Raw genomic sequence first — 56176 nt, forward strand, 5'->3', positions numbered from 1 at the left:
GGTTAAAAATATTAATTTTTGAATTTGATTATATTTAATGAATAAAGTTTTAATTTGTTGTTAAGACAGTAGTATTAGATTTATGCTTTAATTATGGTTAAGTATTTTGATAAGATGTTAATGACAGATGCCACAATTTTGAAATTTTAAAATAAAAATATAAAATATATACAAAATTTCTATAAATTGTTAAATTATATTTAAATTTATGAATAGTTCTTATGATTTTTATTGTCACTTTAAACTTTACATGCAAAAGGTAAACTACCTGTTATACTTGCTGAAAACCTAACTTCTATTTCTGTAATTACATCAAATTATTGAAAACTATTGTTGTTTACAGCAAAGATGTCGCTCTAAAGAAGTTTAAGGTTTTCTCTTCTTACTTTCATGCCCAAGATTCCTCCTTTTCTTCCAATCCTCACTTCCCTCTGTTGCTCTCACTCTCACTCTCAGACCTCCTTACACGATAAAGATATTTCACAATTTAATACCTGTTCCTTCTGTCTTCGAAATTGGAAAGATTTTAGGATTCTTTGTGAAGATGAAGCAGTACCATACTGCTATTTGTCTCAGTAAGTAAATGGAGCTCAAAGGGATTGACCATGACCTTTTTAATCTCTAACATCCTCATCAGTTGTTTCTGTCATTTGACCAATTGGTCTGGCTTTCTCTGTATTTGCCAAGATTCTCAAATGGGATTATCATCAAACTGCCATAATCTTAACTACGCTCATTTAAGAGGTGTCTCTTATAAGGGTGGGTCAAGAAAGCATTAAACTTCCATGACAAAACAGTAGCACTAGGATTTCAGCTTGACCAATTTGCTTATGCGACTCTGATCAATGGATTGTGCAAAATTGGAGAGACTAAAGTTATCATCGTATTGCTCAAAACGATTGAAGATCGATCACCAGTAATGTACAACATAATTATTCACTCTCTATTAAAAAATAAACGTCCAAAAGAAGCTTGAGATATATATATTCTGAAATGGTTGTCAAGGAAATTTCTCCTAATCTTGTTACCTACAATACTCTAGTTCATGGATTTGCTTAGTGAATCAGTTACAACAAGCGTTTGGTTTCATAAATGAAATGCTATCAAATAGCATCAGGCCAAATGTTTATACCTACAATATATTAATTGATGCATTATGTCAACAAGGAAAGCTAAGAAAAGCCAAGAAGGTCTTGGGTGTGATGGTGAAAGCTTATGTGAAACCTAATGATTTTAGCTTTAATGCTTTAATGGATGGGTATTATTTAGTTAATGAAATGAAGAATGTGAACAAGTATTCCATGCAATGACCTGGATGAGAGTGAGCCCTATTGTTTGCAGCTACAGTATCATGATAAATGGACTCACAAAGAACGATAGGGTGGATGAGGCCTTAAATCTCTTTCAGAGAACACATAAAAGGAATATTGTTCCTAATACACTAACTTACAATACTCTTATTGATGGTTTTTGCAAATATGGGAGAATAGCTTATGTTTGGGATCATATTGATGAGATGCATGATAGAAATCAACAACCAAACACAATCACTTACCATTGTTTGGTAGATGCTTTATGAAAAAATTATAATCTAGACAAGGCATTTGAATTATTAGAGACAAAGAAAGAAATCCCTGTACTCATGGAGCATATTTATTGATGGAATGTGCAAAGGGGGAAAACTTGATAAAGCACGATATTTTAATTAAAGGGTACCCTTTAAATATATGTAGTTATAGTATTATGATCAATGGTCTTTCTAAAAAGGTTTGTTTGATGAGGCATTGACCTTATGGTCTAAAATGGAAGACAATGGTTATTTACCTTATAGAGTAACTTTTGAAATAATGATTATGGTTCTCTTTGAAAAGCATGAGACTGATAAAGCAGAGACATTACTTCATTTATTAGAAGAATATGACCTCGCTGTAACTCACGCTGCATATTGGATGTGGAATATATATTATTTTGTACCCTGATTGCTATAGAACTCCCGTTTTCTTTAACATTGCAATTTTATCGTAGAATTTGTCTAGCTGTTTGGTACAGGGGTTGAAATCAATGATTTCATTGTCTGTCCAGACCAAAACTTTGACCTCCCTCCCTACTTCTAAAACAATAATAGCTTTTTGTTCCAAGTTCATTTTACTTCTAGAGGTTCTCTACCACATAATACCATAGTGTATTACCTTATTGATATTGATATAACTTATTATACAATGTTTTCATAATTAAAAATGTTTCTTACGAATATTAAAAATCAATTCTACAAGTCATTGGAAGAAAGGATCTATATTTGGAAGTATTTTGGTGAAGGGAATAGGTTTTTTTTTTGTATCATACTACCACGGTACCTTCTAACCTTCTCATTTGGAATATGTAAAATTTATGATTAAAATCTATCTAAGAATACAACTGAGAAGGAATAGAGTAATCATTAGATCAAATATGGGTGTTTCATGATACAAGTTTGCCTACTGATGGTAAAGAATTTCCAGAAAATATATCAGATTTAGATCTATCAAACTCAAGAACCATACTCATTCTTTTATAGTGCAGAGCCATATTACTTTCAGAATTAACAAGTAATTAACGGAAATATTGTAAGCAAGGGAAGAAAAGAGAAGAAAGGAAGGAGAAACGCAAAGAGAAATTCTCAGTAATTTGAGAAGTCTGTGTCAAAAAACAAGGGGATTAGTTGTAATATATACAACACTGTTAAAAGCAGAAACAGTAAACAATCTATTACACTGTTAAAAAACTGTTTGATGAAATATCTCGGTGAAAATTGAACGTGAAAAAAGTGGTATAATGGATGATAAAATGTAACAAAGTAAAACTATTTTGTATGTAATGAAGTAAACATGACATATACGTGGATTTGGCACAGCGCAGGAACCAAAAATCAAAGAATAAAAGTAATGAAAACAAAAAAACAGAAACAGCTGCGTCAGTTATCACACTGAAATGGAATTCTGAATTGAACATATTGAAATTGGAATGCAATGAAAGTGCAATGAGTTCAATAAATTAGAAGCAACAATTGAAAGTACTATTCGCCAATTGAAATCATAAAAGCAAACTAAAACTGGTGCTGAACTAAATTTTGAAAACTGGAATAACCTTAAAAGCAGTAAAACCTAATTACGTAAATTAGCAAAGCTGTCAAATGAGCGCAGAATTGAAATCAAACTTATGTTTCGATCATTTATCTAAAGCTAAAGAATGTATCACTTTGAAATTTAGATGTGCAGAACTGAAAATATCTTGAATCCGAAACAGTGATGGAACCCTAAAAATGCAAGCCTGAAAACAGAGTTAACTAATTGTAAAAAAAAAAAACGTTAAAACTGTCCAGAAAATAAGCCTTATATATGCTGACACAAATATTTGAAAATTGGAAAACAGGATGCAATGGTAAAAAATCAATGATTACACTTGGTTCAACTTAACTACCACTAACAAATCCTACAAGTAATTCAATTACCAGGCCAGCAGGTAAATTGACTCTTCAAGCTTCTTTATTCAGCTCTAATCCAACATGCCAGCGCAAGTTGCATTGCTTGAAGTCAAACAGTTTCTTTCTCTTTGACTTGACAGCTACAAGTTGCTTGTGTTTTGGTTCAGCAGGCTTCGATTAAGTCTTTAATTGGCAGCAACAAGTTGAGCATATTACATGTTGTTCTTCAATGATGGCTCATAACTGCTCAACTCTAATTCTCTGCACCACAGCTGCAGTCAACCTCTTTTTTTTTCTTCTTCTGAAAAATCCTAAAATCAAACAAGTATAAATATATCACTTAGCTTGTCATATAACTATTCAAAAGGCGAGATATTATCAAGGAAAGGGGTAGGAATACAGTTTATCAAGAAAACAGAATTAATAACAGCAAAGATCCAGAATTGATAAGAAAGATTAGCTTGAAAAGGAAAATCTAGTAAGATTTAGAATATGTTGGTGTTTCCGTTCAACTAGAGCATTTTGTTCTGATGTTTCAGTACAAGTAATTTGATATATAATGCCTTTAGAGCTCAAGTAATCACTCGTTTTAAATTCCAAACCATTATCACTTCTAACACACTTAACAATTTTCTGAAACTGAGTTTTTAAATACTCAATAAAATTGATCAAACAAGGTAAAACAAGTATGATCACCAACAATAGTAAAAAAAATATCAGTATCCATTTATAGAAATGCTAGAACATGGTCCGCAAATATCCACATGTATGGGATCAAAACTATTTTCAACATGAGAATTACTAGCAGAGAAAGAAAGTTTCTTCTGTTTAACAAGATGGCAAGTATCACAAATAAAATCCTTGCTACTATGAACAAAATAATATTTGCATTTCATTATGTCCATCTCCCAGTAGATAAATGTTGATCTTACATGCCAAAGATCAATATTTTGTCTACCATTTCTCAGTTTAACAGCAGTAGTATTTATGCAACAGCACTGATTATTTTGTAAACAAAGAGCATATTATTGAATTTCACTGATTTATCAATGGCCCCTCGTTTCATTGAATTGAAGCCTATTACATAATAGAAAACTTGTAATGAGTTATATCAAAATATCAATAAGGTAATATGGTATGTTTGTACACTTCTTAAATGATGTTATTATGTGGTAGAGAACCTCTAGAAGTAAAATGAACTTGAAACTTTTGTCCAACAATTTCCCCACCACGTGCATAATCTATTATCATGGGGACTGGAGTTGTCCCAAGTAAATTCACTATTTTTCTTCCTCGTCCCCCCAACCTTATTTTCTTGCATACTTAAACTATATTTCTATATGAAAATGTGATTTATACAATAATTAAAGAAATATGGCTTCCCTGAGATGTAACACTGAAAGCCCTAAAAAAACATATTTGGGCTCTGACGAACATGAATGTAGAATATCAAACGGTTAAAAATAAAAAAGCCACGAAGATTTTAGACACAGGGAGGGACGTCACCGTTTTGGTCTACAAAGACAATGAAATCATTCATTTCAAACCCTGTTCTAATAAATTAAATAAATTCTACAGTAAAAATGCAATGTCAAAGAAAAAAGAAGTTCTATAGCAATCAAAATGCAGGGTACAAAATAAAAAAATAAAAAATTATCAACTCCACAGTATGCAGCATGTAAAAAATAAGTTGCACAAAGGTAAAACTCCCGTAATAAATAAGATTTCACCTTTTATCAAGTCTCTAGAGATCATTTCACGAAGAAATGCCTCTGCCTTATCAGTCTCGTCCTTTTCAAAGAGAGCCCTAATCATTATTTCAAAAGTTACTGCATTAGGCATGCAACCACTGTCTTCCATTTTGGACCATAAGTTCAGCGCCTCATCAAGCAAACCCTTGTTACAAAGACCACAGATCATAGTAGTATAACTACATACATCTAAAGGGTAGCCTTTAATTAAAAGATCCTGAAAGATCTCTTGTGCCTTCTCAAGTCTTCCCCCTCTGCACATTCCATTAATAAGTATGTTCCATGTATACATTTTCGGCTGAATTCCTTTGCCGATCATTGTTTTGAATAATTCAAATGCCTTGTCTACATCATAGTTTTTGCATAAAGCATCTAACAAACAATTGTAAGTGATTGTGTTTGGTTGTTGATTTCTATCATGCATCTGGTCAATAAGATCCCAAACATAAGATATTCTCCCAGATTTGCAAAAACCATCAATAAGAATATTGTAAGTTACTGTATCAGGAACCACATCCCTTTTCTGCATTTCCTGAAAGAGTTTTATGGCCTCGTCCAACCTATCGTTCTTTATGAGTCCATTTATCATGGTATTGTAGTTGTATACAGTAGGACTCACTCCTATCTGGGTCATTGCATTGAATAATTGTTTAGCCATCTTCACTTCATTAATTAAGCAATACCCCTCCATTAAACTATTAAAGCTAAAGTCATCAGGTTTCACACAAGCTTTCACCATCACACCCAACACATTCTTGGCTTCTCTTAGCTTTCCTTGCTTACATAATGCATCCATCAATATATTATAAGTATAAACATCTGGCTTGATGCTATTTGTTAGCATTTCCTGACTGAGTTTTATGGCCTCATCCAACCTATCGTTCCTTATGAGTCCATTTATCATGATATTGTAACTGGATACCGTAGGAGTCACTCCTATCTGGGTCATTGCATTGAATACTTGTTTAGCAATCTTCACTTCATCAATTAAGCAATATCCCTCCATTAAAGCATTAAAGCTAAAATCATCAGGTTTCACATAAGCTTTCATCATCACACCCAACACATTTTTGGCTTCTCTTAGCTTTCCTTGCTTACATAATGCATCCATCAATATATTATAGGTATAAACATTTGGCTTGATGCTATTTGATAGCATTTCATTTATGAAACCAAAAGCTTGTTCTAACTGATTCAGATAGCAAAATCCATAAACTAAAGTATTATAGGTAACAACATTACGAGAAATTTCCTTGGCAACCATTTCACAATACATATCATAAGCTTCTTTTGAATGTTTATCTTTGAATAGACAATCAATAATTATAGTGTACATTACTGTTGATCGACCTTCAATCCTTCTGAGTATTTCGATGGCAACTTTAGTTTCTCCTATCTTGCACAGTCCATTGATCAGTGTCCCGTAAGCAAATTGGTCGAGCTGAAATCCTAGTGCTACTACTTTATCGAGAAAGTTGAGTGCTTTCTCGATCTCACCCTTATCACAGAAACCTCTCAAGAGTGTAGTTAGTGTTATGACATCTGGGTGATAACCCCGTCTGAGAATCTTGGCAAAAACAGAAAATGCTGAGGCCAATTGGTCTAAGTGACAGAAACAATTGATGCATATGGTGAGAATAACAAGGTCAGGGCGAATTCCCTTAAGCTCCATTTGCTTAATGAGAGAAATAGCAGTAGGATAGTGCTTCATCTTCACAAGGAATCCCAAAATCTTTCCAAATTCGAAGATGGGAGGAACGTTACGCATACGAAGCAAGCCATTGAATTGTGAAATGGCTTCGTCGTGTAACGAGGTTTGGGAGTGAAAGTGAGAGCAACATGGAGAAGTGAGGATTGGAAGAAAAGAAGGAAACTTGTGAAAGGAAGGAAGAGAAGAAAACCTTAACATTCTTGAGAGCGACATCTTTGCTGCAAGATCGAAGTTAGGATTTCAGCACGAATAAGAAGTGTTCGTAGTACGATTTGCATCTAAGTCCTAATTGGCTAGGGATGGCAATTGAATTGGCAAAAAAAAATCATAAGAAATCATAAATTTAAATATAATTTATCAATATATATACACATATAACAAAAAGTATGTAAATATGTTGTATTCTTATTTTATTTTTAACTATATTTTAAAATTATAATATTTTGATTAAGCATTTTCTGTATATATTATAATAGTAAAGAAATAAACATTAAAAAATTAAACTATTTATATACTTAAAATTAATTACTCCACAACATAGTTAAAAAAAAATTTCACCTAAACTTATGTTATATATTAGCGATTGAATATCGAAAATAATAATAGAAATGCTGTATTTCTATTTTTATAATTTATAAATGACTATAAATATTAAATTTAACTCATCAAAATATGATAATAAAACTAAATATTCACTATAATTTATTTTGGAAAATTTTCATGTATAATTTCTTTCATTCCCACCTTTCACCAAGTTTAGCTTTGCTAGTGTAGAAACATTTAAGTGTTAAATACAAAAATATAAACATTCAAATTCAACAGATTAAGCAAATTAGTTTTACTTTAGTATGTCTAGATTTCAAGATATATGACCAGATTCTAACCGTGATTTGATTGTTGGTTTTTTTATGAAAAACATGTACAAATGCCGTTAACAAAACCAATATAAGGATAACATTGAACATCAAGATAATGACACTAAAATCAACCATTATAAAAAAAATAATAATACTTTAACAACATTTTAACATCATCTACGTAGTAGATGATGTTAAAATATTGTTAAAAAAATATTGTTAAAGTATCGTTATCCTTATAAAAATGAATAACGAAGTTCTATATTTTGTAAGAAATTACATCACCTCTGATGCGCCATTTGATCCCTGTCTCTGATTAGGATCTTTTGTCAATAGTCTGAAAATTCATAATGTCAGGAACTAAACGAAAAATATTCAACTATCTTAGACATGAGTGCTTAATCAAGAATAATACCCAAAAAAAAAGCATGTTATCAGAAAAAGTACAAAAAAACAACATATAATATACCGACCAATAAGAGAGAACTCCAATCATATAGAGGCAAAATTGACTTGAAAAAGAAACTTAAAAACCATCTAAAAAATTCATCATACAAAGAAGCAAGATAACTTGAGGATGCTTTGCACTGAAAGGTGGAATACCAACCAGCAACTCAAATAAAATGACCCCAAAAGACCACCAACAAATTGGCCGTATACGCTGTAACATTTGCCCAAGTTAGGTTCCAAATGTTAGAACATGGTCCGTTAATATCCACATGTATGAGATCCAAACTATTTTCAGCATGAGAATTACTAGCAGAGAAAGAAGGTTCCTTCTGTTTAGCAAGATGGCAAGTATAACAAATAAAATCTTTGCTACTATGATCAAAATAATATTTGAATTTCATTACGTCCAATCTCCCAGTAGATAGATGTTCTGATCTTACATGCCAAAGATCAATATTGTCTCTACCATTTCTCTGTTTAACAGCAGCAGTTTGTATTTATCCAGCAAGACTGATTATTTTGTAAACAAAGAGCATATTAGTGAATTTCACTGATTTATCAATGGCCCCTCGTTTCATTGGATTGAAGCTTATTTACATAATAGAAACTAGTGGTGTTAAAAAGAAGTTGAGTTGGCTAACGATGAAGTGCTACGTCATTTTTTTTTTTTTACACTGAGTCAATCTGTTCCTCATCGTTCGGTCACCATTAGTATACAATCGTCATAATCGTTCGGCCATTACCAATACCGTTCGGTTACCATCACCATTCAGTCATCATAACCGTTTGACCATTATCAATACTGGTTGGTCATTATCGTATGGTGAAGAACAAGTTGACTCTGTAAAAAAAAATGACATGACACTACACCGTTAGTTAGTTCAACTTTTTTTAACGCTGTTGGTTTTTAAGAACAAAAACTTATAATTTTCTAAAAAAAAAGGATAAAAAAGTACCTTAATTTGAAAGTTATACTAAAAACAAAATAGCTTCATAATTTAAGAACTAACAGCATATTTAACTCTTAAATTAGAATCTAAAATTATTTTAAATAGTAAACGAATAACTTTTTTTTTTCTTAAAGTATAATATTTTCATTATGTTATGATCAATGATTTTGAAATCAGTGTTTTATCATAATTTTATCCTTAAAAAATATATGAATGAATGAAAGAAAAAAAATTAAATTTTTTAAATTTCGAACAGAATTATTAGATGTGGTAAAAATTTGTTTTTTATGTTATTGATACGTTGGGATAAGTGAAAAAGAAAATTTGCCTGCTGTGTGTTTTTTTTATTTTTATTAAGAAATGTTGGAAAAAAATGTCATTTGTAGAAATTAGTTGAATTAATTTATAATAACAGATTGGTAAGAGATTCTCATAAGACAAAAAATAATACTATGATTTTTTTTAATTAATACAGATTGGTTTATTTTAAATTTCAAAACCTACAGCAAAAGCTGTTTTTGTCTTTTTCATGATTGGTAACATAATCAGATAATGACTTAAGATGATTGTGATGATTAAAGTAAGAAACTATATTACCCAGAAAAGAAACAAAAATTAGATTAAACCAATTTTTACATGATTAGTTAAAAGACAACCTCGACCAATCAAAAATATATAATCAATATACAGAAAGTGTTTATTTTTATTTTATTGTTGTGTTCATATTATACATTAAATATTATATATATATATATATATATATATATATATATATTATTAGTACCGGCTGTCACTTCCCACAGACAAATCGAATCGACCAACATTTCCTCGTGAAACGTTTAGCCATTAAAATAATAGAAAAAAGTTTTGATGAATAAAACATTAATTAATATCCAAACATGTGAGTCCAAAGTCAGAAAACAAAGGACGGTACTTAATTAATCTTTCTACGAATATATATATATATATATATATATATATATATATATATATATATATATATATATTATTTTCTCTTTTTTCTCAAAAGAAGGGACCACAGGCACATGTCTCAAACTGGTTGGCTTAAAGTTATTAAATAGATAATTGTTTTGTTATAGAAAGCTAAACAAATCAAATTTAAATTGAAAAGTATAGATTTAATTTATTAAGAAAATAAAAACACATTTGTTCCTTTTATAAGAGTTATCCATTTTAAAAAATTATAGAAAATGTGAATTTTTTTTAACAATAATTCAAGCCTTGTGATAGATCTCAAAGTTTATAATCTAGTAATACCTAAAATGATAAAAAAAATAAAATAACTTTTTACTTTATCCTTCTAATCTAAAATAGGTTAAAACTTATGAGTTAATTTAGTTTATCATAATTTTAAGTCGAATTAGATTACAAAAATTATAAATTTTGACATAGATAAAAAGTAACTTGATTTATTATTCATCACTCAATTCATAAATTTTAAATATTAAATTATATTAAAAAGCTAAAAATCTTAATTTTTTTTATGTATAAATGTATTTGGATTGTATTATATTTTTATGATTTTAGATTGTATTTAAAGTTTAATACATTTTGAGTTATTTATAGATTTTATTTTATTTAGATTTTAATTAAAAAATTATAATTGAGCAAGTAAATTTATTTAACCAATCAACCTAGCCGGATAAAATTCAAATTTTTTAAATTTGTTAATAAGATTAAATTAATTTATTAAGTGATTAATTTATAATAGAACGAAAAAGATAGTTAGTTTTAATAGTTAGATTTATAACTTTGTTTATGAAAAGTAAGATGTACTTTGAGTTGTTTATTTTACTTATTAGTTCCAATTTCATACAATTAATATTAACTCTTATCATTTCTCATGCTTTTATATCTATGTTCTCAAATATAAACTGGTACAAAGTAAAAAATATTTTTTTAATCTCATATTTTATCACTCAATTATTACTATTATTATTATTTTATAAGTTTAACCATTCAATCTTATTCACATATTTCACCACTAAATTTTTAATTTTCATTACATATTTTATCATTTATTTTATTATCTATTTTGTGGTTGTATTATTATCTTTACACAATTTATTATAATAATTACAATAAAAAGATGTCATATTTGTCAACACTTTATCATAGTCATAAAACATTTAAAAATTTAAAAAATATGATAATAGGAAAACCTTAAAGTTTATAAAATAAGAATAATTAAATGATAAAATATATAAGTACTTGTTTTATCTATGATTGGTTGGACTTCAGTTAGCATCCTTAGTTTCACAAGTGAGCATCAGGGTCACCAACCGGTTGGACCGGTCAATCAGTATGATCAACATCGAATAGAACCGAATCTAATTTAATCCAACGGTCCAGTATCAATGATTCGAACCGGGTACACGTGCATTTTATTTTTGCACACGTTGATTTTGTCCTTATAATTATATATCTCTTTTGTTCTCTCTTGTATCTGTTTCTTCTTCTACCATTGTCTCTGCTCAGCTTCCAACCATTCACAAACTTCTATTTTTTTTAATCTTTTCTCAAACTCCTGTTCTTTGGGTCACTAGCCACAGAAAAATTCTTCAGGGTCTCAGATTTCTTGTCAAATGGAGAGGGAATTTTTTGACTTGAGTTCCAAAAGCATGAAAGATGATGCTGCTAACAAACCAAAAGACCCAGGTAGCACTTTCCACCATTTTTCAAATTATTTGTATAATTATTCTATAAATTTAAAATTTTGCACTTCTCATGTTGGTTTGAACTTGAAAGTTCTGCATTATCTTAGAAGTTAGAAAGCCAGAACCTTTTTTTTTTTTTGAGGTATTTAAAATTTTATTATTGTTGTTCTTTTTTGGATTGTTATGTTATGCAGGAGGGAAAAAGAAGAAGTGGAAATTGAGTTTTTGGATGGCAATATTTTTCAGTTCCATTTTTGGATATTTTTGACACCCCTTTTTACTCAGTCTTTCTTGATATACTATTAGTGGCTTATTTTCATACAAATAAGAAAAAGGAAATAGCTTGTATTTCTTTCTAAAAAAGAATAAAACATGGTGGAACAGAGGAAAAGAAGAGTGCTTTAGAGCCCATGTGCCACAGAAAATATAGTGTGGGGGTTCTTTCTTGGTTTGCTTTTTTCTTTTACCCTTTTATCTTAATAGATAAGAACTAGAGTTTTAACTTTAAGGCTTCTAATTCTAAGTGCCCTTTTAATAATAAGGATGGGGAATTGAACCTATTCAAACATGAAGCTATAGAGTGAAGGCATTTTATCTCAAAGTTTCAACCTAATTATAATACATAACTACATCAATTAGGTGAAGTATCAATCATATATGGACCTAATTAAAGAAAAATCTTGATAAGTGGGGTAATTGACCCATTTGGCTTTTATGTTTTAAAGTTGATGTTTGATGGATGGAATGGTGGGGCATGGCAAGCTGTATACAGTTACCTTCATCTTCCTTGGGTGTCAGTGTATTGTGAGATGGTCAAACTTAGGTGACACTTGTTTTAAGAGGATGAAGAGAAGAGAAAAGCACTTTTGTGCATGTTAAATAGTATGGAATTCAACAACTAAAAGTGAAGGGTTTTGACTTAAAAAGAAAATATTATCATATGGATTTAGTTTCTTACTTACTGTGTATAAAAAAAATTAGAGTTGTAGTGGAAGAACAGTGTAAATACCTTTTTTTACTTATGTATAAGCTATTTATAACATTAAGATGATTTTTAATTAGTTGATTTGATAGATATTGTAATTTTTTTTTACTGTGCATAAAAATTAAACTCTAATAACTCAGATCTTTAAACCAATAACAAAACTAATGATAAAAGTGCAAGTAGGGGGGGAATTCTTGGTGTTTGTCATAAATTTTTTCCGAGACATCAGTCTTTGAGGTTATTTTTCAGAATTTGATATGTATTTTTTATTAATATTTTTTACTTCGTTGGATGTTTTAATTCGCTATTATTTTATCTCTCTGATATATATTTGTTTTCATTGAATTTTAGATATTTAAGATCAGTATTTAGAGACCAATGATATATTTTATTAAAAAAAAATACTATTCAGTACATTTTCGATGATAAATAATCTTTTGTTCTCTTATTTCACATTTTACCAAGACCAAGTAATTTGCAGTAAAGCTTCTTTTCCTTTAAAAGAAGAGAAGTAATGTACAATAAGAGGGACATGAAACAGACATTATTGATTTATTAGATATGTCTGGTACATAATAGAGACGTGTCATTGGTTGTCTCTGGTGCTATTTCTTCTATATTTTATTGCAGAATGTGTCACTTCTTTTTCTTGCTTTCATATTCATCTTATGATATGCATTATTGAAATGATGGAGACAATCTGGTGTAATTTAGTATTAATATTATGGATTCTGATGTATGAAAATCATTTAAAAAGGATAAACATGTGTACACATTTTTTTAATATACATTAACCACCATTTATATTATATATCCGAGGTTAACATGTGCATGCGTGGTGCTAAAATAATATTTTATGTTGAGAAATAAAGAAACATCTTCAATGGTAGTAGTGACTAGCTGTGCGCAACAAGGTTTGCATAAAATATTTTGAGAGTGACAGCATAAAATATTGTAGAATGATATAATAATTGCACTTAATAAGGTTCACCATTAAATAATGGCAAACTTCACGAGGAGTTAATATATATTTATATTTTTCTATGGTTTATAAATTTGAATTTCTAAACTGTGCCTGTTCAGATGCTGCCGACATTTACTATAAACTAAGATGGCCACATCCTCACATGTGAAATAATTAAATTATGTGAATAATAGTACAAGGACTCTGGCTTCTTATGATTAAAGTGCTTTTGGAGCTTCTATGAAATAGTTTTATGGTAGAGTAATTGTTTCAAGTGTTTCATTGCTGTTTTTGAAGTTGTTCCGAGCCATTCAAGTTGTTAGTTGTACCTTCATTATTTGCTAACATATTTATCTTTTCTGTGGGGGAAAACTGTTGAGAAATAGTCTGTGGTGTGGGGACATATTCTCATTTGTTTGATATTGGTTTGCCAGAGGCTGAAAGTTTTTCTAGTAGATAATGTCTGTCTTTGCTTAGGTTCTAGTGGGCATGATTAGAGTATTTTTCTCACTAGTTTAAAGCACCTTGAAGACCATTATCATTCTCCTGCTTCATATTGTTTGGATTTGGAAAACAGTTAATCTTTTCTTTTAGTTTATACTTTACCTGTATTTACATCTCAATCAAAGAGCGGAGCTTCTTTAACTTTGAGGTATCTATGATTCTATGAATGTGTTTTCTTATCATCTTTATTCATAGATGGATTTTCTTCTGCATGGTTTCGATTCTCATGAGCTTGATCTAGTGTTACATATACCTTTTTTGTCCTAATTTGATGCAGCGAGGAGTTCAGGAATGCAGTGGTCATTCCCAAACAAGGTTTCAGTCCTTCCTCAGTTCCTTTCCTTCAAGACCAATCAGGAAGACAGGCCTAGAAAGACTATTATTGATTCACTAGCTTCATCTGGATATATGAACATGCCATCTAAAGAGGCTTTTGAGTCTAACCAGAAACCATTTTTGGGTGTGGCTCAGGTTTGCCTCTTCATCTTTTTCGTATTAAAAGACGCTTTGAACTTCTTGTGAGTAACCAACAAAAGGCCTAATTTCATATTTCATAGAAATTTCACCTAAAAGTAGAACATTCTCAAACTGTGGTGCATGCACCATTTATTCTATCTTACGAGTTTAATTTCTATGCACGTTTTGAATAAACACTTTTACTCTAGCAACCCATTAAAAGTAATCATTGGTATGATTTTTAAGGTGCTTATTGTAAAAATACACAAACTTATCATATATAGTGCCATCTGATCGGATGATAATGTAAAATTGTTCTACACTGATTGCATACACGATCTACTCCCGTCTTACAATTGTGAAAGGTATTTTTCACTTTGTTTTTTGCATTTTTTTTCTGAAGCTAATTTTTCCTTATTTATTACTTTCATATTTTATAGAGAAATTTGTACATAGGCAAGCATAGTGCAGGAAACAAACAGGGAAGGACAGTTTATCCAATGCAATGTATTGATGCACAATGTGCATGCCTTCAGGAGGCAAGAATATTTTCAGTTTCCAACCAATCAAATCAAGTGAGTCCTGCTCTTCAGTCTAATCTTGCTACAACCGGATTGAACATGGTCAATTCAGTCATAAAACCACAACCTCTTGGTTCCAAATCCTCTGGCACACCTCTATCTGTTCTTCCATCAATAGGTTCCATTGTTGGATCCACTGACTTAAGGTATTACAAGTTTAAAACATTTAAAAAGTTGTAATTTTCAATTTCACGGAAGATACACGCTCAAGATATATGGAAGTGTGATGTGATCTTGTTGAACAATGTCACATCTGAAAAATTGTTGTTTTTCCTTCAGGAATAGTTCCAAATCCTCTGGCATGGCTACACAGCTCACCATTTTCTATTCTGGTTCCGTATGTGTTTATAACGACATAACTCCTGAGAAGGTATAGTTTTCTAAAGTTGTCTTAACTATTCTAAACCCTGAAGATTTGGTTTTGTACCTGACCTAGTGCAATAAAACTTTAGTTGTTATTGGCTTAATTCTGTTAAAACTTATCAGTTTTGCTAACCATGTTCACTATTAAGGAACCAAAAGTGAAAAGGTTTTATTAGAACTTGCAACATTTGTTGTTATCAATGCATTAAAAGGCGTGATTTTCAATCAAAATTTTCTATTTATGGATTTCTGAACTAGTACCCTTAAGCCGATAGGTGGCATAGTCATTGTATTCAATATTTGCAGTTTTAGTTTTCTGATTTTCACTTTCCATGACCATTAGGCCAAGGATATAATGTTAATGGCTGGAAATGGGTCTGCCCCAACTCAGAAAATGGCAGTTTCCACAGCTAAATTGCAGACAGCGGTTTCTATTCCCTCCAAAGATGATGGTTTCATTATGAGCCAATCATATTCTCCCTCACCCCTCCCAACCTCTCTCTCATTGACCTCTCATGTCAATTCTCAGCCAGGAGCTGGAACTTCTAGCTACAATAAGCCTGCAATAATAAGACCAATAGTAGGATCTTCAATTGCCCCTACTAACCATTTGGAGTCACCTATCATTGTTGGTTCTGTAGGATCTGCATCTAAGGAAAGTGCTCAACCAGGTACACTATGCCTAGTCTCTTTTACTTTTTAGTACTCTTTCTATTTTTTAGATAAATCATTTTGACCCCACAAAATATTGAGTGGTTCCATTACATTTCACCTAATACTATAGAGTTAAAGTTTCCTACTTACTAGTCTTCCTCGACTTTTAGTAGCAAGTATCTTTCACCAGTTTATGTAAGGCACTGTAATGAACTGCAATGTTTTGTTGTGTTTACAGTATACTTGCCTCAGGCACGCAAAGCATCCTTGACTCGGTTTTTGGAGAAGAGAAAGGAAAGGTAATTTTTGCAGATGCTCAATTTAAATTTTCTCAACCCCTTTAGAATCTAATTAGCACCCAGTGTAAAAATATTCAGCAAAAGATAGAAGTTTAAATGTGTTCTTATGCTATATTATAATCAAAGAGTTTAATTCGTATACATTAATACAGGGTATCAAACATTTATAAACTTCTTTCCTGGAAAACATGTTCTCCATTTGTCTGGTCAACTTTGGTGGTGCCAATTGAACTTTCTGTCGTTAAAAATTACACACACACACACTCTTTACCATGTGACATAATACTGATAATAGCACTATATTTTTCAATTCTCTTGTAATGAATTTGTGATGTTGAAGCATGTTTTTGCATTGACTCAGGATGACGAGCACATCACCATACTTTTATATGAGCAAGAAATCATATGAAAGCTGCTCATCTGGATCAGACAGTGTTAGTTTCTCCCTTAACTTCTCTGGATCCTGTTCTGTACCAGCCACCAACTAGCCCTACATACGTGAATGGAAGTTTAGATTTATATACTTCTGTAATTGTAAGATCACTTTTTTGGTCCTTGATAGAGAAATTTGGTAGGCATTTTTGTCCTTAGTATTTTCTTTTGGTTTCTGAGCTTTTCATAGTTATTACTTTTTGTAGCAATACTTCACTACAAAGTTCCTGCAAGTCTTCATTTATGATTTTTTTCAACTTTCATCATAATGTATAATTATTTCGTTTATACATAATACAATGAATAATCTTCAGATTCATTATGGCTATTGGCTGGATAACTGACCGATGATTAGTATATTTTTAGCTGATACATGTCTAATTACGTGGCCAACAAGAAAATTGGCTTAATTTCTTTGGGAAATTTCTGGAGGATTCCATTGTGTTTGGATATAAATTGATGAGTTATATGGAGTAAAGTTTTTATTTTTAAAGAAACATGGAGTTAAGTTAAGTTAATATATTGTAATGATATTTCTGAATCTTAATTTCAGGTGATAACAGAGAATCTGTTTTTATTAAAATATGATTCAGTAACTGTTGATCTTCATATATGTTTGGTTGATGAAGTGTGAGATACACATTAGGGGATTGCACTAATGCAAAACCAACATATAAACGTGCATGTTTTGTGGAACAGCATTTGTGCCACAAAAGAGAGGAAAGAATAAAGAGCTTTTGATTCCATATCATTTGAAGTTGTTGGTTCTTTGTAGTTTAGATTACGTTCTAACTTTTTGCATGAATGGTAAAGCATCAAAGAGGGGTTTCACAAAAATTTTCTTGTGTACAATCCACATGGGTGACGGCAATTTATAAGCAAATGACGTATATTTGTGCATTTCAAAACCTTTGTTTCTTGTTTTATCTACATACATTTCATGGTGCTTATCCTTTTCAAGCGAATAAAAGGCAAGCCCTTTATATCCCAGTTGATTCTGTAGGAAACTTATTGTTCTCTTGCAAATCACAAGCATATATTTGGAAGTGTAACGTATATAAAGTTTGACTAGTCATTGTCATTCATGCATGATTTCTAGTATTGTCAAAATGGATTAGAATTCGCGAGCCAATCCGGTTCACCATTGGTTTGGATCAGGTTGGGTTAGAAAAAAATGAAATTTTTTGATGAGTCATTTTTCAATTCGGTTCACTCGGGTTGAACTTGTGGTGAGTCGAGTTGATTCACCAACTCATCTAGTTTAATTTAATTATTTATTATTTTGTGTTTCAATATTATTTGTTAACATTTTTTTATTGTATTGTAAATGTGAATAAAGAAAAAGATGTTTTAAGAAATCAAAATATTATAAATTTATTCATTCAAGACTTTAATAAGTGACACAAAAATTATTAATATTATAAACTTATTTATTCGCTTTTGTGACTTTGTTTTTGAATTACATTTGAGTTGTATGTTTTTTTTATTTTGAATTGTCTTTGGAGTTTAACTTCATTAGAGTGAAATTTTTTTAAATTTGAATAACTAAAATTTGTAACTTATTTTTGGATTTAAAAAAAAACTTAGTAATTAAGTGACCTAACCATTTAACCCACCAAGTGAGCCAGGTCAGCAAGTCGGCTTGCTAATAAATGAACCGGATTGGATTGACTCACTAAATAGCCAACCAGTAATTGGTCGGATCGGATCGAGAAAGATTATCCGTTTTCGTAGCCGATTTCCAAAATTTTGAATGACAAAAAAAAGGTTAATTTGTTAAGTGGGTAGGTGAATTATTAAGATTTTTTAAATGATTAAAATTCCATTTAAGAGGATTTTTAGTTTAGGAATCCAATTAACTTTTTTTTTTTACTTTAGAGACCTATATATTTGCACTTTTTAAAAATGATTAAGTGGTCTGCTAGTAATTTAATCCAAAAAATTAATGAATAAACAACCATTTCTAGAATAGTAAACATAAGAAAATGTGGCTTCTATTTCATTCTAGCTAATATTTACACATGCATTGAATTTCATTAAGAAAATGAAGAAAGTTAAATGGACAACATCCTTTTATCAGTCTTTATATTTTGAATTTAATATTTATCTCATGATAAACAAACATGTGGGTTTCATAGTCAGGTCATGCAGAATATTTTCCAAACATATAGCATACCTGTTGCACAAAAATCTAGATAACAAACCAAAACCTAAAAATGAACATAGACACTTGAATTGTGCAGATTCCAACAACATTGTAGAGAAAATAAAGTGTCAAATAATAGTATAATACAAAACACACATCCCAACCTAGCAAAAAGAAAGAAGGAAAAATGGCTGGCTCCATTTGGTTTGGTCTTAAAAAGAACCCTTCAAAAATAGAAGTTCCCTCTGATTTATATAGCTGCAATACACCAGAATGATGCACTGGGGGAATAGAGAGAAAATAACATCAACGTAAAAACAAGATTTGGTTGGTTGGTTGGTGTTGTTTCATCCTGAATTTTCTCTCTCTTTGATGAAGAAAATGGCTTCTAACATTGGCCCCCTTTCATTCCTCTTCATGGTCATGTTCTTCTCTTCATATGTTCATGTTGGTCTGAGTCAAACTTCCCTTGACCAGCTCCTACCTGGTCTAGGGGAAGGTAACTTTCTACAGAATGCACAATGCATGCAAAAGCTGGTTCCATGCCAAACATACTTGAAGTCTCAAACCGACCCTCCTCCTGAGACTTGCTGTGCACCCTTGAAAGAGATGCATGACAATAAATCACCGTGCCTCTGCAATATCGTTAACAAGCCTTCTCTGCTGCAATCTGTTGGTGTTTCCAAGGATGACCTCTTGAAGCTCCCTCAAGCTTGCAGCATTGAGGCTGACTTTTCTAGCTGCAACGACACAGGAGGATCTCAAGGTACAAATAGTTACTAAAATAATTTGTTTGTTGCCATTTTTCTTTTGTTTTTTGTGCTTTCTATATCTGCCACTTGACATTATTTTTCCATGTTTCTCTTCTTGCAAAAGCTTGTTGGAATTGAAGCTGAGTCAAGCTTGTCTAGTTTTTCATTTGTGATGGTTTTGTCTGTCTCTTTCTTTCATTTCATGATTGATGTTTGTTTCTCTTTTCTTTTACCAACAAAGGAGAGAAGCTTTTGTTCGTCATGTTTTTCATTGATTGTTATACCTTTTGCTTGGTACATGAATCTTTTGAAATTACTCTTCCACTTAATAAGAAATGCAATTGTGCAAGTCATTGCATGATATTCCAATGAACAGAGATGTTGTATTTTGCATTGTCTCCGGCTTCAAAAGATAGAGGACATGTTAGGATACAAATAAAGTCCCATATAGAATAAAATAAGAGATGAAAATGAATTTATACATGTATAAAGATATTTTCATAGATAAAAAGCCTTTTGAAGTGATATAAAAAACAAATCCATGGGGACTTAGTTCCAAAAGCAGACAATATCTTAACAATTATGGAGATTTATGTGTGTAGTCCCTCCCTTGAGGAGTGATTTATGTGTGTAGTCCCTCCCTTGAGGAGTTTTATAACAAAACAGATATCATATAAGTGTAAATCTAACTTGGTTTTACAAGTTGGTTTAATGAGGATTAATTAGTCATACTTATTAAGAATTTTAATATCTTTACCTTTTCTTAATCTTATGCATTTAAACTGCACAAATTAGATATGGAAGTGGTTCTTACTTCATCACCTACCCATAGGAGAAGAATTTTTAGTATGAACATATGAAACATGGGAAATAAGAGTTTTCATTTTAATTCAGACTAAATTCATCTACATGAGTAAGAATCTTTGGACTATTTCTGTTTCTCAACATGCTAATGGAAAATTTTGTCTAGCTAGTAACTCTTGGAGCAATGTTTTCATGAACAAATGGTGTAATTATATTATAACTAATACTGCATTTACTTCTTGTAGGTGAAGATTCTGTACCTGATAAAGACATAGCTGAAACAAGTTCAACAAAAACTATTACTCCATATGGAATCACTTCTCTTGGTGTAACTGGCTTTGTTGCATTGTTCACTGCACTAGTATTTTCTTCATACTAGGCATCTGTGCTTTTTCATGCCATGAATACCAAATGAATAAAGAACATTTTCCCAGAACTCTCCATAGTGCAACCAACACATTTTTTAATTCAATTTTTCAGTGGCAGATGTATATTTAGTGCCATTACCTCATTGATCAAACTCAATTTACAGTACTAAACAAACTTGTAAGAATGCTCATTCTTATTCTTATGTCTGTACACATTTTAGAAAAGTTTATGACAGAGTTCTTTCTTAATCAAAATCACAAGTTTTTATTAACTTTTTACATAAGATGCCTATAATAAGAGTCACATTCACCATATTTATCTCTAATTTTCTGCTCTAATAATGATCACAATTTAAAACCTATATTTTTTTATTTAATTATTTGGACTATCTGTGTTGAAAGATGATTTTTATTAAGAGTAGCAGTACCTTGAAACGCAACATGGCAAAAACACTCATTTGACACGTTAAGTGTCATTAAGTTTTAAAATTGTGCATTGTGATGGTCTGAAAATTCAACAAAGATGATTCTAACGTGTCAAATAAATGTTAAAAATCAAAACTGTGTTAAAATATTATTATTGTTTTATGAATGACTAACAACATTCTTTTTTATTTGAAGAAACTATTTTTATATCCACCCCTTTTGAAGAAACAAAATTTGGTTTAATTTTTCATCGTAATTTACTTACTTACAAAAGAGTTAGTAGATTCCCCATAAATTTAGAGAAGTATTTGAATTTAAGAGATTTTTTTTTTTAAAAATGATAGTTTTTATAAAATAGAATTTAAATAATTAACTTTTTCTATTCATAAATATTATACTTAATTAATAAAATATCGGACAACTTTAATCGCATAACTACAACTAAAGTTCTTTCTTGCAGGAATAATAAGATAATATTAGTGAAAAACTTAAAACAACCAATAAATTTTGAGGAGGAGTACTAAATAATTTTTTTTTTAAATTTCTTTTTAATAAAATACAATGCAAGCATGCAACAACCTAACGCATGAACCAGAAGATCCACAGAAGCTAAAGGTGTTTCCACACGCAGCAGATTTTATCTCCATAAACCCTTCGATCTCTTTCACCTTTCTTTGCTTCTTCTCTTCACATCACATGCGTTTGTGGTGTCGTCGTCATCCGCCGTCATCATGTTAAGTCATCTCCGCCGCGCCGCCACTTACGGCGGTGCTACCTCTGACCACCTACTCGCCCTCAGGCCGTTCAGCTCCGTCGCCGCCGTCTCCTCCGTGTCTAATTCTGACCCTTCACTTCCCTCTTCTTCCGAATCACAAAGTATGTGCTGATTCTTGTTCGTTTGATCGATTCTCATTCTCCACGTGAGTCGATCTTGGTTTTTGCAATGCCAAAGCCCCTTGTCAAAATAATGAACATCTTTTTATGGTCATTAACATATTCTCCTTTTCTTTTTGTGGGTATATGAAAGGAAAAGCATCTAGATGGTTGCTGTTTCTACCTGGGGCTATTGCATTTGGACTTGGGACCTGGCAGATTATTAGAAGAGAAGAAAAGGTGTGTCGTTTATGTCATTGAATTCACAATAATTAGGATGCTTTTTCGTTTCCACACGATGTTCTGTTTTCATAATCTCACATGAAATCTCGAACCATTGATTTTGAGGAAGGGGCATGGAGTAGGATGGAGGGAGGGATAGTGTTGGAGTAATATGTGAATGGTATAAGACGAGATTATGTGAGATGAGATTATGTAAATGTGAAATGTGAAAAGTAGCGCCACCAATTGTACTTCTATTTTGATTTTTTTTTCTCCTCTTGCGATGAAGTGTTTGAAAGCGAATGGGTGTTTTGTGGATCTGTGATGAAGATCAAATAAAAGGACTCCACTGTACCAGTTTAGTGGATATTGAGGTTTTTTAACTTCATGTACCACTTTTGTGGACTTTCTCTGAACTCTTGTGAAAATGGGTATCGATTGTTTATGAATTGATGATTATGAGATTTTCAACAAATTTCTGTTGATATTAGTGATTAGAGTTTACTTCAATAAATTTGATGCATCTTGGAATTTAATATTTTGTTATTTTTCTTCATGTTTTGAATTAACTATTATTTCATCTGTTTATGTAACTGTTTCTCATCACTTAATTCTTAACCTGTTAAGGAGAGTTTTAACTGTTGGCTTATGTTGTGGATTATTGCACTCTACACTTCCATCTCCATGCTACAGGGATGGCTTGAATACATTATGTTTGTTTACTAATATAAGGTAACCCCAGTGTTATAAAACTCAGTTCACATCAGCTGGTTGAACTGAAAACTGTTCATATGGTTGGTCACCACTGCAGATCAGAGATGCATTCTGCTAAGTTTGAACCTGAATGACTTGGCTGGCTTTTTCAACAACTAGTGACTCAAACCTCCCTTCAACTGGCCAAGTCATAGATGTTTCTAACAAAAATGAAAAGGAAGAAAAAAGTAGCTTTAGCGCCAGATGGTAAATTTGAAATTTTGCCCTTGTCTGAACAAAAAAAAAAAGTAACGAGGTTGTGCTGCTCTGGTAGTACCATAAACTGAAGGTGGACAAAGGAGTTTCTTTACTCAGAAATGAAGCTCTGGCTTAAGAAAAGAAAATAATTTTTTTTTTCAAAAATTGCATATGCACTGTTTTGGTACAGTTAGTGTGTTTTTGGAAACTCAATAAAAAGTAACTTGGTAACTGATGGAACATGCCTTAAGTTAGATTTATTGAGCAGTGTATACATGCTGCACGTAGTGAAACTACACACAGTAGGTGAATAAGCACATTGGAAGTGCTGCCTGGAGTGGCTGAGGTCAAAGATAATATAAATGTAAAAATATCAAAGTTGCCTGCAAAGTATTGAACAACAAACATGGGAATTGAGATGTCTCACAAGACCATTGTGCCAGTATTTTCATTTTTTTCAGTCACATGTCTAATGCATATAAGTAAAATTATATATTATGTCATATGTATTATATTGGTCTATGTTGTTCAACTATTAATTCACTAGTTTGACTATTAACTCATTTGTCCAGTACCCTGACTGGTTCGGTTCTGCTTACACTGGGTAATACATTGGATGATGGTGTATTTTGTTGTATATATTTGGAAGATAAAAAGTTAGGGGATTGAGTTTATTTTGTGTTAATCTGAATTTCATGTTTAGCTATTAGATCATTGAAAATTCCTGTCTTTAATGTTACAGATTAAAATGTTGGAATATCGAGAGAAGAGGTTGCAACTGGAACCATTACAATTCAATAGTACTTATTCATCAAATGAGGAATTAAATTCTCTGGAATTTAGAAAGGTTGCTTGCAAAGGATATTTTGATGATAGAAAATCAATCTATGTTGGACCACGTTCAAGAAGTATTTCAGGAGTTACGGAAAATGGCCACTTCATTATAACACCTCTTATGCCAGTTCCCAATTGTCCTGACAGGTAAAACAAACATTAATGGCTTTGTTAATGAACGTAATCCATTAATTCACTCAACTTTTAATGTCGTGCAGTACCTATGTTGCTTACTATTATGTATTAGAGCTTAAGTTTCATCAAATGTTAGTGTGAAGCTCTACACATTACAACACTAAAGTCAAAGCTATTGCATCTTTGATTAGAGTAAATAATGTGTCCATTTTCTATTAGTATTTTACATAGGTGGAACTACATAGTTCACTTGTTCTGTAAAACCATCTACAGATACAATGGAGTGAAAGTTTGCCTAATCATTATGTACTATTTTTAACACCAGTTGACCAAAGGATGAATTTTCTGTAAAACTGATTGCAGTTAGTTGATGTTGAAAGTATTGATCATTGTATTCAACAGTACTACTTAATGAGAGTGTTTGGCTACCTTTAGTTAAGGGATCCATTTTAGAAGATAAAGTGCAGTTATTAGAAAATTGACCTTTAATATAGCTTGTTATACGATTGTGTGTCTGTGTGTGTTTGCTTTGTTATAATTTCAACAATAGATTTTCTAATTAATAGCTGTATTTGAACTTTTTTCTAAAGTGCACCCCTCTACTTTAGAGGAACTAATTTCTTATTTGAAAATGGATATTTCTTATGCTATGTACTGTTGGCTAATTTCTGCTTAGAGTATATTTTATTATTTTGGTTCAAAATCTCCTGTGTATTGTATGAACTTTAAGATTTTACTTTTGGTGAAATATTGTTAATTTGTTGTGGCCCATTATGAATGTTTCATGTCATTGACATCTGTTTTCATCAATATAATTATCCACGGATGCAATGTGTTTAGTGTGACTGGCTAAACATCGTTGAGCTTTTGAGAGCTTAGAAGATCTTTCATTTATTTGCATCACTTCATAAGCTTTAACTCCAATCTTTTCTGTGTTAAATGTCATCACATTTTCAAGTCAGCTATTTCTTTTTCTTGTTCATAAGCAATCTATTCCAGGTTTTGAATACTTCTCTGCCACTGGTGTAATGAATAAATGACATTAGTTGTTCATGGTTTCTTCTGTTCTTATATTGTGTTTTTCTTCTTCCAGTGTGAGTTTTCCAATTTTAGTCAATAGAGGGTGGGTTCCACGCAGTTGGAAAGACAAATTTTTAGAGGCTTCTCAAGATGAAAATTTGGCCGATTCGTTGCCTTCCTCTTCTCACACAGATGGAACTACATCCTGGTGGAGACTGTGGTCTAAAAAGCCTCCTGTTATCACTGAGGTTGCCTCTCCCCTAAGTCATTTCTTTATTTAATGTGGAAGAATTATGGATTCAAACTTATCACGTGGAACCACTTACAGGATCAGGTCCCGTCTGTTACTCCTATAGAAGTTGTTGGCGTAGTTCGAGGAAGTGAGAAGCCCAGTATATTTGTTCCTGCAAATGATCCTAAATCTTCCCAATGGTTTTATGTTGATGTTCCTGCCATTGCTCGTACTTGTGGCCTTCCAGAAAATACTATCTATGTTGAAGATATTAATGAAAATGTCAATCCAAGTAATCCTTACCCTCTGCCCAAGGATGTGAATACTTTGATTCGAAGTTCTGTTATGCCTAGGGACCACCTAAACTACACATTGACATGGTATGCAACTTAATCTCCAATCCTCATGCGAATATCAATGTAATTTTGGTGGTGGCGCCTGTCAATAAGTGATTATTTTTATTGATTGATAGGGTCAAGTTTTTATATTGATAATGGGTAGAAATTAAACTTGTAAATGGTTATGTTTTATTGGTTGGCAGTGTCAAATTATATTGATAATGTTTGGAAAGTAAACTTTTTGTATAAAGTAAATAGTGTATGCATTAATGGTGTAAAGATTCTTACATTCTCGTTGAACTGTATAAGTCATCATGTTATGTAAAGTAAGTTTGTTGAGTTGAAGCTTTATTGATTGGTTAGTAGTGTAAAACTCTCATAGAAATTAAACTCTTGTGTATAATTGATTGGCAAGGTTATAGGTTTTGCTTTAATAATTAGTTGACTCTGAATGATACTGCTAATAGAGTAATATTATATGATTGAAAATCTATTAAAACAAGCAAGTTTCTGTTGAATCCTGTTTGTAATGATGATGTTGAATAATCTTTCTAACAACTTCTATTTTGTATTTGGGTCAGGTATTCTCTTTCTGCAGCAGTTACATTTATGGCTTTTAAGAGACTTAAACAGAAAAGTAAACGGAGATAGCAAAGTCATTTTTCTGTTGCATGTGATAGTAGAGATATACACACACAGATACTCTCCATTTGACATCTTGACACATCTATATCCTTGAACAATGTCTTACCAAACTTCTCTTCAATTGTCAATTTTCATTCAAGTAAAGTCCTCCCTGAAAGTTATCCTCATCTCAAAAACAGTGATGAAATGAACCTGAGGTGATACTTTTAGCAAGAAAACCATGTCAAGAATTTTGGTGCCACTGAGATGAAGTTGCGGATATTCATTTTCTAGGTCATTTTTTTGTTGTTGGAAAAGCAAGTGGTTGTAAGAGGATATCATATGAATATGTTTGGATTGTAAGGTTAGGGAGTTGTGAGTGCAAAGCAATTTTACTGACACAAATGTTGTACTAATTGACTTAGTGTTAAAGTTAAAAGAAAGGGTGAGAGATATTATGGGTTTAATTTCTGCTATTAATAAAATACAATACTAACAATTAATGTCGATAGATTGATTGATTAATTTTTATTTTATTTTTTATGAAATGAAATTCATGGATTCTGTTTCAATAGTGATAATTTCTCTCAAAAGGTTTAAAACTGACTCCTTTGAAATATATAATAAAATAGATAATTACAAAAGAAATCACAAATTTAAGCTTAATCAGTGAAATTCAATGTCAATGCACAATTATGTTATTTTTTTGTTTAATTTGTTATCACTTTATTTCAGGTTTTCTTCTCCACTTTTCATGTTTTCTATTAACCAAAACATTTCTTATAATAATATTCTTTTATGAACACATTTAACATAAGGGTACGCAAATAGATTATAAAATTTAAAAATATTCTTTAATTTTTATTCAAAGAGTAACTTGATACTGTTCATATAAATTAGCTTTAAAAGTATATCCCAAGAAAAATGTTTTTTTTCTTAAAAAAAATGAACCAGACATATTTCAGTAATTTTTTTTGTTTTACTTAATAATGAATACAAACATAGTATATTATTAAACTTTATATGCATACAAAGAAATCAAAATGAAGGTGGGAGGACATTTAAAATGCAAGGATTACATGATTTTACTTTGAAGTCTTAATTAAAATAGATTTTACCATGTAACTTTTTTTTAAGATTATTTTGTAAGTTTTTGCTTTAATAAGGAAGCCTTATATAATAACTAAAGTTTATAACCTTGTATTTTTATAAAAATTCAATTACATGATTAATTTTTTTTTTGTTAAAAGAAATCACTTGAACAAAAGCAAGAATCAAATACATTTCTATCTAGTTTACTATAAAATCCAAATGGTCATTGTTTTATATTTCATTTTAATTTATTTTTTCAGTTTCTATTAGTATAAAACTATTAAACATTTTGCTTCCAAATAATTAATAAATATTTTATAACAAAAAATATACTAAATATTTTTAGTATAATTATCAGTACATTGATAAATATTATCTACATGTCTAAATGAGCATCAAACAATGTGAATCACTTGACTTTGTGACCGACCATCCATGGCTTCACTCACGTGTCTCCACCCAACTCACCCTCTTCTTCTTCATCTGGGTTCAGCTCTTCCCGCCATTTCCAACCGCTGCTTCAACTATTCCTCCTCACTGAACCGGACCCTCTCTGCAAAATCTCCTCGAACAGCTCCTCCACGCGCCATGACCAAGCATAGTTTCTCACCAGCTGAAGACCAAGTTGCTTCTCGTAAGTTCTACAGTCCACTGATTCAACCCTATCTCTTTTTTTTTTTTTTCTCAAGCCTTAGTCTCTCTGTATGATTTTGAAGCTGGTGATTTTGAAGCTGGTGATTTTGAATTTGTGCCACCCCTGAGAATTGTGGAGTATCCAGACCCGAAATTGAGGGTCAAAAATAAGCGCATAGTTACCTTCGATGATAATCTGAAGAAGCTTGTCCACGAAATGTTTGATGTTATGTACAAGTAAGCTTTTTTAATGTTGAAGTGGTTTATATTTTTGCTTCAGCTAAGTAGAATTATGGTGGGCTACTGCTACGTTCTGTTTTTCTTTTCGTTTTAATTGAATTATTTAAAATGTGGCATCAGTTGGGTTTGAGCTCGAACGCAAGGCTGCTTACCTCTGTTCATTTTCTTGGTTCTAACCCCCAGAGCGATATGCCATTTGTGGAATGTTCGGGTTTTAGTGCATTTCAGTGTTTGCTCTAATTTGGAAGGAAAGCTTGTATTTTTCTTAAAGCACGGTTGTGAAGATTGATTTTCAAATTATATAGACTACTTTTCCTCTCTTTTTTTAATACTAGGCAAAAAGAAAATTTACTCAACAAACCCTGACAATATTTTTCTCAATGGATGTTTCCTTACAATATAAGAGTGTTCTTTATTGTAAGCAATATCAACCATAATAGAAATTTGAGGGCAGTTTGCTGTTTCAAACACTGTATTTTGTTTAGAACTTTTATCTAAAATACCCCTACTGTAAGAGAAAGCAGTTTAAATTGGAACTAAGCATGCAATATATTTTAAATTATGTTGAATATGAATAAGCTCTATTAATTCATATTTTACTGTCAATATAATCTATATTGTAATTCAAATAACATATTCTCAATTAGTTGAATTGTTAACAATATTGGTTGGCTTCCCACAGAACTGATGGTATTGGTCTCTCTGCACCTCAAGTGGGAGTTAATGTTCAACTCATGGTGTTCAACCCAGTTGGTGAGCGTGGTGAAGGAGAGGAGATTGTTCTTGTAAACCCAAGGGTTAGCAAATACTCAAAGAAATTGACCCTATTCAACGAGGGCTGCCTATCTTTCCCTGGAATTAATGCTGATGTAAAGGTACCTAACAAAAATCCTTTTCTTTTACACCATTCTTTTGACTGTATCTTTCCTTTTAGACCTGTTTTTGGAGAAGTGGAGTAGCAAATTTTGAATTTTAGTCAGTTTGAAAAGTTTGTCGTGCTTGCTGAATACCGAGTCATGTTTCATAAAATCATGGTATTTTGTCGGTATGCATGATTCTACAAATTTTAATGGCCTGAAAGATCATGATCATGCTCTAGAACATGTTGTGAAGTCATCTAGGATTGTAGTGTTTACAAATAAATGGAGGGATCATGTGATCCTCCAAGCTGGATCAAAATACCTATGGGACCCAAATTGCACGCTTGGCTCTTCCAACCGTAATTTTGGCATTTCCCTTTTAACAAAGTATGTTATCCAGCATTCCTCTTCTGTGCTTGCACTTCCCATCTGTACTGGTGTTGCCTGTCTTCTCTAATGTGTTGGACTTAAACTCACTTGGATTCCCAACACAGTGCACTAGTTGTCTTTGTTGATCTGATTCAGTGCCAGTGCAGGGTCAGAGGCTAGCACAGTGTGCTACTGGTTCCTATGTTTCTATCTGTTGACTTATGTGGGGACGTGCTGGACAATGCTCAATTTTCCTTGTACCAGTGTTGTTTACACCACTTTATTTTTCTGGTTGATAAAGGATCTTTATACCTTAACGTTATAATTGACTTGTATATATCTTAAGTTGTTTTTCCTTTTAATGTTGCTTTCAACATGTGCTCAACCGCAGGAATATAGCCATCTTGTCGTTTGTTTCATTTTATTTACTCTAATGCCTACTTATTTGTCTCGTAATTGTGGTTTAGCGACCAGAATCTGTGAAGATTGATGCACGTGATGTTAATGGAACTAGATTTTCAGTCAACTTGTCTGACCTTCCTGCACGAATATTCCAGCATGAATTTGATCATCTACAGGTGTGCTTCAAACTTCGATAACTAAAGCAACTAGTGTTTTAGTTTGAGCATCTTATTTTTATATAACAAAAAATCGTAACAAATATTTTTTTTAAATACATGGGTTATATTATAATTATATTCATAATAGATAAATATCTTTGAATGTATAAAATATAATTTGAATTTATTTTAATTGTTATATAAGGGTTTTTTTAATTATTGACAAAGTTTTGTAAAAAATACTATGAAAATTCAGCTTGGAGATAGAGATGAAATATTATAAATATCTCATCATATCATTACTGTACAATAGAACAAATAAAACCTTGCACCTCTTGAGCATGATTTCCAAGTTTTGTTATATTTTATGATTTGTATCTTTCTTATTTTCTTTTAAATCAAGATAAGAATGCTATGGCATCGCTTTACATGTTATAATTCTAACTAGTTAGCACAACCTATATTAATCACATGCAACATCCCTAATACTATTAATAAAAAAGAAAGGGAACTACAACAGTAGAGGAATCAAACTAAACCCATTAGGAAAACCTAAAATATGGAAGACTGATCTATCTCCACAATAATCACAACAGATGCAAGGAGGAACACCCTCCCACCAAATGAAAGCTAATCCCATAATACCATGCTTAGTTAAACTATTAGAACACCTGATAGCTTCTCCAAAAATATGAGGAATTCTAAAATACTTGACCTACTCAAGGAAACAAGAAAACAATTTTATTGATAACAATCACAGGAATTACATTCTCAGCTCCTCTATTTGTAACAATCAATCTCTCTAAAATATGAAAGCAATATATGCTGAAATAAATAAAAATTTGAAAGATATTTTATCATAATCAATACGTAGACACTGAAGATATTTTTGTCCCAATAAACCACTATTTACAATAATTCCTCTTAAATTGGTAAATGAATATCAATCATTCCTAACTTTTCATAGGATCCTTGAAACTGTTCTAATGAAGACCTTTAGTGAAAGTGTGTTAACTGAAGTCTTGCAAGGACACAAGTTGTAACGACATGGCTTTTGTCTAGATTATTTTTGATAAAATGTTTGTCAATTTCAAAATTTGTTGTCATGTCATGTCCTAGATCATGGACAATGTTGATGACTAACTTATTGTCACAATACAGCTGCATAGGGATGTCTACCTCGATTTTAAGGTCATCCTAAATAATTTTCATCCTGAGTCTTTCACACAGACCGACCTTGAGCAATGACTCAAAATCCAATTTTTGTACAGGAACGAGATATGCATCTGTATTTTTAAGTAAAGTGAGATCAGAGTGGGTAAAAAAGATAGTAGGCTTGTACGATCTTACTGGATCGCGATTTTGACTACTATATATAGCCTAATGTTATCTGGAAACTGCAATCAATTGTCACCTAAATGTACTTCAAATGACATGTAAATGAGGGATCTAGAATCATCTCAAGTGTGGTTGAAAATTCAAAGGCTAAAAAGAAGGGAAATTTGAAATTCAAAATTACAAAAGAAATCATGATAATCTTGGAAGTTGGCAGGAAGTTAGGAGGTGCTCTCCACGCCTGCACATGCTTCCCATGCCTCGTGTTAACATGCCTTCATTGTCCCTTCTCACGGAAGAATGTCGACTACCTTCAATTGGCCTTTGCCTAATGCTTTCTTCTTTTCTTCTTGCACTCCTTGCATTGTTGTTAGCCATCTCTTCGGTGTCTTCTTAGGCTTGATAACCCCAACTAAACCTAATCTAAACTTTACTAATTGCACATAAAATTACAAGAATGAAATCCTAAAAATTACAAGTCCAGAGAATACAAAAAGAAAAATAAGGACTCTTTTGGTGAGAAAGAACAACCTGTCCTGTAATGTTTTTTGTGATTCTTCTAGATATAATGTGTTTTTTCTCGTTTTTAACCCTGTCATTCGAACACTTATCAACACTTGTACTAGTGAGATGCTCTTCATACCCCAACCATTCCAGAAAGAGACGTTGGAAGCCCAAGTTGAGTAGTTTACACCATACAATTTTCTTATAATTGGGGAAAATTGAAGAAAGTAGGGGTGTGATTTCAATTTAGTTGGGAAGATAAGGGTGTCATTTCTATTTTTGTTGGGAAGATAAGGGTGTCATCCCTATTTTTTACATTGTTTTGTAGGTCACTAAACAAAACCTATAGCTAAAAAACAAAGTAAATAAAAAATCAAAGTTGTTGTGGTGTGCTTTTAAGGATGTATTGCTGGGGATGAAACTCCAAGGGTAAATGTGCTTTAGTGAAGCAACCCACATGAAGGAAGTGCAACCAAAAATGGTAAGATACGCACTGATGAAGTGTGTTGTTTGTTTGGCAAGCCAAAGAAGTTGCACACATTCTTGTGAGTGCTTCTATCGTCACACTTTGGCTCAATCTAGATAGGACGAGCAAGGACAAGTTGATTAATGGGTTTTCTAGGTCGAGGGGCAGCCAAAATAGTCGTGATGACTATGTTGAAGCCCCAAAAGTTTGTGAGAGAAGGAAAACAAGTCATCCGATTGTAGACAACAAGCAAGAGGGTAAACCAAAGAAGGTCCACAAAACAGTTTGAACATTGGGTGGGGACTATGGACAAATCAAGTAGGTATGACTTTGAAGGTTCCTGTATAAGGCTTTGGATACCATGCTAAACAATAAAAGTTTGAGACATTATACTTCATATGCTGAATGACACCATTTGGGTCTGATTTATATAGTGATTGTATTAGTTACACATTATTAGAGGATATTCCGTTTCCTTTGAATCAATTATCAAAATCCTGTCAAATCACATACGTTAAATGTATACTATTTTCTTCCTATTAATTCTTGATTTTCAACATCTTTTATTAATTTATTCACTTGATTGTAATGCAAAATTAGTTCAAAGTTGAGCTTTTTAAACTAATTTTATGTAATGACTTGGTATAATTTTAAACTAATGTAAATTTGAGCATATGGTTACGTGTTGTTGTTGTGTCTACAGGGAATTCTTTTCTTTGACAGAATGAGTGAAGATGTTCTTGATAGTATTCGTGGGCAATTACAGGTTAGAAAATCCTTTTCCTGTTTTGTCACTCTGTCACTTATATATCTTCTATTGTTAGAAGGATTATTAAGTGTTCTACTAGAAGTTTTTGGAATGTTCTAGATATCTCTTTGTAATTATTACTTTATGATTAGAGTTTTCTATATATGGAGGCTGATGTGCTGCTTAATAAGAATCTTTTTTCTTTCAGATTATTCCTTTCAAGTTCTTCCTTTGATTTTATAATACATTATTAGAAAATATTCATTTCTTTGCATAAATAAGCTAGACGAGTCATTTCGTGATGAGGTTTTTAGCTATGATTTGTGATGTACTTACTGTAAGGTGGAGTTGATTAAGCCCGTAGTAATCAAAACTAAAAATCTAATTTCTATCTGTAGCCCAACTTTACTTGTTTTAAAAAAGATTGAAAAACTTCTGTCAGAGAGTGAGCCTAGTGAAAGGTATAAGGTACCTTGTGACTTGGATGTCATAAGTTCAAATCTTGAAAATAATATATCTACTTGTGGAGATAAGGCTGCATGTAGGCCTGGTCAAGAAAACTGAAACTCAGCTAAACTATTTTGAGAATAACTGGTTTGAATGTATCAAGTTGGATATTATTGAAATAAAAAAATTGGTTATATTTGGATTTGTTGGGTGGGTGTGGGTGAGGTAAAAATAGTCTGTCAGAATCCACACTTGACCAAAAGCAATTGTGTTTAAAAACTTGAACAAGTGACTCAGTCTATGTGATAGCATAATATAGTGATGGTGATCCACCTTCCAGTATTGTATAATGGTATGACAAAACCTCATATCCGGGAAGAGTAAAAACAAAATTTTAGTTTCAAGAACCTGTGCAAAAGTTGAATATAAGAAGATGGAGGTAGCTACTGGCGAACTCATTTGGTTGAAACAGGTCATTGGGGAACTCAAGATTGAAGAATTTATACAAGTGACCATAATTTTGATAATCTGCAGTTTTGGACATTGTATCTAATGCAATGTTCTACGACAGGACCAAAGACATTCAACTGGACTATCACTTTATTAGAGAGAAGATCAAGATAGGAGATATAACAACTAGATTTGTTAACTGTAGTAATCAATGGTATGATGTTTTCACAAATCCTTAAGGGGTCTGTGGATTAGCTATATATCTAGTAAAAGTGGTTACATATACAGGAAATAATATCTACATTAAAAGAGGTTTGTTTGCAACAAAGATCTTATCTAGAGGAAACAAAATCTCCTCTTATCATTTGCATTTCATTCAATAGAATATGGGTGTTTATTCAAAACTTTCATTGTTGTAAGAGTAACACAAATTAATCATTCAAGACTATTTATCACAGTTCTAACGGTTTATTTCATCTGTTGCACAAAGTAAAGATCTATGATGTCTATATTGAGTTCAAAGGAATTAAATTCTAGAGAAAGACTGTTAATAAATGTTTCAGTTTTGGTTAAATTATTACAGGCCCTAGAAAAAAAGTACGAGGGAATGACTGGACTCCCAAGCCCTGAAAAGGTAGAGAACAGCAAAAAGAGAAAGGCTGCGGTTGGTTTTGGGAAATGATTATCTTCAAGGTCTTTTCTATGATAAATTTTATTTTTCTCAATAGCATAGATATTTAAGAGTTTACATTGAACTGAAAACGGCTTACTTATTTTACAGGTCAATATTTATAACACTGAATTTATCACATAAAGACATTTCTCAGGGTGGACTTCCTTGTCTAGAATTGTTTATGCATACTGATCACAAGACACCTCTATTATAAACAATGCCAGCGTCAGTTGTTCATGTTGCCCTAAAGGAGAGAACTGTCTCGAAGAGATATTTCCTATTGATTTATTGGTTTTAATTGTGGTTCTTGAGGTCACCTGTGGAGTTGATTTTTTATTTTTATAGGCATTTACTATGTATTATTTTGGGAGTTATTACCTGATAACAGCTCATGGAATGGAAGAAAACCTTTTTTTATATGGTTTGCTCTCAACATCCCAAAGGCAATAATTGTTTGTAATAAAAGGGCCAATTTTAGTTTCATAGCTTCACTAGTCTTGAATGGTTATCACTGTCTGTGTGGATGGGGCTTTTGGATTTTATACTTGCATTTTAATTTTCAGTGCAGTTGTGTACTTTAGTGTCTCTTAACTCGTTTTGATATCTAGGCATTGGATGTCTTCAAGTGAATTATTGGGGGCACTTGTCCCAGGGGTGATTCTACATACTAGGAAGAATGGATAGAGTAAGTGGTTTTCTATAATTAACCTTGCTTTTACCATATTCTCATTCTTGTGGATGAACCAATGGAGGTGGACGTTGGTTAAACACTGATGGAGTTTGTTTGTGTAATGCAAAATTTGAATGAATCATCACACTCTTATGTAGCTTTCTGCAGATCATGCTTTGGCTTATTTTCTATAAAAGCTATTTGAATCTGTCGTAAATTTCACAATAGGGAGTTTTAACTGATTCCATTAAGCTATAAATAGTTCATATTAGTTTGAACAAAGAGTGTGAATTTGATTCTTATGTAGAAGGTAGAGTCTTGAGCCCTTTTGACTGATGCTTTGAATCATTGATTTTTCATAGTCTTTATCTTCTTCCTTCCCATGTTGTTCTTTTGCAAGATGTTGACTCTGCAATTTAAAGAGTAATGATTTATACCATAATTTTTTTCCTCTAAATTTAAAAGGGGATTGTCAATCCAAAGAATGTAATTTTATTGAAGTCATTTGGAGCGTCTTAACATAATAACAAAAACACTCACAAGAGCAAGGTCAGTCAAAAAAGAAATATTAAAGAAACAAAAAAAATAAATCAAAGCAAATAAATTTCTAATAACAAAATAAAATAAAAGAAATCAGCTAAAACCAAATAAAAAGAAATAGAAAAAACAACGCAAGAGACACAAAACATGTTATGAAATAAAATAACATTAACCAAACCAAATTAAACCAAGATAAATGAAATAAAAAACCACAACAAATGAAATAAGTTAGTAAAAAAGTATAAATTAAGTATTAATAAAAAATTAAAAAAATAATCATAATAAAAGTTAATATTATTAATTATATTAATACTATAATTTAATAATTAAATGAAATTAAGTTAAAATAACTTAATCAATTAAAATATTTTTTATTTTAACTAATCAATCATATTTTATTTTAAATTCATTTCTACATTTAAAATTAAATAACATTAATATAAATAAGTTTATATCTTAATAATAACAAACTAATAATATATATATATATATATATATATATATATATATATATATATATATATATATATATAGGAATATTCTTTTTCGATATCCACATTTATTTTTTATTTTATCTTTTAAATAAATAAAAATGTAAACTTAAAATAATTACCTTATCATTAATCGTTTCTTTAAATTTAACCAATTTTTTCAATTGGATTTTTTTTTAAACTCAATTATTTTATTATAAAACTATCTAAAAAAATAAAAACTATTTATAAAAAAATTATAAAAATTATTTATATTTAATTTTATGAATAATATAATAATAGTTTTATTTAGTTTTATTATAAAAAATAAAAAGTAATAATAATTTTTAATATAACTATAATTTAGTCTTATAATTTCAATTATTAAAAAAGAATTTCTTTTATTATTTACATTAATTAAATCATTCACGAACCTTCTCCTATTTTTCTATATTTTTCATTATCTTTTCTTAATTAAAAAAAAATCTTATTTTTACATTTTTTTTTCATATTCATTCTTTTCCACGAACAAAAGTTCACAATGAAAACATTGGAATTTATTTATTTATCTGAGACAATATGAAGTTTAAACACGATGTTTAAATTTAAGATCATCAATTATAGAAACAAGATGAGATTTTTGTTTGCAACCAAGTTGGTTTGTGCTAAAAGCAAACATTTCACCTGCATGACGAAGAAGGAAAAATTAGTCAGAGAAATCACAAACAAGAAACAAATGAAGAAAGCACAAATGAAGAAGACGCAAATTTGGAACAAAAATAAAGAGTATACAGAGAGAGGAGAGAATAACCTAATGTAAACCGGCGTGTGTGCTCACAGAGGAGATGCTGCTGCTGGCAAGTCCCACTTGTGTGTTTGGGCGTTTGAAGAAGAAAGTGTTCCCTCACGGAACAAGGTATGTTGCATTCAATTTTTATTCATTAATAATTTGAGATGCATATGTAAGAAGAAAATGTTAATTAGTTTGCCACCTACCCATTTTGTGTAAAGGTTGTATGTGTTAGTGGTTCAAAATTCTGAATGGGTTTCAATTATTGGTTGCATCTTCGCAGGAGATGAGTTTTGTGAAGTTCACACCAACTGATTCTTCGTTCGAAGTTTGGATAGAGCAGTTGAGTGGAAGCTTGGAAAAAAAATCCAATCTTGGTCATACTTGGAAGGAAGATTGTCATGTCGTACACTGCTAAGACAACAAGCTTAAGGTATGCCATTCCCAAATTTAGTGTCTTTCTGAGGTTCTTTTCTAATTCCCAAAACCATAACGCCAAAAGCAATTCTGGGTTTGATGCCATTGGTGATGCTGTGGCCTTATTCAGTCGCTTAATCACTATGCACCCTCTTCCATCTGTTGTAGAATTTAACATGATTTTAGGGTCAGTAGTGAAGATGAAGCATTACTCTACTGCTATATCATTGTTTAAAGAAATGGGGTTGAGAAGACTCACCCCTTCTATAGTGTCTTTGAGTATCTTGATCAATTGTTACTGTCACTTGGGTCACATGGGTTTTGCCTTTTCAGTGTTGGGCATGGTTCTCAAGATGGGTTATCAGCCCAATGCAGTAACCTTGACCACGCTCATGAGAGGGCTTTGTGTCAATGGTGAGGTTAGGAAAGCAGTGGACTTTCATGATAGCGTGGTGGCTCAGGGGTTCCTGTTGGATGAAGTTAGTTATGGGACCTTGATCAATGGGCTGTGTAAAATAGGACAGGTAAGAGACGCCTTTGAGTTCCTGCAGAAAATGGAAGTGCAAATGGTTAGGCCTAATGTAGTAATCTACAATATGATGATTGATGGTTTGTGCAAAGATGGATGTGTAACTGAGGCGTATGGTTTATATTCAGAGATTGTTGGCCGGGGAATAAGTCCTGATATTTTTACTTACACTTGTCTGATTCATGGTTTTTGTAGTTTGGGGCAGTGGCGAGAAGTTACCCAGTTGTTGTGTGATATGGTTGACAAAAAGGTCAACCCAAATGTTTATACCTATAACATACTAATTGATGCATTATGTAAAAACAGAATGCTCACTAAAGCTCATGATATGTGTAATTTGATGATTGAAAGAGGTGAACAACCAGATGTAGTTACTTTCAACACTTTGATGAGTGGATATTGCTTGTACAATGATGTGGATGAGGCAAGAAAGTTATTTGATACATTTGTTGAATGGGATATTGTGCCTGATGTTTGGAGTTATAACATCTTGATTATTGGGTATTGCAAGATTAAAAGGATTGATGAAGCTTTGATCCTCTTCAATAAAATGCATTGCACCAATTTGGTTCCTAATATTGTAACTTACAGTTCTGTTATTGATGGCTTGTGCAAATCTGGGAGAATCTCTTACGCGTGGGAACTTTTTAGTGCAATTTGTGATGGTGGTCCATCCCCTAATGTTATCACTTACAATATCATGTTAGATGCTCTTTGCAAAATTCAACTTATGGACGATGCAATTGGATTATTTAACCTAATGTTTGAAAGGGGATTGACTCCTAATGTTTCGAGTTATAACATCTTGATTAATGGGTATTGCAAGAGTAAGAGGATTGGTGAAGCCATGAACCTTTTCAAAGAAATGGATCACAGAAATTTGGTTCCTGATTCTGTAACTTATAATTCCCTCATTGATGGGCTGTGTAAATCTGGAAGAGTCTCTCATGCATGGGAGCTTTTCTATGCGATGCATGATGGTGGTATGGCAGTTAATGTTATCAGTTATAATGTCTTGTTAGATGCTTTTTCCTAAGCACACCATGTTTTCTGGGAAAGTTATCATTAAACCTAATGTTTGAAAGGGGATTGACTTCTTATGGTTTTAGCCATTGCATCTTGATCGATGAATATTGCGAGGGTAAAAGGATGGAAGAAGCTATGAATCTCTTCAGAGATATGGGTTGCAACAGTTTGATTTTTGATTCTATAAACTCATCTTTGCTATTAATGGCTCAGGAATCTGGGAGAATCTCATCTGCATGGGAACTGGTGGATGATATATGTATATGATAATGGATGGCCATCTATTACAAGTTACAATATCTTGTTAGATGGTTTTTTGCAAAACCAGCAACTCGGCAAGGTGACTATTTTAATTCAGTGCTGTCAAAAAATAATTCTTTGACAGGTGCAAATTGCCCAATGGGTTGGTTTTACAGAGATCAAATACTTAACATTGCACTAGAGATTTTTCAGCATTTTGGTTGAACTTGTTAATGTTGTCACATGTAACACCATTATCAATGGACTCTGCTTAGAAGGTTTGTTCAGTGAAGTAGTGAGATTTTTTATGGACGTAAAAATGAGAATGATAAAGCATAGGAGCTACTTCAAGAAATGTTTGCTGGAGATCTGAACAAATGATAAAACCTGGTGAGATACAGCAGCTAATTCACGCTGAAATCTATACTTCTATACTTCCATAAAGATAGGTTTGGATAAATGCTTAGCAAATCATTGTTGCAGCTTTGATGTAGGTTGAAACCCATGGAAAATTCATTGTTGCATATAGTCTTGCATGGTCATCTCGAATAGTTCATGAAAGGTGGCACTCTCTTGAGGTAAACAATGTTTTTGTGAGAATATTTCAGGCAATTTACATTTATCTTGGAATAACTTATCTATTTCTTAAATCAACAATAGTGCATATAAGATTTAGCATGTAAATTCTAATGTAATTAACAAGAGTCAACTTTCTTTATGTACATTGCTTTTTAAATTTCTGTGGTTGTTTCTTTTATGTTTTATTTCTATTCTTATTTTTTGCTTCGATGAAGGTTTCTTGCTCTCCTTTAGTCTCTCAAGAGCTTTCATATGTCTTCCTCTGTTGTTCTACCAGAATATACATAATGTATTATAATCTCTTTTACATCTACCAATTTGAATTAATTAATGAACACTACTTGTTGCTGGAGGAACAATTTGGATTGACATGTAACTACGTATTAAATGTCAGCATATCGTATTGGAGTTCAATTTTCAATGAATGTCTGGTTTGTCACAGAAGATGTCGATTATCAGTTTATTCTTAATGAAATCATTAAGGCTTCTTTAATGTTTCTGCTAGGCTCTCCCATACTATCTCTGAATATGTTGAACTACCAGGATCAGGTAAGGGAATTGGAAACCACAGCAAAAAAATTAAAAGGGCAGTTCATGAGCATAAACAGTTGGTGTGGAAGGACCTGAACCCCAAAAGTTGTTCACCATTAATGTTATTTCTGTAATCCTTGGTGCAAATTGTACTGCTTTAATAATTGCTTGTTCTGGTTAGATTTTTTAAAAGAAGAAAGACAGAAATTGAGATTCAACTGAGGGTTGAAAATTCAAACCCAATTTTCTGTATTGAATTTACTCTTAGATGTGTTGATTTCATTGTTCAGTATAAATGTATGTTAAAGCATTGAACGTGGGCAAAGGTTGCTAATAATATCAATGTTGAATCAAAAGAAAGACATTTTTATATTAAAAGAATGTAAATAACATTTGTATGACTCAGGTGGAGCCTAAATTTTCATTCACTTTACAATTAACTTTACCAGATGGAATAAATTAACTAGTTAATCTTGAGTTAGAAAGCTTGTATTTACTTGAACATTGATTTTGGTTAATCATTTTAGCAAGAACCCAAATCTTTCTGTAATCCATATATTTCTAATATAGTTTTTTTTTTTCTTTTGGCCTAAATGGAACATATGATTACGACCAATCACCCATAATGTCTGTGTATTAATAATATTAGTAATTGATAATTATAAGGTGGTGGTGGACCACAATTATCAAAAGAAGAACAAAAGAAGAAAAAGTAAAAAGCCCAAAAGGCAAAAGGCAAAGCTTGCGTTTTGCACATAAACCACGGACAAACAGAATCTTAATCTTCCAATCTGTAAAAGCCAAACAACCCAAAAACAGTTATAAAAATTAAAATAAGCCCACAAAATTTCTTTTCTTTTTATAAAATATCAAAAATAAAAATTGAAAAGCTATCATAACAACCTAAGCGGCTCCGCCGCTGCAAATTCCGGCGAGCGCGACAGGAAACCGATTGCAAAGGCTCTCTGCCGCCCGTGCTCCGTCGTCGACGTCGGCTGTGGGCGGAAGAACCCTCCCGTCGACGAACAGCACTCTTCCACCGTTCCTCTGCTGGTGGCCGGCGACCATCCCCTCGAGCTCCGCCGCCGTGCCGTAGAACTCGCCGTCGCTGAAGCGCCGCTCCACCTCCAGAAAATCGCCCAGCGACGCCGATCTGGTGTCCCCATCGCGGCAAAGCTGCCACCACTTCCGCCGTCTCTCCGCTGCTGTCGACGTCGACACGATGGTAGCCCTTTTCTTCTTTTTGACTGCTGCGGCGGTCCTCCTTGCACCGCCGGTGCCCTCGGCTGCGGAATTTGGGTTCCGGTGCTGCGATGGGACTCTGAATGTAATGGTTGGGAAGTTCACTCCCATCAGAGTCCCCAATGTAGTGCTTCTGTCATGGAAGAATGATCCGGTGGACTATCATTCAAAAACCCAAAAGGAAAAAATTAAAACTTTTGATTAATCTGAAGTGAAAAGGGAAAAATAAATTCTGGGGTGTGAAAAAAATTTGAGATTTCTGAGAACTTTAAAAGATGCAACATGAATAACTGATATCGAACATGATGATACCTCAGTGTCAAGATCAGATGAAGAAATGGAAGAGATTGTGGGTGAAGATGGTGGTGGCACCAATTCAGTGGCTGGATCCAGCATTGTTGTGTTATGACTTGTGAGAGATGGATCAGAGATGAAAGCAGAGAAAATCTCTGAGGTGAAGGTTTTGGGAAGACTATATTGTGTCAACTATGACTTTTTTGAGGTTGAGATTTGTAGGTTTATATGCAGAATAAGGAATAGATGAAAAAGCATGTTGGAATCAAAGGAATAGGATGCATTTGAAATGATTGTTGCTTTGGGTGATTATCAGTTTATCATTATCAGTGGTGGAAACTTCAAATCCACTTTTAATTGGACATTTTCTTTGAAACCAAAATAAAAAGAGAGTTGGGTAATAGAATTCAAACTTGGAAATTACATTCTTAATGTATGTTTTGAAACTTTTGTGAACATTGTTAATGCAGTTAACTTAATTATATTTGGATAGATGACTTTAGTCAAATGTTAACCATAATGTAAAAGGTAAGGAATGCCTTATGATGTCATATTTGCTTATTTTTTGAGGTTCTATAGCCTTGTTTGCTTTCTTATAGGTTACATTTGAGAAAAGGTGAAGGGATTAGTCAAAATGTATTGGTAAGATGCCTCAATTATTGTTTTTCCTCTTTTCTCTCCTCAGAACAAAATTTTCTTTACTCCTTACTTTTTGCACCCAATAGCTTAACTTAGTATTTGATAGACGTGTGAGGACAAGGAAAATGTTTATCATAAATGTGATTTCTTTTATATGACTCTTGTTTTGAAAGGAATAAGTTCCTATATAGATGGTTTTTTAAGCTGAAGATGCAAACTTTGAGTACACTACTAGCCTTGCGAAAATCAATAAGAAACATTTTTTTTTAAAATTTAAGAATTAAATATTTTTTTCTGAAATTAATTTTAAAAGTTATGTTTAGTTTTTAAATTAGAATATATACTTATTTCGTTTTTGCATTTTATATAGATAACCTCAACAAATGATAAATGAAAATTATATTATAATTTATTATAATTTTTTGTATGATAAATATTCTGTCCTATTTTGTTAGAAAGATATTTTACATAATTTTCAATATATATATATATATATATATATATATATATATATATATATATATATATATATATATATATAAAAGTATAAGCAAAACATAAATTTTTAAAAGTAATTTAAAAAACATAATTAACCCTATATTTAATATAATAATATATAATAATATTAGGTGAATACACGGAGGAAAACACTGGAGGCTTTCAACTAGAGTTAGTTTAGATATAGTTCAGCTGAAAGAATAGAATAACTTCATTTAAATTAAAAAAGCAAAAATATAACCATTAATAAATTATGATATGTTATAAAAAAAATTGTTAATAAGATTAATTTAATATTAAACTCAGGAAAATTATAACTTCTGTCCATTAAAAAAATGTTGGTGTAATTAAAATTTGTAAATTGAGCAGAAACAATAATTGAATTATTAACATCTATTGTAACATGCAGCATAGTTTTGAATGAGTGCATAGAGATAACCTGATGATGCTTGTGAGTGGTAACAGATGGATTATAATATGGACCATTATGACAGGCTTTAAGAAAAGGTAAGGAGATAAATTAAGTATTAAGTACTGAAACATCATAATCCACATTATATAAAAAATTACGTTAATGGTACTTGAAGGTTACAACTATGCTCAAGGTCATACTTGTTAAAAAATAATGGGTAGAAAATATAAATTATAATAGGTAAGAAGTATAAGTTACAAGAAAATGGTTATTCAAATCTTCAATTTAAGCCAAAGCTAGCTTGAGAGAGACTTTCACATGATGGTATATTTCTGTCCATGTCTCCAACTAAAAGCTGAATCAAAGCTTAATGTAGTTTTTCTTTTCTTAATATATTCAACAATAGTCTCTTACAAACTGTTTGAACTGATAGAAGTATTTATAGAAAGTATTAAGAATCTAAATATGAATTCCAAGTTTCATATTAAATAAAAAAATGAAAAACTTGAGATATATAAAAAGAAAAAGACAACTAACGAACATTTGAGTTTGAAGGTTTTACTTTGAGTGTGATATCAGATTTTTTTATATAAACAATTCATATCTTATTTGTAGTGAAACTCTCCAATTTCAATAAAAAGGAAATTTCAAACAATTGTATTAGAGTTTAATTTGTCTTACTAGATACTCCAGTTAATGAAAGACAAAATAAAATAATACAATAAAATCTTTAAAAAAAATCATTTATTTATATTAATTTTAGTAATAATGACAAAATGTAAGTTGTTAAGAATTCCGTTAAATATTTATCCAAAATCTTTATTATTAAATATTGATTTGAATCTCAGATAATCTTTTACATTTTTTACATGTATTTTTTCTTTCTTATTCAATCAGAGTTGAGCATAATAAAATTATATAAGTAACGACAAAAATATATTAAATGATCGATGATTTTAGAAGACTATCTCTTATAAGATAAAGAGATTAATAATAAACTCATAGATCAAAATATTATCATAGATAAAGAGATTTTCATATATTTTTTTTATACATAACATAACATTATATATGATAGTCAATTAATAAGTTAAAGCGTTGTTATAAAGGTGTTTTTGATAGTTTAAGATTTATTTAGGTTAATATTTTTACAGTATTCATACATAGTGTTACCAAAATGTTCATACAACCTTGTGAGTTGCTATAACTCATTTTAAATTGTGGAATTGGCACCATGGTGCATGAGTCATATGATATGATCAAAAGGGAATTGCATAAAGTGGGAAAAAGGCTATGCCATCATACATGGCGCACGAGATTTAGCACATCAAACTCACATGGTCCTTCCAAATTCATACTAAATTCACGTGGAGTTTGAGTTTTCTTTAACTTTACAGCTCAATTGGGGGGGTTTGGGATTCATGGAAAAAGTTTCAAGCACAAATGTTGCACATTCATTCTATAAAGGTTTTGGCCTTTCTAAAATTGAGAACATTTTTTCTATTTTTTTTATACAAAGAAATGTTAAATAGTAACTTATTTTACCATATTTCTCACTTCAAAAAATCGTGTAAGAAACAGTAGATATGACAAATATTTTCATTCCACTGTTTTCCTGTTTCATTGCCATCTTAAAAAATCAGGAAATATGTTAACTTGAATTAGTATCTATTCAAGTACTATTTATCATTGCTAACTTAAAATGGTTATAGAAATATATGAAATTGAAAAGGATGAATAACAAACATGTGTACTGTGTAGGGAGTATATTAAGAAATTTTTTGGACCTATTAAATTAAAGTAAAATATTAACATGATTATCTATGTAACAAAAATATTTGTCCGAGGTAACTTCACATTTTGAAGTTCATTGAATGGCATAAAACTACCAATGCAGAAGAATGTGAGGAATATCATAATGTCTTAGGGAATACCGTACTGAATCACGTGCCGAAGTTCCATAACATGACAGCAATGTATTAGCCTTTCAAGCTAAGTCACTTCTCTGTCTATGTACCTTCATTCCCAATTCCATGTCAGTATATTTCTTATGGTCCCATCAACATTTGAGTACCCTGTACACCAAATGTAACTATATCATTTTGGCTTGAACAGACTATGAATATTGAATGAGAAGGTCACTCACATGACCTCACTTGGTAACAAAAGGAGGTACTGAGAAAAAAAAAACATCTTCCAAACAACTATAGGAAATTTGGATAGTAAAAATTGGCAAAGAAACCAATTTTTGAAGAAAAGTCCACAGTAGAAAATCTGAATGTTTTTTTTCTCCTAAATCGACCTTTTACTGAATTCATCTATTGCCAAGGATCATTGGCTCCAATATTGAAGCGTAATATCTTACAATAATTAAAAGCAAAAAGCTTATGAGATGAGATGTGATGTACAGGGTTACTTCTGTTTTATAAAAAACGCTAATGTAAACTATGACAACAGTCTCATACTGTAGATCCTGAGGAAGATGAAAACTTAATATGATCATATAAGCTTGATTAATGAAATTTACATGGGGGGAAATCTTGGATAAAATCATTCCACATTTCAGCAGCAATAGAATTCCTTAACTGTGAAGCATCATGTACAACTTCTTCAGAATCAAAAGTATGATCTGATGCCTGAGTCTGGCTCTCGACATCCATCTTTGGTGCCACTGCCATCTCTAATTGGGGTTCTGATTCCTCCATTGGAAATGAACCATGCTCATACATCTTGAAAATCCAATCGTTTGGCTTCTCATTGCGAATGAAATTGTGTAATGCACATGCAGCCACTACCAACTTCACTTGTGTTTGTAATGGGTAAGAAGGAGCAGACATCAATATAGGAAATCGTGCCTTTAAAGCCCCAAAAGTTCGATCTATGACGTTTCGTAATAATGAGTGCCGTTGATTGAATAGCTCTGTAGCATCTTGTGGGTGGAAATCGCTGGGAAATTCCTTGTAGTAGGGAATGGAATATGGAGCAACGAAACCTGGCACATTTGGATACTTACTGTCTACGATGTAGTATCTACCTGTATCATAGGACAGAGTGTATGGAAGTCATAGGAAATAATTAATCATTTGACCCTTAAGTTTGCATCATGTTTCATTTTTGTTGTGTTAGCTTCATATGTTTCGATTAAGTCTTGAATATAAAAAGTTGGAAATGTTTTCCATTAGTTGCTCTGTGAACATAGGAATACATCTCCAATCAATCACCTAAGGTGGCATTTGCCATTTTCATCTCCTAACCATCAATCTCTCAAGTACAACCAAATAAAAGTTGAAATTAGCTAAATAATGAAATATATACCATCTTGATCAACTTCTATTTGATGCAGCTAAAGGATAGATGGTAAAAGTTTCCAATACGTTTGGTTCAAATGATAAAAGGAAAAGGGAGAGTCTCCTTTTTGTGTTTGGTTCAAGAAAGGGGAAGGGAAAACATGAATCACACACTGCAATATCATTACTAATATTAAAGGAGATGAGGAAGCAATTTAGCTGGTATAGTCCAATAGTTATAAATTACACTATTTCCTATAAATTCCCTCAATATCAGAGGAAAGAAAAATAGATGGAAGGGGGATTTTGGAGGCCACTCATTTCCTCTCCACCCAACTAACCTTTTAAACAAAAAGATATCAAATTAAAAAAAAATGCTCTCCCTTTATTTCCCTTCAATCAAATACACCATGCTTTTTATTTTCAAACCAAATTAATGGGCATTTACGGAGAGAACATAATATCCTCAAATCCAAAAAATGAGAAGCCGCTCAACCCTTAATCATCTCTTTGAGCTTTGCCTAGAACAAACATAGGGACGGTCAACGAATCAACAGGATTCGATGAAAGTGTGAGAAATGGACAGAAGAAAAGGAAACGTATGGATTTTGTGTGAGCGAGAAATCGACCCAAGAAAATTAAAGGAAAATTGTTCATATAGTAATGGATGAGTCAACAGGATTGACGTCTAGTATTTCCACATTACGGAGACTGAATCTCGACTTTTTTGGGGATAAGTAAAAACCAGTTCAAACAATACACAAAGTTAGAGAAGCCCAACAGAGAGCAACATGAAGATTTTTTTTTCTTCTATTTGGTTTGAAGAAGGGATGAATCATAACATGCATAATTTCACAACAATGAACCAAAAACATTTTTTGAGCTGGAAGTGAAGTTTCATTCCATATCAACAGTTAATTTCGAAGGGATTGTTACATATACAATGCGCAAGAAATGTAATTAACTGTTTTTTATACAAAAATGAAATGGGTAGCTGGTTGAAAGGGTTGGTTATAAAAACATTACATCTTGTTACTCTGGTTTATTTAGGACATAATTGAAGCATACAACTTTTGATACAAGAATGAAATTGATATGAATTTAAAAGGCCAAAGGAGTTCAGATCTTCCAAATCAGTATATCATACAATTGAAATAGAATGACTTTAACTTCCGAGTGTTAGAAGTTGGTTTTATTCAAGAGGCAGAGTTCAAACAGTATTACAACCTAAATCATAACCGCATTTTACATAAATTTACCCAAATAAAATAACAGAATATTTACCTTCAGGGACCTGCAAGTTGTTCCGTCTTGTAACTGCTGAATTAAAAACTTGCAAGTCTGTAGCAGATCCTTCCCATCCAGCCAAAACATAATGGAACTTGAGGTCAAACGAGCAAGCTGCCAGAATATTCTGTGAAAGTAAACCATTCTTGTTGCGGAAAGGTCCTTGCTCATCTACACCTACCGTCACTGGTACATGTATACCATCAATTACTCCCACACAATCCTATTAAAGAGTTTTCAAAAGTAAGACAAAATCAACCCATACAAGATAGTGATCAAAGCCATTTCTGAAATCTTACTTTAAAATATGGATAAAATCTAGGATCTTCAGAGATTTCTGAAGGAACAACAGAGCCAGGAGGCTGAAATAGTTCCAGTGAAATTGACATTATAGCATTCAAAACATGGTTAAAGTGACGACTAATAGTTTCTCCAGAATAACGAAATAACTCTTGAACTGCTCTTGTCCGTAGATTATGTCCAATTATGAACACAAATATGGCTAGTTGCTCTTCAATTTTGATTCGATTTGTGTGACGCAATAAACCCTTGGCTTGCAGGATATTACATAACTTATAAAATACGTGTTTATCCATGCGAAAACTCTCCAGACAACATTCATTTTGACCATTGAGTACTTCGTCAACAAATTTTGCACCATTAGATGCTAAACGAATCAGTTCCTTGGGGACATGATTTCTGGAGACTCCATCATTTTCCTCTTCAGAACTCTCCATTAAGGAATTATGACTGCTTCTGAGTTCTGACAGATGTTATATGTCAGTAGATAGAAGTATGAAAACGAAATTTGTCGTACCATAAAAATGTAAATCAATGGCCAATCATTCATACCTTTTCAACCCCTTTCTCTTTCACTTGAGTGGGACTAAAAGCCAGACAAGTTATGGCCTAGTTACAAACAGAACTTAGCTCCACTCCTGGCACATCTGAATATGGCTTCATTTATAAAAAAAAATAAAAACTAAAGAAGGCACAAAAAAAAGAAATGCTCGCAACAGCTCTTTTAAATACCTTAAGTACTGACTTAAGCATATCAGGAACAACAATTTTTTCATGCGCCTAACTTCGTATTTATTTAATCTCCCTCGTGAATTTATAATCTACAAAAACTACATCAAACAACAGCAAAGAGTGACTTAATAGCAATGATCAAACTAAAATTTCAAGAATGCACAAAAAGTTACGAAAACCTAAGTAAACACCATCAATGTACACACATTAGAAACAAGACGAGCCTCAACCTCACACGATGTTTTGAAACACTGTTCGCGATCGCGATTGTGGCAGCAACGTCAACGCGACCGCAGTTATGGTCGCATTTATCTGTTATTTCGCGCAATACCAAAATAACCGCAATTGCGGCAGCAATTCAAACCTCTTCTGCTCACACAACAGGTTCAAGTAACGCAGCTACAAAATGAAGAGAGAACATTCGCAAGCTCTTGTTACAAACAATTACGGCGAATTCGCACCTTAGATAAATGCGTTACGCTCCCAGCTTGTCAGCATAGAAGCAGTGAAACCGCAATTCCAAATGGTTAAAGTGTTTCACACTCATTTGACACGGGCCCAAATTGTGTGAATTTCATGAAGGCTAATTTTGTCATTTACATAGTGGGATTGCTGTTGCAGTGTTTGAGAGCGGAATAAATGAAACGGTGCGTTTCACTTAAGCAAAGATAGTTTCACTAAATCGAAGGTAGCTGCTGTGATTTTACTTTTGCAAGGTCTGAACCATTTCATTTTGGATTTAGTTGCTGTGATTTTACTTTTGCAAGGTCTGAACCATTTCATTTTGGATTTAGTTGCTGTGATTTTACTTTTGCAAGGTCTGAACCATTTCATTTTGGAAAAGTAACTCTTCGTGTTAGAGTTAGGGTTGATAGAGAACACGAGAACTCCATGGATGCCACTTAATCGGAGGGTGGATGTGATTGGAAGATGAACATGATCGGAAGAAAATTGTATGTTTCTTCTTCATTTCTTCTTTTCTCATTATTTGTCTATGTTCATTTTCCTTTTGCTTCATTTTTTAAAACCCTAGACTAAAAGGGGTAAGGTCGTGAGAGAGAGTTGCGCTAGGGAGAACACGGGATGCTCAATCTGTGTGACGAGGTGGCGAGTGAGAAGCAATGAGAGAACAAGGTAATATTTGTCTAATTTGAAAAGCCTGGTTGAATGTGTAATTTGGGATGTTTGTTTGGTTAGGTTCCTTGTTTGACAAATTTGATTGTCCTATATTCTAAGTATATTATACTGTATTGAGTTGTCTCTCTCATCTGGCTGATAAATGAGATTAAAACATTGAATGAATTCATAGAGGTCTGTTGATGATATGATAATTTATGCTTTGTATTGGGTGATTGATGTTTGAAGATGGCATATTGTTAAGTAAACCGATTAGCTTAAATTTGGCATTTTATTGGATAATATTGATAGATATTGTGGTCTGTATTGGTTGGGTTTGGTGGAACCCAGTTGCTATGGGGTCTTGGGGAGACGTTAATTGTTAGGACTTGTCTGATAAATGTTGTATACCTTCCTGTAGGTATTGTGAATATTTGGTTATATATTAAACTCGTTATGTCCATCTGACAAATTATTAATAACAAAAGAATTGGTCATCTAATCTTGCACTTGAATAAGTCTTAAACAATAATACGACGAAGTAGAATGATTTAAACAATTAATTATGAGCACCTTGCAAAAATCAAACACAGATGGCACAAGTGAGTCAAAAACTGATTTCATAAGTATTGGTCCAGTAACTGGTTATATCTTAAGTGTTATGTGGTTATTTGTTAAGGTCGTTGTGTACAAATAAAAAAATGTTTCAGTTGAATATAAAGGATCATATTACTTTGGTGCAGTAAGTGGTTATCCAATCAAGGGTATGAGGTGTAGTATGAAATTCGTTATATACAACAAATGTAGTGATTCTTGAGGATATATCTAATCACATTTATTGGTGCAGTAATTGGTTATGTGCTCTCCCGTATGTGGTTATTTCTTAAGCTGGTTATGTACATGTATAAAATTGCTTAAGTTGAATATGAAGGATCATATTAATTAGTGCAATAAGTGGTTATCCAATAAAGGGTTTGTGGTATGCTATCAAACTCGTGTAAAACAAATGTAGTAGATTTTGAGGATAGATTTCATCACATTTATTGGTGTAGTAACTTGTTATGTATTTTCAAATGGTGAAGTTGAATATGAATGATCATATTAATTAGTCCAGTAAGTGATTATCCAATGAAGGCTTTGTGGTCTAGTATGAAAGTTGTTATGTACAACATATGTACTAGTTCTTTAGCATACATTTCATCATATTTAATGGTGCAATAACTGGTTATGTGCTCATTCATATGTGGTTATTTCTTAATCTTGTTATGTACATCTACAAAAATGCTAAAGTTGAATATGAAGGATCATATTAATTAGTCCTGTAAGTGGTTATCCAATCAAGAGTTTATGGTATGCTATGAAACTCGTAGTGAAACAAATGTAGTAGTTTTTTAGGATAGATTTCATCACAGTTATTGGTGCAGTAACTAGTTATGCACTAATTTTTATGTGGTTATTTCTGAAGGTCGTTATGTACAACTTCAATAATGCTTAAGTTAAACATCAAGGATCATAGTACTTAGTCCAGTTAGTGGTTATCCAATGAAGAGTTTGTGGTCTGCAATGGAACTTCTTATCTCAAACAAATCTCGTGGTTCGTGAGTATACATTTCATCACATTTATTGGTACAGTAACTGGTTATGTACACATTCCTATGTGGTTTTATGTGAAAGGAGTTCTGTACAATAATAAAAATGGTTAACTTGAATATGAATGATCATATTACTTTGGTGCAGTAAGTGGTTATGTCTTAAGTCTTATCTAGTTATTTCTTAACCTAGTTATGTACAAATTAAAAAATGCTTCAGTTCAATATCAAGGATCATATTACTTTGGTGTAGTAAGTGGTTATACAATGAAGGGTATGTGGTCTAGTATGAAAGACGTTATTTACAACAAATGATGTGATTCTTTTGACTACATTTCATCAAATTTATTGTTGTACTAACTGGTTATTTGCCCATTCTTATTTGGTTATTTTTGAAGCTGGTTCTGTATAACTAAAAACTGATTAAGTTCAATATGTGATTTTGTATGCTTACAACTACAGCAATTTCATTGATTGAAGTTGTTCACCATACCCAAAATAAGAATCTGTTAAAAGAACTACCTGGAACAAAAAATAATAATGACCTTGTACATATATGTAAAACAAAATACACATTGCTCATTTAAACATTTTCATTCACTGAAAACATAGTACAATAAGTCATCTTCTACAATTTTTCATGTTGGTGCAAACATCGTCCCACCGTCCTAATCAATGATATATCCTAGTGAACAAATTTTGAATTATAGCCATGCACGGATTATAAACTGTCATTGGTGCTACCACTACATAATTAATCCATTATGTGGTCCTTGATTACACATAATAAACAACCTAAAAACCAATAACAAAGATTGTATCCTAATCAATCATATTTCATGGACTTCGTCTTCAATATGTACATCAATCAAGTCATGTTGACCTTATATTACAAGTTCTTCCCCTTCTTCAGTGCATTGAACTTGTTCATGTTCTCCTACTTTATCACTTCATCATTGCCTATAGCATCTCACATTTCTTCATTACCGTATTTCGATGAAGATTTTGTTCGAGTAAGACCCACTCATGAACCATTTGTTGTCAAACAACTTGTAATTGTTCCTGCAATAATATTACTCTTGTCAAATATTACGCTTAAAAACCTCTTATCATAAATCATATTAAAATAAACATATATATAAATACTAGAAACTGTTGTGTAATCGGGCTTTTTATTCCCAACAACATATTTAGGTATTTGGTCCCATAATTCCATATATTTAATCATCAACAGACCACAATCATACCTACACATTAAACAAAGATTAGAAACATCTCATCTATCACACAACCCAATAAATTGGTTATTGACAATGTCACTAATGTATTGGGTTGCACTGACAAATATTCTCCAACCACCTTAAATTCCCACTCCTTACAATTTGCATATTTGTTAATCGTATTGAATAAGTCTTACAAAGTAGCAATCTTATAAATTTATATTCAATAGATTAAATACTATTATAAAGTTTGTACTCTAAAATAATAGTTGTCTTAAAAGAATAAGAGTACAACATTAATGGTATTACCATAGCCTTGTCAATAGTATTTCTGGACCGTCTTTTATGATCAAGAGAATCCAAAATGAACAATTCCCTTGATTGGCAGTTCACATAATAGGACTACCAATGGTCATCACCAACAGTGGACACAAACAACTAAAGAACCACAAACATCAATACATTGAACAACACATATTATGACAAACCTATAATACATGTACTTGCAAATTCAGATATTAACAAATGATTCAATGAAAAACATTGAGGTTGGAATAAATTATGGTAATGTGTTGGTTCCAATGGCTGTCGCTTTCTTTTGGGAATCTTCATTCTTTCAATAATCATTGTCTACAAAAATTGCATCCATAAAATTACTTCAAACATATGTATTTTATTACATTGGTATAAAAATTAATAATTAACGTACCGCAAAAAATGGATTGAAACAACACCGACTAATAATTCCTGATTTGTGCAATTGATTATGCATCATCATCCTAGTGGCAAACAACATAACCTAAACCAAAAGTTCATCAAACTTACTCACCCACATAAATGGTTCTTATTATACAAGTTTTGGTTCATAACACAACTTACCATGTTATCAATCTTTCCACGAGGTCGCTAGCATTGCAAGTCTGATCTGGTCAAGATGTTGTTTGACACCTCCACAAGCGCTCTATATACAAAACAAATTCATGATAATATTCATTACAAAGCGTTGAATTGCAGGTGGTGTAAACACTTGCACAATCAATGTTGTCATATGTGGAAGGTCCCTCCATACCCTATCCACAAAATTCACAATAGCTAAATCTCTTATTTTGTAATCTATGCAAGGTCCCTCCATACCATCATTAAAAGATGGCATCTCATTGAAAACCTCTTCTTCAAGACATCTTATTTTCATTTGTAACTCCTCAAGTCGTTGTGCATGGTTATCAACTCTGGTCCTCAACACCCTTTGCTTTTCCACAACTCTAACAAACTCAAAATTGTCATCATTTGACTTAGGATTTGTCTCCCAACCAGAAGTTAGTGATTCCTTTATTTCGTCATTGTGTAATTGTTCTTCGGTCAAATTGCAATCCCACAATATCTTCAAAATAAAATACACTTTTACATTACCAACAAATCATATTAAGAAAATAACACGACAAATCTAACCAACATATCAAAAGAAATTGAATTACCTCAGTTCGTTCAAAACTTGATTTTATTCTTTTTCTTTTATCTTTAATTACAACCCAATCAAGAAATCGATGATAAATACACCTTCTACCAATATGATACAAACTTATGTGTTAAACAATGCACAACTGTAAAATTCATCACAACAATTAAAAATCTTTCCAAAAATATCAACATTTATTTTGTAAGAATTAAATAAATAAATGTAAAAACACACCTACAAAACTACTGCACAACCAGTTATGTGTATAACTTCGTGGTAAGTTTTGCAGTTGTATGTATCGGATGCTCGATTCAAACTACTAATTATCAAACTATGTACAACATCAATGAACAAAATATATACAACTAGAGTGATGTTGTACATAGTTTGATAATTAGTAGTTTGAATCGGACATCCGATAAATACAACCGCAAAACTTACAACGAAGTTTACACATAGATGGTTGTGCATTAGTTTTACAAGTGTGTTTTTACATTTATTTATTTAATTCTTATGAAATAAATATTGATATTTTTTTAAAGATTTGTAACTGTTGTGGTGAACTTTACAGTTGTGGGTTGAACACATAAGTTTGTATCATATTGGTGGAATGTGTATTTATCTTCGATTTCTTGATTGGGTTGTAATTAAAGATAAAAGGAAAAAAATAAAATCAAGTTTTGAACGAACTGAGGTAATTCCATTTCTTTTTATATGTTGGTTAAATTTGTCGTGTTATTTTCTTAATATGATTTGTTGATAATGTAAAATTGTATTTGATTTTGAAGATATTGTGGGATTGCAATTTGACTAAAGAACAATTACACAATGACAAAATAAAGGAATCACTAACTTTTGGTTGGGAGACAAATCCTAATGTGTAAGTTATGGTATGGAGATGGAGGGACCTTACATAAATGACAAAATAAGAGATTTAGCTATTGTGAATTTTATGGATGCGGGTATGGAGGGACCTTTCACAAATGACAACATTGATTGTGCAAGTGTTTACACCACCTACACTTCAGCGCTTTATAATGATGGTGATCAGTAAGTTATACACAGAACAATGGTTACATATATAAATTATATGATTTATAAATGTGTTTGAAATG

At 31.9% G+C, this 56176-nt stretch overlaps 8 protein-coding genes and 1 long non-coding RNA gene across 21 annotated transcripts; 6 read left to right on the forward strand and 3 right to left on the reverse strand.

Annotated features, from left to right (window-relative positions):
* Window positions 1-3392: 3392 nt before the first annotated feature.
* On the reverse strand, window positions 3393-7220 carry LOC108344042 (pentatricopeptide repeat-containing protein At1g12300, mitochondrial). Its single transcript, XM_017582504.2, has 2 exons — window positions 5191-7220; window positions 3393-3771 (listed from the first exon to the last, which is right to left on the reverse strand). Exons 1-2 carry the CDS (start codon window positions 7133-7135, stop codon window positions 3698-3700), a joined length of 2019 nt encoding a protein of 672 aa, XP_017437993.1. The 5' UTR covers window positions 7136-7220; the 3' UTR covers window positions 3393-3697.
* A 4433-nt stretch (window positions 7221-11653) lies between these two features.
* Window positions 11654-17414, forward strand: LOC108344047 (protein TIFY 6B). Of its 2 annotated transcripts, none has more exons than XM_017582515.2 (7): window positions 11654-11858; window positions 14588-14781; window positions 15207-15493; window positions 15627-15717; window positions 16054-16381; window positions 16603-16663; window positions 17025-17414. In XM_017582515.2, exons 1-7 carry the CDS (start codon window positions 11786-11788, stop codon window positions 17149-17151), a joined length of 1161 nt encoding a protein of 386 aa, XP_017438004.1. In that variant the 5' UTR covers window positions 11654-11785; the 3' UTR covers window positions 17152-17414. The 2 variants fall into 2 exon arrangements, with proteins under 2 accessions (XP_017438004.1, XP_017438005.1); XM_017582516.2 differs by lacking the exon at window positions 11654-11858 and adding an exon at window positions 13259-14458.
* Window positions 17415-19543: 2129 nt separating this feature from the next.
* LOC108344050 (non-specific lipid transfer protein GPI-anchored 9) lies at window positions 19544-21247 on the forward strand. The gene is made up of 2 exons (XM_017582519.2): window positions 19544-20007; window positions 21043-21247. The coding sequence occupies exons 1-2, from the start codon at window positions 19614-19616 to the stop codon at window positions 21174-21176; spliced, it is 528 nt and encodes a 175-aa protein (XP_017438008.1). The 5' UTR covers window positions 19544-19613; the 3' UTR covers window positions 21177-21247.
* Window positions 21248-22158: 911 nt separating this feature from the next.
* On the forward strand, window positions 22159-27225 carry LOC108344048 (surfeit locus protein 1). Its single transcript, XM_017582517.2, has 6 exons — window positions 22159-22467; window positions 22619-22704; window positions 24380-24618; window positions 25700-25874; window positions 25955-26238; window positions 26778-27225. Exons 1-6 carry the CDS (start codon window positions 22323-22325, stop codon window positions 26845-26847), a joined length of 999 nt encoding a protein of 332 aa, XP_017438006.1. The 5' UTR covers window positions 22159-22322; the 3' UTR covers window positions 26848-27225.
* A 1071-nt stretch (window positions 27226-28296) lies between these two features.
* On the forward strand, window positions 28297-35685 carry LOC108344049 (peptide deformylase 1B, chloroplastic/mitochondrial). Of its 2 annotated transcripts, none has more exons than XM_052867003.1 (7): window positions 28297-28546; window positions 28644-28782; window positions 29468-29660; window positions 30482-30592; window positions 33583-33645; window positions 35108-35217; window positions 35306-35685. In XM_052867003.1, exons 1-6 carry the CDS (start codon window positions 28348-28350, stop codon window positions 35204-35206), a joined length of 804 nt encoding a protein of 267 aa, XP_052722963.1. In that variant the 5' UTR covers window positions 28297-28347; the 3' UTR covers window positions 35207-35217; window positions 35306-35685. The 2 variants fall into 2 exon arrangements, with proteins under 2 accessions (XP_052722963.1, XP_017438007.1); XM_017582518.2 differs by having other exon boundaries at window positions 28629-28782; window positions 35306-35614.
* A 2383-nt stretch (window positions 35686-38068) lies between these two features.
* On the forward strand, window positions 38069-41353 carry LOC108344044 (putative pentatricopeptide repeat-containing protein At1g12700, mitochondrial). The gene is made up of 3 exons (XM_017582507.2): window positions 38069-40269; window positions 40363-40457; window positions 40964-41353. Exon 1 carries the CDS (start codon window positions 38069-38071, stop codon window positions 39647-39649), a length of 1581 nt encoding a protein of 526 aa, XP_017437996.1. The 3' UTR covers window positions 39650-40269; window positions 40363-40457; window positions 40964-41353.
* Window positions 41354-41595: 242 nt separating this feature from the next.
* On the reverse strand, window positions 41596-42917 carry LOC108345115 (uncharacterized protein At3g17950). Its single transcript, XM_017583687.2, has 3 exons — window positions 42544-42917; window positions 41893-42390; window positions 41596-41780 (listed from the first exon to the last, which is right to left on the reverse strand). The coding sequence occupies exons 1-2, from the start codon at window positions 42625-42627 to the stop codon at window positions 41893-41895; spliced, it is 582 nt and encodes a 193-aa protein (XP_017439176.1). The 5' UTR covers window positions 42628-42917; the 3' UTR covers window positions 41596-41780.
* A 2917-nt stretch (window positions 42918-45834) lies between these two features.
* Window positions 45835-50222, reverse strand: LOC108346145 (protein ANTAGONIST OF LIKE HETEROCHROMATIN PROTEIN 1). 10 transcript variants are annotated; one of them, XM_052867050.1, is made up of 7 exons: window positions 49887-50222; window positions 49681-49778; window positions 49501-49595; window positions 48948-49411; window positions 48646-48871; window positions 46661-47108; window positions 45835-46149 (listed from the first exon to the last, which is right to left on the reverse strand). In XM_052867050.1, the coding sequence occupies exons 4-7, from the start codon at window positions 49383-49385 to the stop codon at window positions 46134-46136; spliced, it is 1128 nt and encodes a 375-aa protein (XP_052723010.1). In that variant the 5' UTR covers window positions 49386-49411; window positions 49501-49595; window positions 49681-49778; window positions 49887-50222; the 3' UTR covers window positions 45835-46133. The 10 variants fall into 10 exon arrangements, with proteins under 10 accessions (XP_052723010.1, XP_052723009.1, XP_052723007.1 ...); XM_052867049.1 differs by having other exon boundaries at window positions 46602-47108; window positions 49501-49586; window positions 49911-50221; XM_052867047.1 differs by having other exon boundaries at window positions 46602-47108; window positions 49911-50221.
* Window positions 50223-50378: 156 nt separating this feature from the next.
* Window positions 50379-52536, forward strand: LOC108344886 (uncharacterized). Of its 2 annotated transcripts, XR_008244774.1 has the most exons (4): window positions 50379-50396; window positions 50475-50633; window positions 50714-50814; window positions 52262-52536. It is a non-coding gene; the product is annotated as an uncharacterized LOC108344886 (long non-coding RNA). The 2 variants fall into 2 exon arrangements; XR_008244773.1 differs by having other exon boundaries at window positions 50394-50633.
* Window positions 52537-56176: the final 3640 nt, after the last annotated feature.

The sequence above is a fragment of the Vigna angularis genome, chromosome 8, assembly GCF_016808095.1.
Source record: "Vigna angularis cultivar LongXiaoDou No.4 chromosome 8, ASM1680809v1, whole genome shotgun sequence".
In the NCBI taxonomy this organism is placed as follows: Eukaryota; Viridiplantae; Streptophyta; class Magnoliopsida; order Fabales; family Fabaceae; genus Vigna; species Vigna angularis.

Coding starts and splice junctions, on each gene's coding strand:
- LOC108344042 (XM_017582504.2), bottom strand. CDS start 7,135: ATGTCGCTCTCAAGAATGTTAAGGTTTTCTTCTCTTCCTTCCTTTCAC. Junction 3,772..5,190: donor CTCTAGAGACTTGATAAAAG/GTGAAATCTTAT, acceptor GTTTGATTTTAG/GATTTTTCAGAAGAAGAAAA.
- LOC108344047 (XM_017582515.2), top strand. CDS start 11,786: ATGGAGAGGGAATTTTTTGACTTGAGTTCCAAAAGCATGAAAGATGAT. Junction 15,718..16,053: donor ACGACATAACTCCTGAGAAG/GTATAGTTTTCT, acceptor CATGACCATTAG/GCCAAGGATATAATGTTAAT. Junction 16,664..17,024: donor TTGGAGAAGAGAAAGGAAAG/GTAATTTTTGCA, acceptor GCATTGACTCAG/GATGACGAGCACATCACCAT.
- LOC108344050 (XM_017582519.2), top strand. CDS start 19,614: ATGAAGAAAATGGCTTCTAACATTGGCCCCCTTTCATTCCTCTTCATG. Junction 20,008..21,042: donor CGACACAGGAGGATCTCAAG/GTACAAATAGTT, acceptor TACTTCTTGTAG/GTGAAGATTCTGTACCTGAT.
- LOC108344048 (XM_017582517.2), top strand. CDS start 22,323: ATGTTAAGTCATCTCCGCCGCGCCGCCACTTACGGCGGTGCTACCTCT. Junction 24,619..25,699: donor GTTCCCAATTGTCCTGACAG/GTAAAACAAACA, acceptor TTCTTCTTCCAG/TGTGAGTTTTCCAATTTTAG. Junction 26,239..26,777: donor CTAAACTACACATTGACATG/GTATGCAACTTA, acceptor TATTTGGGTCAG/GTATTCTCTTTCTGCAGCAG.
- LOC108344049 (XM_017582518.2), top strand. CDS start 28,348: ATGGCTTCACTCACGTGTCTCCACCCAACTCACCCTCTTCTTCTTCAT. Junction 28,547..28,628: donor TGAAGACCAAGTTGCTTCTC/GTAAGTTCTACA, acceptor ATGATTTTGAAG/CTGGTGATTTTGAAGCTGGT. Junction 33,646..35,107: donor GTATTCGTGGGCAATTACAG/GTTAGAAAATCC, acceptor AAATTATTACAG/GCCCTAGAAAAAAAGTACGA.
- LOC108344044 (XM_017582507.2), top strand. CDS start 38,069: ATGTCGTACACTGCTAAGACAACAAGCTTAAGGTATGCCATTCCCAAA.
- LOC108345115 (XM_017583687.2), bottom strand. CDS start 42,627: ATGCTGGATCCAGCCACTGAATTGGTGCCACCACCATCTTCACCCACA. Junction 42,391..42,543: donor CATCTGATCTTGACACTGAG/GTATCATCATGT, acceptor TTTGAATGATAG/TCCACCGGATCATTCTTCCA.
- LOC108346145 (XM_052867049.1), bottom strand. CDS start 49,385: ATGGAGAGTTCTGAAGAGGAAAATGATGGAGTCTCCAGAAATCATGTC. Junction 47,109..48,645: donor CAACTTGCAGGTCCCTGAAG/GTAAATATTCTG, acceptor CCTATGATACAG/GTAGATACTACATCGTAGAC. Junction 46,150..46,601: donor TATCCAAGATTTCCCCCCAT/GTAAATTTCATT, acceptor TTTGGTGTACAG/GGTACTCAAATGTTGATGGG.